The sequence below is a fragment of the Petromyzon marinus genome, chromosome 50 (genome assembly GCF_048934315.1).
Source record: "Petromyzon marinus isolate PM22_M1 ecotype Great Lakes invasive population chromosome 50, UKy_Petmar_22M1.pri1.0, whole genome shotgun sequence".
Lineage (NCBI taxonomy): Eukaryota > Metazoa > Chordata > Hyperoartia > Petromyzontiformes > Petromyzontidae > Petromyzon > Petromyzon marinus.
In genome coordinates this window covers 1,009,752-1,081,840 of record NC_133716.1, presented here as the reverse complement: position 1 = coordinate 1,081,840, position 72,089 = coordinate 1,009,752, and the positions used below count along the sequence as shown (strand labels likewise).

At 41.9% G+C, this 72,089-nt stretch overlaps 1 protein-coding gene and 2 pseudogenes across 3 annotated transcripts; 2 read left to right on the top strand and 1 right to left on the bottom strand.

The window, feature by feature from the left end:
* Positions 1 to 12,169: 12,169 nt before the first annotated feature.
* On the top strand, positions 12,170 to 12,915 carry LOC142931175 (up-regulator of cell proliferation-like; annotated as a pseudogene).
* A 319-nt stretch (positions 12,916 to 13,234) lies between these two features.
* Positions 13,235 to 15,390, top strand: LOC142931174 (interferon-induced very large GTPase 1-like; annotated as a pseudogene).
* A 13,319-nt stretch (positions 15,391 to 28,709) lies between these two features.
* Positions 28,710 to 71,815, bottom strand: BBLN (bublin coiled coil protein). Of its 3 annotated transcripts, XM_076074740.1 has the most exons (4): positions 71,658 to 71,812; positions 67,099 to 67,164; positions 65,075 to 65,149; positions 28,710 to 29,739 (listed from the first exon to the last, which is right to left on the bottom strand). In XM_076074740.1, the coding sequence occupies exons 2-4, from the start codon at positions 67,133 to 67,135 to the stop codon at positions 29,567 to 29,569; spliced, it is 285 nt and encodes a 94-aa protein (XP_075930855.1). In that variant the 5' UTR covers positions 67,136 to 67,164; positions 71,658 to 71,812; the 3' UTR covers positions 28,710 to 29,566. The 3 variants fall into 3 exon arrangements, with proteins under 3 accessions (XP_075930855.1, XP_075930854.1, XP_032828834.1); XM_076074739.1 differs by lacking the exon at positions 67,099 to 67,164 and having other exon boundaries at positions 71,658 to 71,815; XM_032972943.1 differs by lacking the exons at positions 65,075 to 65,149; positions 67,099 to 67,164; positions 71,658 to 71,812 and adding an exon at positions 58,778 to 58,917.
* Positions 71,816 to 72,089: the final 274 nt, after the last annotated feature.

Below are 72,089 nucleotides of genomic sequence, written 5' to 3'. Positions count from 1 at the left end.
AGTGCTTTGATATACGAGTGCTTTGATATTATGAGTGCTTTGATATTACGAGTGCGTTGATATTACGAGTGCTTTGATATACGAGTGTTTTGAAATTACGAGTGCTTTGATATTACGAGTGGTTTGATATACGAGTGCCTTGATATACGAGTGCTTTGATATTACGAGTGCTTTCATATGCGAGTGCTTTGATATGCGAGTGCTTTGATATTACGAGTGTTTTGATATTACGAGTGCTTTGATATACGAGTGTTTTGATATTACGAGTGCTTTGATATACGAGTGCTTTGATATACGAGTGTTTTGATATTACGAGTGCTTTGATATTACGAGTGCTTTGATATGCGAGTGCTTTGATATACGAGTGCTTTGATATACGAGTGCTTTGATATTATGAGTGCTTTGATGTACGAGTGTTTTGATATTACGAGTGCTTTGATATGCAAGTGTTTGATATACGAGTGCTTTGACATACGAGTGCTTTGATATTACGAGTGCTTTTAGATTATGAGTGCTTTGTTATACGAGTGCTTTGATATTACGAGTGCTTTGATATACGAGTGTTTTGAAATTACGAGTGCTTTGATATTACGAGTGGTTTAATATACGAGTGCCTTGATATACGAGTGCTTTGATATTACGAGTGCTTTCATATGCGAGTGCTTTGATATGCGAGTGGTTTGATATTACGAGTGTTTTGATATTACGAGTGCTTTGATATACGAGTGTTTTGATATTACGAGTGCTTTGATATACGAGTGCTTTGATATACGAGTGTTTTGATATTACGAGTGCTTTGATATTACGAGTGCTTTGATATGCGAGTGCTTTGATATACGAGTGCTTTGATATACGAGTGCTTTGATATTATGAGTGCTTTGATGTACGAGTGTTTTGATATTACGAGTGCTTTGATATGCAAGTGTTTGATATACGAGTGCTTTGACATACGAGTGCTTTGATATTACGAGTGCTTTGATATACGAGTGTTTTGATATTGTGAGTGCTTTGATATGCGAGTGCTTTGATATACGAGTGCTTTGATATACGAGTGCTTTGATATGCGAGTGCTTTGATATGCGAGTGCTTTGATATTACGAGTGCTTTTAGATTATGAGTGCTTTGTTATACGAGTGCTTTGATATGCGAATGCTTTGATATACGAGTGCTTTGATATACGAGTGCTTTCACATACGAGTGCTTTGATATACGAGTGCTTTGATATTACGAGTGCTTTGATATGCGAGTGCTTTGATATACAATTTCTTTGATATTACGAGTGCTTTGATATGCGAGTGCGTTGATATACGAGTGCTTTGGCATACGAGTGCTTTGATATACGAGTGCTTTGATATACGAGTGCTTTGATATGCGAGTGTTTTGATATGCGAGTGCTTTGATATTACGAGTGTTTTGATATTACGAGTGCTTTGATATACGAGTGCTCTGATATTATGAGTGCTTTGATATGCGAGTGCTTTGATATTACGAGTGTTTTGATATTACGAGTGCTTTGATATTACGAGTGTTTTGATATTACGAGTGTTTTGATATTACGAGTGTTTTGATATGCGAGTGCTTTGATATGCGAGTGCTTTGATATAACGAGTGCTTTGATATGCGAGTGCTTTGATATAACGAGTGCTTTGATATGCGAGTGCTTTGATATACGCGTGCTTTGATATGCGAGTGATTTGATATGCGAGTGCTTTGATATACCAGTGTTGTGATATTACGAGTGCTTTGATATGCGAGTGCTTTGATATAGGAGTGCTTTGATATACGAGTGCTTTGATGCACGAGTGCTTTGATATTACGAGTGCTTTGATATACGAGTGCTTTGATATACGAGTGTTTTGATATTACGAGTGCTTTGATATTACGAGTGCTTTGATATGCGAGTGCTTTGATATACGAGTGCTTTGATATACGAGTGCTTTGATATTATGAGTGCTTTGATATACGAGTGTTTTAATATTACGAGTGCTTTGATATGCGAGTGCTTTGATATGCGAGTGCTTTGATATAACGAGTGCTTTGATATGCGAGTGCTTTGTAATTACGAGTGCTTTGATATTCGAGTGCTTTGATATACGAGTGCTTTGATATGCGAGTGCTTTGATATGCGAGTGCTTTGTTATACGAGTGCTGTGATATTACGAGTGCTTTGATATGCGAGTGCTTTGATATAGGAGTGCTTTGATATACGAGTGCTTTGATGCACGAGTGCTTTGATATTATGAGTGCTTTGATATACGAGTGCTTTGATATACGAGTGTTTTGATATTATGAGTGCTTTGATATTACGAGTGCTTTGATATGCGAGTGCTTTGATATACGAGTGCTTTGATATACGAGTGCTTTGATATTTTGAGTGCTTTGATATACGAGTGTTTTGATATTACGAGTGCTTTGATATGCAAGTGTTTGATATACGAGTGCTTTGACATACGAGTGCTTTGATATTACGAGTGCTTTGATATACGAGTGTTTTGATATTGTGAGTGCTTTGATATGCGAGTGCTTTGATATACGAGTGCTTTGATATACGAGTGCTTTGATATGCGAGTGCTTTGATATGCGAGTGCTTTGATATTACGAGTGCTTTTAGATTATGAGTGCTTTGTTATACGAGTGCTTTGATATGCGAATGCTTTGATATACGAGTGCTTTGATATACGAGTGCTTTCACATACGAGTGCTTTGATATACGAGTGCTTTGATATTACGAGTGCTTTGATATTACGAGTGCTTTGATATTACGAGTGCTTTGATATTACGAGTGCTTTGATATGCGAGTGCTTTGATATACGATTTCTTTGATATTACGAGTGCTTTGATATGCGAGTGCGTTTATATACGAGTGCTTTGACATACGAGTGCTTTGATATACGAGTGCTTTGATATTACGAGTGCTTTGATATACGAGTGCTTTGATATACGAGTGCTTTGATATACGAGTGCTTTGATATGCGAGTGCTTTGATATTCGAGTGCTTTGATATACGAGTGCTTTGATATGCGAGTGCTTTGATATGCGAGTGCTTTGATATACGAGTGCTGTGATATTACGAGTGCTTTGATATGCGAGTGCTTTGATATAGGAGTGCTTTGATATACGAGTGCTTTGATGCACGAGTGCTTTGATATTACGAGTGCTTTGATATACGAGTGCTTTGATATACGAGTGTTTTGATATTACGAGAGCTTTGATATTACGAGTGCTTTGATATGCGAGTGCTTTGATATACGAGTGCTTTGATATACGAGTGCTTTGATATTATGAGTGCTTTGATATGCGAGTGCTTTGATATGCGAGTGCTTTGATATGCGAGTGCTTTGATATGCGAGTGCTTTGATATTACGAGTGCTTTGATATTCGAGTGCTTTGATATGCGAGTGCTTTGATATAGGAGTGCTTTGATATACGAGTGCTTTGATATGCGAGTGCTTTGATATTACGAGTGCTTTGATATACGAGTGCTGTGATATTACGAGTGCTTTGATATGCGAGTGCTTTGATATAGGAGTGCTTTGATATACGAGTGCTTTGATGCACGGGTGCTTTGATATTACGAGTGCTTTGATATACGAGTGCTTTGATATACGAGTGTTTTGATATTACGAGTGCTTTGATATTACGAGTGCTTTGATATGCGAGTGCTTTGATATACGAGTGCTTTGATATACGAGTGCTTTGATATTACGAGTGCTTTGATATGCAAGTGTTTGATATACGAGTGCTTTGACATACGAGTGCTTTGATATTACGAGTGCTTTGATATACGAGTGTTTTGATATTGTGAGTGCTTTGATATGCGAGTGCTTTGATATACGAGTGCTTTGATATACGAGTGCTTTGATATGCGAGTGCTTTGATATGCGAGTGCTTTGATATTACGAGTGCTTTTAGATTATGAGTGCTTTGTTATACGAGTGCTTTGATATGCGAATGCTTTGATATACGAGTGCTTTGATATACGAGTGCTTTCACATACGAGTGCTTTGATATACGAGTGCTTTGATATTACGAGTGCTTTGATATGCGAGTGCTTTGATATACAATTTCTTTGATATTACGAGTGCTTTGATATGCGAGTGCGTTGATATACGAGTGCTTTGGCATACGAGTGCTTTGATATACGAGTGCTTTGATATACGAGTGCTTTGATATGCGAGTGTTTTGATATGCGAGTGCTTTGATATTACGAGTGTTTTGATATTACGAGTGCTTTGATATACGAGTGCTCTGATATTATGAGTGCTTTGATATGCGAGTGCTTTGATATTACGAGTGTTTTGATATTACGAGTGCTTTGATATTACGAGTGTTTTGATATTACGAGTGTTTTGATATTACGAGTGTTTTGATATGCGAGTGCTTTGATATGCGAGTGCTTTGATATAACGAGTGCTTTGATATGCGAGTGCTTTGATATAACGAGTGCTTTGATATGCGAGTGCTTTGATATACGCGTGCTTTGATATGCGAGTGATTTGATATGCGAGTGCTTTGATATACCAGTGTTGTGATATTACGAGTGCTTTGATATGCGAGTGCTTTGATATAGGAGTGCTTTGATATACGAGTGCTTTGATGCACGAGTGCTTTGATATTACGAGTGCTTTGATATACGAGTGCTTTGATATACGAGTGTTTTGATATTACGAGTGCTTTGATATTACGAGTGCTTTGATATGCGAGTGCTTTGATATACGAGTGCTTTGATATACGAGTGCTTTGATATTATGAGTGCTTTGATATACGAGTGTTTTAATATTACGAGTGCTTTGATATGCGAGTGCTTTGATATGCGAGTGCTTTGATATAACGAGTGCTTTGATATGCGAGTGCTTTGTAATTACGAGTGCTTTGATATTCGAGTGCTTTGATATACGAGTGCTTTGATATGCGAGTGCTTTGATATGCGAGTGCTTTGTTATACGAGTGCTGTGATATTACGAGTGCTTTGATATGCGAGTGCTTTGATATAGGAGTGCTTTGATATACGAGTGCTTTGATGCACGAGTGCTTTGATATTATGAGTGCTTTGATATACGAGTGCTTTGATATACGAGTGTTTTGATATTATGAGTGCTTTGATATTACGAGTGCTTTGATATGCGAGTGCTTTGATATACGAGTGCTTTGATATACGAGTGCTTTGATATTTTGAGTGCTTTGATATACGAGTGTTTTGATATTACGAGTGCTTTGATATGCAAGTGTTTGATATACGAGTGCTTTGACATACGAGTGCTTTGATATTACGAGTGCTTTGATATACGAGTGTTTTGATATTGTGAGTGCTTTGATATGCGAGTGCTTTGATATACGAGTGCTTTGATATACGAGTGCTTTGATATGCGAGTGCTTTGATATGCGAGTGCTTTGATATTACGAGTGCTTTTAGATTATGAGTGCTTTGTTATACGAGTGCTTTGATATGCGAATGCTTTGATATACGAGTGCTTTGATATACGAGTGCTTTCACATACGAGTGCTTTGATATACGAGTGCTTTGATATTACGAGTGCTTTGATATTACGAGTGCTTTGATATTACGAGTGCTTTGATATTACGAGTGCTTTGATATGCGAGTGCTTTGATATACGATTTCTTTGATATTACGAGTGCTTTGATATGCGAGTGCGTTTATATACGAGTGCTTTGACATACGAGTGCTTTGATATACGAGTGCTTTGATATTACGAGTGCTTTGATATACGAGTGCTTTGATATACGAGTGCTTTGATATACGAGTGCTTTGATATGCGAGTGCTTTGATATTCGAGTGCTTTGATATACGAGTGCTTTGATATGCGAGTGCTTTGATATGCGAGTGCTTTGATATACGAGTGCTGTGATATTACGAGTGCTTTGATATGCGAGTGCTTTGATATAGGAGTGCTTTGATATACGAGTGCTTTGATGCACGAGTGCTTTGATATTACGAGTGCTTTGATATACGAGTGCTTTGATATACGAGTGTTTTGATATTACGAGAGCTTTGATATTACGAGTGCTTTGATATGCGAGTGCTTTGATATACGAGTGCTTTGATATACGAGTGCTTTGATATTATGAGTGCTTTGATATGCGAGTGCTTTGATATGCGAGTGCTTTGATATGCGAGTGCTTTGATATGCGAGTGCTTTGATATTACGAGTGCTTTGATATTCGAGTGCTTTGATATGCGAGTGCTTTGATATAGGAGTGCTTTGATATACGAGTGCTTTGATATGCGAGTGCTTTGATATTACGAGTGCTTTGATATACGAGTGCTGTGATATTACGAGTGCTTTGATATGCGAGTGCTTTGATATAGGAGTGCTTTGATATACGAGTGCTTTGATGCACGGGTGCTTTGATATTACGAGTGCTTTGATATACGAGTGCTTTGATATACGAGTGTTTTGATATTACGAGTGCTTTGATATTACGAGTGCTTTGATATGCGAGTGCTTTGATATACGAGTGCTTTGATATACGAGTGCTTTGATATTATGAGTGCTTTGATATACGAGTGTTTTGATATTATGAGTGCTTTGATATGCAAGTGTTTGATATACGAGTGCTTTGACATACGAGTGCTTTGATATTACGAGTGCTTTGATATACGAGTGTTTTGATATTGTGAGTGCTTTGATATGCGAGTGCTTTGATATACGAGTGCTTTGATATACGAGTGTTTTGATATGCGAGTGCTTTGATATGCGAGTGCTTTGATATTACGAGTGCTTTTAGATTATGTGTGCTTTGTTATACGAGTGCTTTGATATGCGAATGCTTTGATATACGAGTGCTTTGATATACGAGTGCTTTCAGATACGAGTGCTTTGATATACGAGTGCTTTGATATTACGAGTGCTTTGATATGCGAGTGCTTTGATATACGATTTCTTTGATATTACGAGTGCTTTGATATGCGAGTGCGTTGATATACGAGTGCTTTGACATACGAGTGCTTTGATATACGAGTGCTTTGATATTACGAGTGCTTTGATATACGAGTGCTTTGATATACGAGTGCTTTGATATACGAGTGCTTTGATATGCGAGTGCTTTGATATACGAGTGTTTTGATTTTACGAGTGCTTTGATATTACGAGTGCTTTGATATATGAGTGCTTTGATATACGAGTGCTTTGATATAAGAGTGCTTTGATATTATGAGTGCTTTGATATTACGAGTGCGTTGATATACGAGTGCTTTGATATAAGAGTGCTTTGATATTACGATTGCTTTGATATACGAGTGCTTTGATATTATGAGTGCTTTGATATTACGAGTGCGTTGATATTACGAGTGCTTTGATATACGAGTGTTTTGAAATTACGAGTGCTTTGATATTACGAGTGGTTTGATATACGAGTGCCTTGATATACGAGTGCTTTGATATTACGAGTGCTTTTATATGCGAGTGCTTTGATATACGAGTGCTTTGACATACGAGTGTTTTGATATTACGAGTGCTTTGATATACGAGTGCTCTGATATTATGAGTGCTTTGATATGCGAGTGCTTTGATATTACGAGTGGTTTGATATTACGAGTGCTTTGATATACGAGTGTTTTGATATTACGAGTGTTTTGATATTACGAGTGCTTTGATATGCGAGTGCTTTGATATGCGAGTGCTTTGATATAACGAGTGCTTTGATATGCGAGTGCTTTGATATTACGAGTGTTTTGATATTCGAGTGCTTTGATATACGAGTGCTTTGATATTACAAGTGCTTTGATATATGAGTGCTTTGATATACGAGTGCTTTGATATACGAGTGCTTTGATATACGACTGCTTTGATATACGAGTGCTTTGATATACGAGTGCTTTGATATACGAGTGCTTTGATATACGAGTGCTTTGATATTACGAGTGCTTTGATATACGAGTGCTTTGATATACGAGAGTTTTAATATTACGAGTGCTTCGATATGCGAGTGCTTTGATATGCGAGTGCTTTGATATTACGAGTGCTTTGATATGCGAGTGCTTTGATATTACGAGTGCTTTGATATACGAGTGCTTTGATATAAACCCAGTAACTGTATACCCAGTTACTCTATGTTTATAGCTCAACTTATTGAAGAATATATTGAGTACATTTCTTATATTGATGTAGTTTATACTTAGTTTTTTTTTCACATCGGTATATTGTATGATAGTTGGGTAGTTGCAGTCCTTTAGCGCCCATATACTAAATGCCTCTGTTGATATGTAAACTCTGACTTTAACATAGCTATTTCCGTGACCTGTCACATGCTAATCCCTCACATTAACATCATGCTAATCTCCCAGTTACATGCTAATTTATGACTTTAGCACCCTGCTGATCCAAAACTTTATCACAGCTATTTCAATGCTAAATTCTCCTGTTTGATATGTAAACTCCTTTGTCAAGGCGCTTTACTTCTCCCACCCAGCTTAAAAGACGCTGCGAATCTTAGCAGCGTTCATTGAAGCGCTGTCGTCCCGACAGTTCTGTTCCTTCACCTGAAGAAGGCTACTTGTGTTGTGGCCGAAACGTCGTGAGAATTTTATTGTCTCATTTTGTTTTATTCTTTTATTCTCATTCTACGTGGTGACTTTACCGAAAGAACCAAGAAGATGAATCCTTGCAGTCACGAAAGCTTTAAATCGAAAAATAAAAATGTATTTGAAGAAGAGGAGGAGAACAATGTAGGGTGAATGGAAAGGTGGGGAAGGTACGAGGGGTGGTAGTATTTGGTGACGGTGGGAGCAAGGGGGTATCAGCAACCAGCTGGAGCTTCGCTATCAGCACCTTGCCACACACACAGTGTACACACAGTGAGTACACACACACAGTGTACACACAGTGCACCACACGATCTACACAGTATACACACAGTGAGTACACACACAGTGTACACCACACAGTATCTCGAGTGTGAAGACAGCCAATCAGACTGTTTTTATCACTGGAGGAGGAATCCGATTAGCTATGACGCACTTGTTCACAGATGTCCATAAAGAGCTTGAGGAGTTAGCGAGTTGCAACAATACAATGCATCATACAAGAGTAAGAGAAATACAAGTTAACCAATTCAAAATAAATAAATATACTTTTTTACAGATTTGTAATCAAATTTAATGATGAGCAAAATAGCAAAACAACAATCACAGCAACAATAGCAATCACAACAATAATAATGATAATAATTAAAAACCACGCCAAGACAACGTGGAGTGCCACCATCACTAGATTTGAAGCTTTCGTGATTGCAAGGATTCATACTCTTTGGTTCTATTTGGTAAAGTCACGTAGATAAAATAAAACAAAATCAAAGAAAACAATTAAATAACGACGTTTCGGAGGCAACACAAGCTTCCGTCTTCAGGTGGAATAGTCAACGCAGAATATCTGTGTCAGGAGCACAGTTCAGAGACGACCGGGATTATAGTTTCGGTAAAGTCACGTAGGTAAAACTAAATTAAATTAAAAGAAAACAACTAAATCAAATTACGACGTTTCAGAGGCAACACAAGCTTCCGTCTTAATGTTTATCTAACACCACTATTTGCATATTCTTAACTCTTACACAAACAGGTTACAGTCGATTAACATGTTTGTGCATATGTAGTAGTCGTGTATGGAGATGGAGTCGTAGTAGGAAGCAATACGTTTTATTTATATCTTTAACAACACTCACTAGGACTTAACACGAAGGGGTAATGGCCCCTTCCACCCACAACCTGTGGAGGTACAGCCTCCGGGCTATCTATCCTAGCCACTGACCTACTCCTATAGCCCTCCGGCTGGCTGGAGCTAAGGAGGCTGACCCACCGCTGGCACCGGTGGGTCTCTGACCACTGGCCCGTCCAGACCCGGCCCTAAAAAGGACGTCGGGGCTTGGGGTCCAGGGTCTCGTCTCCAGGTGGCTCCTCGACTTGGGCTCCAGGCGAACTGAGCTCTGCTCTCAGGAGCCCGCCTTTTATACGATTCCCCACCGAGGGGCGGGGTTCTGAGGGATCACAGATCCCCCGCAGCCCCCTCCCCTCAGGAGGGGTTCTGGCCACAGGAAGCCCAACCGATCTGTGTTTGTTTATCCTGCTTTCTGCCTACGGCAGACATGGACAAAGTACGGCCCCCGGGCCGTATATGGCCTGTTGGGCTTTTTAATCCGGCCTGCCGATCTTGTCCAAATATTATTATTAAATTAAATTTTACATTTCTCCTGTAATGCCCCCATTTCCCCATTAGATGGCGCACTTTGACCGGGAGTGGCCCAGCCCCTCTGTCAAATTTTAGAACCCATTGTGGCCCGCGAGTCAAAAAATGTGCCCACCCCTGGCCTAGGGGCAGGGTTCTGGGGGATCACCCACACACACACTCCACAGCCTCTACCCCTCAGGCGGGGTCTTGGTCAGGGTTATCAATGACCCCGCTCTTGTTAGTACTGTGTAGCGTGTGTGTGTTTACAGAGTTACCACCACACATATATATAATATCTAAACAGGAATATTTATACTGCTACTGATATTAAATCATGACGGGAATATCCATACTGTTGTTGATATTAAATCATGACAAGGATTCTATGTTGAAGGAAATGCTACTCGGTCGTACCATATCAGTTCAACTACCTCCAACATCACAACTACATTTTTTTCTCTTTTGTCTGCCCTTTCGTACGATTAAACGAGGCCATACGCAATCTTTCAGTTCTAGTGGCCAAATAATTTAGTCAAAATAATCTTTTAAGCATGAGGGTGGTCTATTGTCTAAATTCACAGATTTGTTTTGGGTAACTTTTCATTTCTATACAGCTGCACAAGAACAATGTTTTACAGCATCAACGTTTTGGAACAACCTTGCTTCCTCCCTTAGCATCATAAATCTGCCTTCAAAAAATATTCTGAAGCAGAAGATAAGTACTGGATATGGCCACATTTGCAAGTGATTTGTAACTTTGATTCTTATTGAGAGGCTACTATCTTCTGTCTTAGTATGGTCTGATACTTGTTGTTTTACTGCCTTTCCCAAGCTTGGGAATTGATGTACTAATACAATTTGAACTCACATCATGTATTAATTTTATTCTATTAAAGGGGCACCGTGGTGAAAGGATGTTATCTTCCTCGTGTGGTCTACGGGAGGTCAGGGGTTCAATCCCGACTGTGACCCCTATATATTTGGAGTGTCCATGTTCTCCCTGTGGTCGCGTGGATTTTTTTCTCCGGGTCCTTCGATTTTTCACTTCACATTTAGAATTAATGTGCGTTTAAATTCTTGATATTATTTAGCTGCTATAAATTTCCATGCGATAAGACACTTTGTTGAGCTATTATTTGTGATGTACTAGTATTTGTGCCCCGGTTGCTTCTGAACAAAAAGCTAATAGCTTTACCTGGTGAAATAAAAAATACGTATAATATATATGTATCTCATAGGGCCTCCTTTGCCAGTACAAAACAGCTGTGTTCAGATGTTATAACACCAAACTGTCTCTGGTGTGGACCAATTAGTTTCAAGGACAATGCATATATTATCAGAGTCTTTTGTTTGCACTCTGACCACAAGTATTGTGGTTAATGCAGACATGATTCCTTGTAAAAGGTTTCAGTTTGGTGTTTTAACATCTGAACACAGCTGTTGTGTTGCCAGACAAAAGGGGAAACTCCTATTATAATATTGTTGTTTCTTGCACTCCTATCGGGTTTTTGCATTGTTTGTTGTTGTAACATTCTGACTTGCCCCTCCTGGTCATAGTGCATCGGATTCCTCCAGTATGAATACAGATTCTGACAATAATTGCACTTCATAAATATGACGATATATTTTGCATGCAATAGCAGATTATATGGATTAAAACGATGAGTTTATCTCCTATCCAACGTTGTACCTTCAATGTAACACTGGCAATGTCATGTTTTTACAAAATTGTGTTTATGTTTTTAAACCGTGCTGAAGTTGGAAGAACGGAAGAATATCAAGAGGAAGATACTGATTTTATTCGTAACATTAACTCTATGATTACAAATAAAAGTGACTTCCACGCTATTCTAAGTAAACAAAATTTGACAAAATACTATCCCAATAAATTAACACTTAGTGATGTTCTAAAGATTGATAAAGTTGTTCTCGCCAGAGATGATTCAATATCAATGGGAAACATTGCCATGCACTTTCTACATAACATAATGAAAGCAAATTCAAAATCCAGGACGATAGATATTGATGCTCCAGAGTCACTAAGACAGGATTACTCGTCGAACGCTTCGTTTTTGAATGAGTTGTTACCTGACACAGAAGCAGAAGCTGACTCGGTCAGCATACTGGATCTGGTCACCGCGGTGTTTCTCTGCTGTGACAGCCTCTTGCAGCAGGTGCTCATGGTGAAGATGTCTCGGTGTCATTTTGCGCTGCCACTTTTGCTTCCCGACCCAGGCAAGGGCAACGTCACCTTCCTGCTCTGGGCCATGCGGCCAGTTGTTCACAAGTGGAGGCCGCACGATGGAGAGACCAGAAGGGGATACAGGGAGGATTCGATGGTTACTACTCCCATGCCAATAATATCCTTCGTGCGGCTGGGTGACTGCAGTGTTTCTAAGTGGGAGTGAATCAACTCAGTCCTTAGCAATGAAAACCATGAGTTCTTTGTTCACCGAGCCATGGAATGTGGTGATTGTTGCCGATCCATTTCAAAAGGCATGGTGTAAATGTGCTTTTACCTGCCATGTGGGGAATCACAGTTGGATTTATTCCCTGACATATTCACGGTGTTAATCTCCGAGGTGACATCAGAGATCACCCACATCAGCTCCAGGTTCTGAAACGTACTGCTGATGCGATGTTCATCTTTGTTGAAAACTTTGGGGATGAAGAGTGTGAGTTCTTATCCTCAAATTTTAATTCCAATTCCCCAATGTTCCTGGCAATCAATTAAAGAAATAGAACAGATGAAAAAGTCCTAAAAAAACTAAAGCTTTTTTCCAAAAGCTTGTCTTTGAATCAAAACAATTTTTGTTTCATGGACAAACGAAATGAGAAGAAAAATAAAACTACTTTACAAAAGACAATCACTGACATATTATTAAAGAGTAAGAATTAAACCAGAACTTTAGAAAAAAATGGCTACAAAAGTTCAACAGGAATTGAATACTGAGATAGATGAATATGTTGACTTGTGTACTAAAAGCAAGCACTCAGTTGATAGCATACTTGGGAATGTTAACAAGTCTAACTTGAGTGAAGTTAAGGCGATTATGTTGCCTTGCCAGGGAGAATTGTGGCAGAAATGGGCAGAGCTGTCCAAGGAGCAGTGTCACTCAAAAAGGAGAAGAGATCAAACTTTCGAGGCTTACAATCGCGAAATTGAAGACAGAAAACTTCAACTGAGGCAGCAGCAATCGGGAAAGGGTCTTTCACAAGCAATGCAAACATTTGCTTCGGCAATTCTTGATCTTCCTGCGGAAATGAAAATGTATTTCTTACAGTCCATGAGCATGGAACTGGATGCTTTGTTCAGACGAGCTCTTTTTCTATTGCGAGGAAAATACCAATAACTTTTAAAATCAACTGCAGATGTAAAAGAAGAGTTAAATAAACTTTCAAAAATGATGACATCTTCTTCACTTGGCTTGGAGAATTTCATGCGTGAGATTGGACAGATCTACAAAGCATCCAAGGTGTGAAAATCTGAAAATGCTCACGAGCGCCTTCCAGCCACTATGGCTGAGCTCTTCTTGAAAGGGGTTCCCATGGAGCTCCTAGATGGAGATGCTGGCTGCATTCCCATTGACTGGATCACAGAAGTGTTCGGAGAAGTCCGAAAAAAGCTGGGCCGGGACCCCTGCGTGTTCGTGCTGACGGTGCTGGGCGGTGCAGAGCTCAGGGAAGTCCACGCCTCTCAACACCAAGTTTGGGCTGCAGTTCGCAGTGGGCAGTGGTCGCTGCACACGCGGCGCTTTCATGCAGCTCGTCCCCATTGACGACGACTCAAAGCGAGAGCTCGGGTTTGACTTTCTTCTCGTGATTGACACAGAAGGACTGAAATCCCCTAAGCTGGCAAAACTGGATAACTGTCATGAACGTGACAATGAGCTGGCAACCGTGGTCATTGGATTAAGCGATCTTACTCTCATTAATCTGGCGATGGAAAATGCTGAGGAAATGAAAGAGATTCTGCAGATGGTTGTACATGTTTTCCTAAGGATGACGGTGGCAAATAAAAAGCCACATTGCGTGTTCGTTCATCAAAATTCTGGAGATGTATCTGCTGAAGAAAACAACATGCAAGCTAAAAAGGAACTGCTTGATCAGCTCAACGCATTAACGATATCTGCTGCGGAAATGGAGCACAAACAGCTGTACTATAAAGAGTTCAGTGATGTTATTAAATATGATCTGATGCAAGACAACTACTTCATCCCTGGATTGTTTCATGGCACTTCTTGTATGGCTTCGGTTAGTGATGGATACAGTGAGAAGGTTTATCGATTAAAGAGATATCTTCTCAGGTCATCTAAAGAAAAAAATGCGTCAGAATGTTGTTGCACAATATCAGAATGAAGCCAGTGGATAAACGACATTTGGCGCAATGTGAAAAATGAAACTTATATATTCCAATTCAGAAACACACTTGTTGTTAAAGCCTACAATGAACTTAATCAAAAGTTTGCAGAATGGGAGTGGATCTTCCGTAAGAGCATGATTGATTTCTTACATGTTGCAGAGCTCGGCATAGAAAAGGCCTCACAATAAACAGTTGCTAATCTGCATCAAACATTAATATAACAAGCTACAACTGAAGCAAACAATGGCAAAGACATGATTAAAAAACACATAAATTATTTATTTGACCAAAACTTAACTTTCAATGTTGTTGTAAAATACAAGCAGGATCTTTGCATTAGTGCTGATCATTTACAAAGAGAACTTCTGGATAACACTCTTGCTAAATGTTCAGAGTTTCTCGCTAGGAAAAAATCAAATGCATTTTTAGAAAAAATAAGTAACGATTGCTCCCAAAATATATCAGACAATGTTCACAAGCTTCTGAAGAAACGTGAAGGAAAACCTTTGGGACACGAACAGCTTCGACAGGAATATGAGCGCATTTGGTTAACATCAGTCCCTCAATTGACAACATTTACCGTGACAAAGCACGATAAGACTTGACATGGAAAACTCCTTTCGCAAAAACATAAATCAGCACGAAGGAATGGTAAACGCAATATTAAGTAATCCAACTACAGCTTCCTCAAACAAGGGTAAATTCGAGGTATAAAATTAACATCTAGCCAGTTTGTCTAATAAACGTTTACCAACTCGTCGTCTTGTCACAGACCCTAAAGAATTATGGAACATTTCAGATGAATTAATAGAAAATTGTGAAACTTTTGTCTAAATAAAATGTAACAATAATGCAGATTACTGTCCTTATTACTGGGACGAACTGCTGAAGAATGTAGATGACCTTTTGAATCAACAACCTGATAAGAAATACAAGAATAAGTTCATAATAGACATTAAATATTATATTTGTTGTATCGCTATTGCACGTTCCACAAGCCACCATGAGACCTTTTTAAATCAAAATGATCCATCAATTAAACTTGAAGAAATGAAAGTGAAGTATTTCAATAATTTCACAACTTTGTATGAGGCTGGAAATAAGAAAGACAAGGATGAGAAATTAAAGTGGTTGACTGCATTAATTTACAAAGACTGCCTTGGCCCTGCAGTGTCAAAACACTTAAACAAACGTCTGGGGGAAGAGATAGTGAAGAACATGAGAAAGGTTGGGTCTTATTCCAGCCGTAAAACTCTTGAATTGAATACTCTCTTGCAACTGTTGGAAATAGACGATGTTTCATGTTATCTAGACTTTTTAGACAACAATGACAGTTTCACAAAATCGTGTATAAAAAACAAAGTTTTAGAGTATTCTAAAGAGAAACCTACAAATGTGCTCCATAATATATGCCACTTAAAAAATACCATTTTGAGTGAAATGGCTAAACAGATCAAGGCATCTCTGGAAAAATCAGAAACACATATCCGAGATGGGACATTGTTAGCTATTTTAAGTTGTATAAATACGAATTTGCCGAATGAAATACGGTTAAATTTCAACACTGTTATTGGTTTCTTACAATCTGAGGAGACATGCGACGCCAGCACGTTTTCTGATGAACTAAATAAATGTCTCGACAGAGAGATGAGCGCTGTAGGTGAATGCAGTGAGTCGTGTGATGTTGAGGGGATGCTGGAAGTTCTATCCGTGAAGCCGCATGAGAAGCTCCTCAAGGTGGCTGCTGGCTGTGGTGAAAAGTGTCCCCTGTGCGGGGCTCCCTGTGACGAGATTGGCCATCATCATAGAGAACACAGGGCCACGATGCACTACCCTCAGTCTGTTTAAGCAGCAACGCAACACGAATCAGTTGTCCGCTGAAGTATGCACAACTTCTGTAGCAAGAAAATCAACTTCGTGGTTTATCGGACGCCATACATTCAAAAATGCAAGTACACAATGGAAAGATATAGAATACAGTCGTACCGCACTGTCAACAAAATCTACGAATCCTGGGACATCCCAGCAGCAGCAGACATGGAGATCCCATCCTTCTGGAAGTTCGTGCTGTGGAAGCACAATGAGAGATTTGCTGCAGAACGAGGACTCAAACCGACAGTTATTCCTGACGACTGGAAATCCATCAAGGACGTGAAGCAGGATGTGATCCAGATGTTTTCTGGATAAAGGGGGCAAAGCCAAATCCCTTTAAAATCTACCACATCTCCCAGAGGAACATATCATAAGTTACTTATTTTAATTGTGCGTTAGTGTGTTTGTGAAACGAATCCTTTATGTGTGTGTGTGTGTGCGCTTTTGTATGATGACACAAGTCCCAGGCTATTGTCAGCTTGCCTCTCCATCAAAAAGGTGCTCCCACCAAAGATGCCCAAATCTGGCTGTCGCCTGATGAAGCTAGTTGTAGTTACTGGGGAAACATCGTACTAAGATTGTAATTGTTGTGGATTTGCTCTCCAATACCCAACCGGTGTGCTGTACTAGTGACGAATTGGCCACGTTCTGTTTACGTGACAAACCTCACTAATTGGCTATATCGGATGGTGGCGGGTTTAATTACACATTTATATTCATGCGATCTAACCCAAAAGAACTGTATTATGGATGATATTGGTCGCAAAAGCCTCCGTGTTAAACCGTCCTCAAGGTTATCCATACAGGCCTTTTTTGCAAGAGGGCAACTTACAGATATCTACGACAATACACCAGATGAACGTCCAAGACATCAGATCCATGACACTGTGCTGCACGACCACGTCTATCTGTTCTACATTAACCATGAGATCGTTTTACTGTGCAGTCTACATTCTGCTCCATCAACCCATGAAGACATCACAACATCAAAACGCGAGTACATCATGAAGACATGAGTTTAGAGTGGACAGATATCGATAGTCACCACTGAGACAGTTGAAGCACTGAAGCCAGACATCACCAGTTGATATCAACATGGACATCAATACGGGAGGCGTCACTGACACAGTGAGCCCGTTGTATTCAAGGACCAGAGCTCCCACGTGCCCAAGTTGATAGCCAAACAAGGTTGCACTGTTATAAAAAAATACTCTTGTAATGGAAAACATTGCTGCTCTACATTGGAGCTCATGCAGTGAATGGGCTCTGTGGATGAGAGCCCATTCAATGGATAGAGATGGGGTGAAGGGTAGGTTTAAGGCCTCCGAGTCACTGCAGCATTACTTTCTAAACATCGGTATCTAAAATAAAGTGTGCACCTGTTACTCAGAGCTTTTGAGGCACGGGTGGTGGGTAAAGCAGCTCATGTGTGTGGTAGCCATCGACCAGCAGGCCAACCAGTTGATCTACAGAGCCAAGTACAGCAATCAGGTTCCTCAACTAAATGTGGAATTTTGATTTAAAGCTTTCGTGACTGCAGTAATTCATATTCTTAGCTCTTTCGGTAAAGTCACGTTGAAGGGAAACAATAAAATAATAAAATATATAAAACAATAAAAATTCTCACGACGTTTCGACCATAACACAAACGGTCGTCATCAGGTGTGTCGGTTTGTATTATTGTTTTATATATATTATTATTTTATTGTTTCCCTTCAACGTGACTTTACCGAAAGAGCTAAGAATATAAATGTGGAATTGTTTAGTGGTTTATTTGACTGTCTGATGTAAGTAGATATTTGTCAGGCACTCCGAGGCTCAACATCCTTCCTGATCACACAGCTGTGATTATCAACAAATAATATGGCCACATGTCACCTGGCTAGATAAAGAACATCAGTGGGTCAATATTAGGTCGGCAGAACATTCCAGTAAAATAAAGTGGTAAAGGCATAAAAGCATCAATGATTAAAATCAAGTGATCAATACATAATTGGTGAATATGCCCAATAAAGCCTCGCTGACTTTGTCGACTCTTTTAGAAGCTTCCCACATTTGGATGTTTGTTTTGCTGTGGAACTAACCTAAAGTATTCGATAGAAGCCGAGCCCCATTGTGGCAATCCTTTAACCTGGTCACCTCGCCGGCTTGTGGGATGGATATTGTCACACACCCACCAACCCTTGCTTCCAAAGCGCTGAACTAAGAGGAGTGTGCACCACCACGCTCAAAAATCGAATGTGTGATTTGTTTTTGTTTGTTGAAATTAAGCAAATGATGTTGGCTGAGGAAATTATCTGAGGCGGGATGTTGAGTCCTCGATGGATTCGTGCACGAGAGCAGGAAACCGTCTCGCGTCCAGAGGACTCAAGAGACCGCTTCGTATTTCCACCAATAGCTGGTGGATGGAGTCGACGCGTTTGTCTGGAAAGTGATGACTCGCAAACCGTGTGGTTAAACATTGTACGTATAAGCATGATACGGTAGTATGTAAAAGCATTATATAGTAATTGTGTGGTTTGTAATGATTGCACAGTTACTCTTTAAAATTACAAACATATAAATATTGTTACGGTTGTCATGTATCCTTAGTTTGCCGGTTAAATCGCATTCATATCGATAGGCCTCTCTTTGTAAAATTATTTGTATTTGGTGCATGATTTTTGACAGTGGTTTGTATTTACTCTGCATCTAATCGAGCTTTCATTTATCCACATACTATACGAGTGGGATTTAATAAACGGTGCAAAGATTATTGGAAACTATGTCTTGTGGAATGCATTCTGAAGATCGAGTCGCCCAACCCGCATTGCTCAGGAGAACCCGCTGTGATAATGTTCAACACAGAATAAAGTCTCTCCACTATGAATGTTTTTTATCCTCCAGGGTGTGTGCAAAAGTGGCGTCACGCCTGTGAGAGTGTCACGAGCAGCACGTGAAGACGTCAAATGGATACACAGAAATGAGTGGGAATGATGTATAACTAAATCTTGACTTGAAGCTTTCGTGACTGCAGGAATTCATACTCTTTGGGTATTTTGGTAAAGTCACTTAGAAAAATATTAATAAAAAATCACGACGCTTCGATCGCAACACGAGCAATCGTCTTCAGGTGAAACAACACACCTGGTGAATTGCTGAGGCAGGAGAAATATTGCGGAAGAGCTGCTGCAGCAAGAGGTTATATAGGTTTCATAAGGGTGCAACCCAAGGGTAAGTGGGCAGGGCTAGAGATGGAATTTACATGTAAATGTAAGATCGGAGAGCCTGCCATTGTATTGCTAGAGATTAGCATGTCAATCTGTTAATGTAACCCCACGACTCCGGTGCTGAAGACGCCATTGTATTGCTAGAGATTAGCATGTCAATGTGAGACGGCTCCCACAGCAGTGGCTGTGTTAATGAGATTGGCAAGTCAGTGTCAGAGAACCGGACACACCGCCACCTCGTGGGCAACAAAAGCTGCGGCGTTGGCCGCTGCACTGCGAGAGTCCAGCATGTCAACGCAAGAGAACCACCGCAACGGTGGCCGTGCCAGTGAGACATTCATCCTATTAAGCAATGAGAGCCACCGCCACATCGAGGGAAAGGGATCAGTGGCTATGTCAGTGAGACATTTAGCCTGTTAACGTAAAGACATTTAACAAGGTAATGTAACTCAGAAAGTCGGAAATAACTGCTAACATCGGCAGGTAAAATGAAAGCATCACAGCCAGTTATGACTTTACCTGGTTAATAACGTCCTTCCAATGATTGCTCGGCTTGTACCCATCTTCTCGGTTGAAATTGTGTCTGTGTTAATATATCTGGATGGCTTCATGAATGAATCTTTTTTGATAGCCAGTGGATTTGCAGAGTACCTTCATTGGAAGGACGTTATTAACCAGGTGAAGTCATAACTGGCTGTGATGCTTCCATCATTCCTGCCGTTTGTCTGTTATCTCCGACTCTCTGAGTTGCATTGCCATGTTAGGTGCCTTTGCATTAACGGGCTGGGGTCTCGCTAACACGGCCACCTCTGCTCCCTTAGCCTCGATGTATCGATGGTTCTTAATGTTTTATTGGCTGTGTGTCTCACTGGCATGGCCACTGTTGCGGTGTTTCTCTTGCGTTGACGCTCTTGCCTCTCACAGCGCAGGCCTGGCCACAGCTTGCGCTACACATAGACTTGAAATTAACTTGCTAATCTCCCCAATCTCTCTCCCTAATATATTTTATTAACATAGTGCTAATCTCCCATTAACACTGCTGCTCTGCGCATGTGCGGCGACGGTGCTCTTATACGGTGACGGAAGCTCATTTACTTTGACATGCCAATCTCTCTCCCTAATCTCTCTCCCCCTAATCTCCCCCATTAACACAACTGATGTGCTTGCGTGCGGGAATGGGAATCCGTTCCAGCTAAGACCCCGCTTGCTTGCCCTTGAGCTAAATGCCCCTCAAACATAAATAACCCCTTTGTTGTAGCAACTCTCTCACTGTGTTCTTCCTGGTTCAGCACTTCTACTGCTTTATTATTTATATTTTATTGTTTACCTACGTGACTTTACTGAAAGAACCAAAGAGTAGAAAAACTAAGGCTAAACACACCCGAGGATTGCACTTTTGTTGAAAAATAAAGCTGTAAAAATTTGGCCAGTATTGGCCAAAACGGCATTGGTGAGTATGCCGATTTTCTTTTTGTTGGACGGGAAAATTTCATTGTAAATGCACTTATTTTTCATCGTGAAATTTTCCACTTTTAATCTAATACATAGCATAATAAGGCTAAATACAATAAAGGAATGAACTTTTGTCCAAAATAAACTGTGAAAATTGGGCTTATTTAAGCTAAAAACGGAACAGTATTCCGATTTACTTTTCATTCTCGAAAATTTCATGGATGAAATTCCCCTCCTTTTTTACATAATATATAGGATCTAAGGCTCAAAACAACCAAGGAATGCACTTTTTATTGGAAAATAAAGCTATGAAAATGGGGCAAATTTCGCCAAATAACGGTATGCCGATTTCCTTTTTTTTCTTTAAATGTTCATGGAGAAATTTCCCACTTTTAATGTAATATATAGCATACTAATGCTCAATAAAATGGAGGAATTCACTTTTTCTTGGAAAATTTAGCTATGAAAATTATGAAAATTTTGGTCAAAAACGGCATAGGTTAGTATGCCGATTTGCTTTTTTTTACTTTAAAATTTCATGGTGACATTTTCCACTTTTAATGTAATATATAGGATTCTCAGGCTAAACACAACCGAGAAATGCACTTTGGTTGAAAAATAAAGCTGTAAAAATTTGGCCAGTATTGGCCAAAACGGCATTGGTGAGTATGCCGATTTTCTTTTTGTTGGACGGGAAAATTTCATTGTAAATGCACTTATTTTTCATCGTGAAATTTTCCACTTTTAATCTAATACATAGCATAATAAGGCTAAATACAATAAAGGAATGAACTTTTGTCCAAAATAAACTGTGAAAATTGGGGTTATTTAGGTTAAAAACGGAACAGTATTCCGATTTACTTTTCATTCTCGAAAATTTCATGGATGAAATTCCCCTCCTTTTTTACATAATATATAGGATACTAAGGCTAAAAACAACCAAGGAATGCACTTTATATTGGAAAATAAAGCTAGGAAAATGGGGCAAATTTCGCCAAATAACGGTATGCCGATTTCCTTTTTTTTCTTTAAATGTTCATGGAGAAATTTCCCACTTTTAATGTAACATATGGCATACTAATGCTAAACAAAATGGAGGAATTCACTTTTTCTTGGAAAATCTAGCTATGAAAATTATGAAAATGTTGGTCAAAAACGGCATAGGTTAGTACGCTTATTTTCCTTTTGAGACGTGAAAATGTAATCGTAAAATTTTTGCACATTTTATGTAATATATAGCATACTAAGGCTAACCCCAACCAAGGAAAGGACTTGTTGCAGAAAAATACATCTATGAAAAGTGGGACAATTTTTGGCAAATGTCACATAGATTAGTATGCGATTTGCTTTTTGTTTCATAAATTGTCATGGTGAAATTTCCCACTTTTAATGTTAAACACTACCGAGGAATGCACTTTTGTTAAAAATACAGCTGTAAAAATGCGTCCAATTTTTGCAACAAACGGCATAGGTTAGTGTGCCGATTTTCTGTTTGGGACGTGAACATTTCATCGTGAAATTTTCCACTTTTAGTCTAACACATTGCATACTAAGGCTAAATACAATGGAGGAATTAACTTTCATCGAAAAATAAAGCTGTAAAAATTTGGCCAATATTGGCCAAAAACGGCATAGGTTAGTATGCCGATTATATTTTTTGGGACGTGAACATTTCATCATAAAATGTTCAACTTTAAATCTAATACATAGCATACTAAGGGCAAATACAATGGAGGAATGAACTTTTTCTTCGAAAATGTAGCTATGAAAATGTGGCTCATTTTGGGAAAAAACTGCATAAGTGGCCTAACCCTAATCCTAATCCCTAACACGTGACCTTAACCCTAACCCCTAATCCTAACCCTAATCCATATGTCTTTAAACGCGTCTCAGCGAGATGAGTTGAATCGTTTATGGCGTGACTCTGTCGAGTAGAGTCGAAGGGCAAACACCACTTGCATGTGTGACTTGTGGAACCGGGGCGGCATTTGCATTGAAGTCGATGCTGGGTGTGATTGTTGCCGATTTGTAGAACACTGTTTGGGAATGCAGCGCGTTTCACTACTTCAGCACCGATGTTCACCAAATATTCAACAGAGGAAACGTATGGGACAGCTTGGGATGTCAATGCAGTAGTTTGTTACTTGAAAATCCGTGAAGAAATAAAGAATTGCAGTGCAAATCGGCCAGTTTCGTTTTCATTACCGGCGCTTGATGTGTTACTTGTGCCCTCTGGTGGACAATAGCAGTACCACAACCATTCAATTCGTGGTTACGTCTGGTATGTGGTGGACATGTGTAGTACAGGCCAACACAGTAGGCCAGCAGTTGCCGCTGTCAGGCGTCACCCGCGCATTCCCCGCAGTTGTGAGTCGCTGGTGCTGCGGTGTCCTGGCGTTAGTGCCAAGCGCGGTTGGCTGCAATGAAGCCGTGAAGACACCGCACAGTGCCACTGCTGCTGTTACCGCGCCGAGGCACTGCAGTTGTACCATGTGACCACACGGTGGCGATACAGCACCATGTTGGTTAAGTTGTTTAGCGAGTGTCCATAATGGTTAGGTTATTTAGCGAGTGTCCATGTTGGTTAAGTTGTTTTAGCGAGTGTCCATGATAGGGAATTAGCGAGTGTCCATGTTGGTTAGGTTATTTAGCGAGTGTCCATGTTGGTTAGGTTATTTAGCGAGTGTCCATGTTGGTTAGGTTAATTAGTGAGTGCCTATGTTGGTTAGGTTATTTAGTGAGTGTCCATGATGGTTAGGTTATTTAGCGAGTGTCCATGATGGTTAGGTTATTTAGCGAGTGTCCATGATGGTTAGGTTATTTAGCGAGTGTCCATGATGGTTAGGTTAATTAGCGAGTGTCCATGATGGTTAGGTTATTTAGCGAGTGTCCATGATGGTTAAGTTATTTAGCAAGTGTCCATGATGGTTATTAAATAACCTAATCATCATGGACACTCGCTAAATAACCTAACCATCATTATTAAATAACCTAACCATGTTGGTGTGTATGTTGAACTTCTTTCACACCATACATAGCCAACCATGCTCATCGGAGGTGCGGGGGAAGGACAACAAACTAAGCACAAAAGCAGTTCTCAAGAAAACGTATTTTCAATCTAGATTTTAAAAATGCATAGCTCCAGTGACTTCCTAATATCAGAACATTCCAGATGGCTGCAGAAGTGCATCTGAAAACGTGCAATGCAGCGACCGTCTTTATTCGATGACTAGCCAAAAGCTGCTGCGAGGATGACCAGAGTTAGCATGAGCGTTTATGCTCTTGGATGATACCAGCAAGGTATTGTGGTTCATTTGTGGCAAGCGCTTTGTATGTAATGAGTGCAACCTTATAATGAATGAGTTCGGGAACAGGAAGCCAATGCAGTTCAGTGAGCACTGGACAAACATGGTCGGATTTTGCAGTACCCGTCATGACGCCTGCCAAATAATTTTGTACACACTGCAGAGCTTGGCAATGTTTTTTGCCAGATGTGCCTAACCCCTAACCTTAAACCCAAACCCTAACCGCTAACCTTAACCCGTAACACCCAACCCTACCCATAACCGTAACAGCTAACAGCTAACCTTAACCCCGAACGCTAACTCCTAACCATAACCCTCTAACCCTACAAATTAACCCTACCCCCTAACCCTATCCCAAACCCGAATCCAAATGAACCCTAACCCATAACCGCTAACCCTACCCTAACCCAACCCTAACCCTAAACCCTGACTCTAACCCTAACCCTAAACCCTAACCCCTAACCCGAACCCTAACCCAACCCTAACCCCTAACCCTAACCCTAGCCCTAACCCCTGACCCTAAACCCTAACCCTAAACCCTAACCTTAACCCTAACCGTTAACCCTAACCCCTAAGCCCAAACCCCTAACCGTAACCCCTAAACCCAACCCTAACCCCTAACCCTAAACCTATCCCCTAACCCCTAACCCTAAAACCCTAACCCTAAAACCCTAACCCTAAAACCATGAAACCCTGACCCCTAACCCCAAACCCTAACTCCAGCAGTTGCCACCTGTCAGGCGTCACCCGCGCATTCTCCGTAGTTAAGAATCCTTAATGCTGTGCCGTCCTGGCGTTTGTCTGAAGCACGGTTGGCTGCAATGAACCCGTGAAGACACACCACAGTGCCACAGCTTCGTGTTACCGCGCAGAGGCACTGCAGTTGTACCATTTAACCACACGGTGGCGGTACACCACCATGTTGGTTAAGTTATTTAAACGAGTGTCAATGTTGGTTAGGTTATTTAGCGAGTTTCCATGTTGGTATGTTGAACTTCTTTCACACCGTACATAGCCAACCATGCTCATCTGAGGTGCGGGGGAAGGACAACAAACTATGCACAAAAAGCAGTTCTAAAGAAATTTTATTTTCATTCCAGACTTAAAAAATGCGTAGCTCCAGTGACTTCCTAATATCGGAAGGAAAAACATTCCAGACGGCTGCAGAAGTACATCTGAAAGTGTGCAATGCAGTGACCGTCTTTATTCGATGACTAGCCAAAAGCTTCTGCGAGGATGACCAGAGCTTGCGTGATGGTTTATGGTCTTTGATAATATCAAAAAGGTATTGTGGTTAATTTGTGGCAAGCGCTTTGTATGTAATGAGTGCAACCTTATAATGTACTAGCGGGAAGTACCCGGCGTTGCCCGGGCTAAAAAGGCAGACACACACATGGACTTACACACTGACATCGACCCACACACATAGAAACACATCGACTTAGACGCACACACACAGACATATGGTTAAACCCAGGGTGGATTGTTAGCAGGCCAGCCTAAATGTTTCCAACCGGCGAAGATGTTCCATTAGGTGGGTGCACATTTCGCAAGCATACAGAAGGTAGGGGATTACCGTGGCTGAGACCTGGAGCTTCATGCGGAGCGAGAGACCAGGTAGCTTCCACACAGCGTAACGCAGCCGATGAAAAGATAATGGCGCTCAACTGATTTGGAGTGAGACCTCTGGTGTTAAACCGGAGCTGGTCATGAGCACACTGGCCAGGTATGGGAATCTCTCCAATCTCTCCACAACTGGCGCATCATAAATTGAGAGTTGTGGGGGTGGATTGTCCGATGGTACAAAATACCCAGCCAGGTGCTTAGATTTAATGGGGCTGATGGTAAGGCCCCACCTCTTAGTGCCAAGCTCCAGGTTCAGCAGCAGTGCCTCCAAGTCCTCCTCTGAGTGAGCAGGATTCACCAGAGCATCGGCATACATTACATGGTTGATCAATAGGGAGCCATCCCTTGACCGTACCCGGGCATCGATCAGCCTCCCATTGTATATGTACCATATGGTAATTCCTCCGGTACAGCCATTGAAGTCTTCACGAACTACGTGGTCAAAATGTTAAATAATGTGGGAGCCAGAGGACATCCCTGTCGCACCCCAAGGTGTAGAGGGAATGGCTCTGACTGGCGGCCACGTAGTTTGACGCGGGGCCGCTCACCATAATGAAGGTCCTTAAGGATCGTGAGCAAAGGGTGAGGGACTGCGAAAGTATGAAGAACAACCCAGAGGCCAGACCTACTGATGGTATCATAGGCCTTGACCAGGTCAATAAAGCATACACATTCACTCACACGCACACATGGACCTACAACACGCAAAGAAATGGACTTACACGGACTCACATGGAGCCACGGACACAAAGCGACTAACACACGCCCATGGACACACACATATCGACTCGCACACACAAACACATGGACTTGCACACACACACATATGGACTCACACACGCATAGACATCCACTTTAGATACACACACATGGAGTTACACACACATATATGGACGTAGACACATACAGCGACACACACACAGATATACGTGGACTCACAGACAGATTGACGTAAACACACATATGTACTTACACACACACATATCGACTAAGACACACACACATGGACTTACACACACATACATAGACTGACACACACATTGCCCTACACACACATATACATATGGACTGTCACACAAACATCTACTTTAGATACACACACATGGATTAACACACATATCGACTCACACACACGCATTGACTTACACACACACACATCGAGTGACACACACACATGTATGGACTTACACATACGTGGACTAACAAACACACATCTGGACTGACACACACATCGACGTACACACACACATGGACTAACACACACAGCGACTGATACACACAAAAATGGACTGACACGCACACTTGGACTGACACACAAACACTTGGACACACACACACATTGGGCGTTGTCCAATCGTAAAAGACAGACACACATATGGACTCAAACACACACACATCGACTCGCACACACACACATCGACGTGCACAGCAATCCCCGATGATGGCACAGCTCTCAGTATCGCAGTACTCCGTATGAGTAAATGGCGTGACATGAGCAATGTAAACAATGGAAATGCAATGAAGAAATAAGCAGAAAGCAGTGTAAATTAAAGAGCAGCAGTACGCACAGGTAAGTTGAGAAGTAGGCTACAGTTTAGATTATAGACTGCCAGTACGCCGACTCAATGACATAAGCATTGCTACAGTCGACATTAAAAGCTGCCAATACAGGCAGCAGCTGCAAAAGCAGAATACAGTTAACATGAAAGGCTGGGAGTACACTAAGTGAGGTAAAGAAGCAGGCAACAGATTATAGACTGGCATACTCAAAATGGTCAAAAGGAAAATTAGCAGTGTAGATAATAGAGTGGCAGTGCACTGACGTTAATTAATCAGCAGGCAGCAGAGCACATGACAGACTGGCAATACAAATGTTTAACTTATTCCGCATCGTATGTAATCAACCGTGCTAAGCCAATCCTCTTACAGTCACAAAGCCGAAATGAAGCCTAGTTTGTCGTGTCAGTGTTGTCACATTACACCTGTATCTCCGAGACAAAGTGTACCGTTGCCTTAAGTCTGGAACAATACATCTACAAAGCGTTGGGCTGGAGCGCCTAAAGAACACCACGCATACATGGGGACATGGTATACAAATTATACTTTAAGCTCCGACAGATGAGTTCTGGTATATACTTGCTGTACTGCAATCTATAAACGCCTCGCACCTCAACATATTTGAAAGCTCAACAAATTGACGTGATCATACAACCCTTGGTATGAAAGAACTGAATCACAAGTGTGAATAAGTTCTCAGTGGCCATCAATCACAAGAGGATGCAGTCATGGCTCGTCATATCTTAAAATCAGTCAAACCTCAACATTCTGGAGAGGGATGACCCAGATTAAAAAAAACGTAGATCATGCAAAGCAAGTACAAATTAGAATATAAAATGTGTACTGTTTACCTATATAGGTTGGAAGTGAAGACATACATGTGTGTAATTGTTTCTTAAAATAATCAATTAGTTCCAAACATGTTTGCAAGAAAGTGGGCAATGATTCACCGACCGTGATGAGTCATAAGCAGCAAATAATTGAAACCTGCAATACGCGAACGAGTGAGGTTAATCAGCATTCTGGATAATCTGCCCACGGGTAAAAGAAAGTAGCTGTACCTAGAATTATGCTAATTGAATATTTTATGGAATAGTCGAACAGCTGCACTTGAGAAATAACAACGCATTACAGAGTCAAGTGCTCAATGTTCATGACATACGACATTCCTCATGTGACGTTTATTCCACAAACAGCAGCAGGAATGTTCATACCTACATTCACATTTCTGATGGGTAGTAGTGACAAACATATAACCAACATTACCAGCAAGTGAATTTCATTTCATCACGCATACGAGTGCTTAAAACAAACATGACAGGATTTTTTTTTTACATTCAAAAAAATTCAAATTATACACAGTAGTGAACTGGAATCTATTCTAGACTGTAAAGGAATCTTCTGTTTCTGTGACTTAACCATTCACACGCGAGAGGTTGTGTCAGTGTTAAACGCGAAATCCAAATTTATTCAGCTTTACCATTATTACCACTCTCAAAACCCTCTTGCAAGAGATAATGGATCTCTATAGGTCTAAAACTAGGAGTAAAACTACTATACAAAACTCATCTTGTGAAAAATCAATGAAAACACTTTTGTTTGTATAAAGGAGATTGTGACACCACTCTATTTCAGGTTGTGCATATGAGCAAATATACTTTGAAAGTTATTGCAATACTGTGGTTTTTATTTTGTCAGCTGAAGTCACGGCAATATCTGACATCGACTCATCAACACGGAAACAGAAAGACACATGCAGGTGAAGGAATAAATGAACCACATTTAATTTGCCTTGGATGCCTTAAAATGCAATAAACCAACACCTCCGTCAACGAAACACAAGATCCAAAATTTTTATAAAGCCTCTCACTTCCAATTCAACTCTCCTCCAGTCTCGGTTTCGGTATGGTTGAAGAAAGAAAAAGATCTAACTTCCAGCCCAACCGGGCTTAGGAGGTGAGCGATGATGAGGGGGTGGAAGAGGGGGTGGAAGATGTGGCATCAGCGCTCGTTTTGCTGCTGAGTGCCCTGGGCCTCGCTGGACGCGCCCCGTCGCTCCTGCTGGTTCGACGCCAGCAACTCCCGGAGACGAGCATTCAAGGAGTCGTTCCGCTCCTCCAGCTGGTCCAGGAAGGAGCTGATTTGGTCAAGCGCGGAGTTCAAATCTTGGTACTCTGCACATAAAAAGACAATTCGAATCGAGCACATTTGACATTTGCGCCATTGATACATCACAAGGCTTATGAGAAAGGCGCTATTTTTCACAGGCTATTATAGTCTGCAGTGGTTTCACAGTAGGGGGAATATTGTGACGTGACTTTACCCAATCAGGCAATTTGCTGTGTAATTTGCAACTTTGGCAGATTCGGGTTGTTACGCCAACACACATGGCCTACTCTTTTTCATGTAACATCATAGGATATTTAACGTCCACTGTCAAGCAGACTGCACATAATTCTGGTCAACACATCTGCAGCATTAACCAGAGAAGCCACTATGATGGAACCGCAAATCTCTGCAAAAAACGGCAAATACCTACTGCTCAGCCATGTCTTAATATAGAGATACACCCGTTTATTACCTTTACCAGACTGTTCGTGCTACTGCTCAGCCATGTCTTAATATAGAGATACCCCCCGTTTATTACCTTTACCAGACTGTTCGTGCCAGGTGCTGTGTTAAGCACCTATTAAGGCGGGCACGACAAAGTGGAGATGGGAGAGAAGACTGGGAGAAGGGGGTAGTATCGCTCACAGCACACCTCTAACTCCCTCATGTTGATTTTTACACACAGCACTTAGTAATTATTGAAGGTAGAAATATAAATGGCACAAAACCTGTTCAGATACCGATTTTCCACAAATTTGGCCCTGGCAGAAAATGTTACTGCATGCTAAAATACACACAGACGTATACAACACACACAACCAGTGTACAATACACACAGTGTACATCTGCCTTCACAATGCGCTGACACAAAACACTGTCAGCACACCCATAAACCAGTAACTTGGAGGCGAAGCTGGTCGATCTTTAAAGTGCTTTTGTATGTGAGAAGTTACCAATGGGTTGGACAAAGGTTTGGTATGTTTGGTGTTTATCAATAGGCTAAATCACGTGAAGTGTTGGTATATGATTTTGCGTGTTAACTGAGCTGCCGTGACCTGTCTGGCAAATGGTAAAAAGGGATTGCAAGGTGTGGTGAAATCAACGACTTTGGCCACGTCTCGATCTTGATTCCCAAGCAGAGAACAAGTGGTGTAAGCTGCTACCGAGCAATTGTATCAGCAGGGGGCAATGCAAGAACATCCATTGCTGTGTGGTACTTTTTTTATTACACGCTTTTATTTAACTCACTGTCTGTTGTTGTTGTTGTCGTATCCTCAAATCTTATAACTCAATTGTAACCCACTTCCCAATTTGGTATCGACTGCAAACTTCCTATACTTATGTCTTATTGATGATAATACTATATTCTATCATAAAAATATATTTTTAAACAATCTTTTTACACGCTTTCTATTAACTCACTCTGTTGTTGTTGACATATCCTCAAATCTTGTAACTCAATTTTAACCCACTTCCCAATGTGGTATCGACTGCAAACTTGGTATACTTATGTCACACTGTTGACAATACTATATTCTATCATTAAAAATAAATATTTTTAAACCATCTTTTTATGTTATGTTTCGCCTTGGGTCTAATTATCCACGCTCAACTAACGTTGGCTGTAAATCACCACAGTCCCTTACGTTATGGCAAGCCTCGGGGCCACTTCCTGGAGTTCTGCCATTACTCGTACGGTGCATTTCATTAAAGCGTGTTTTAAAAAAAGTACTTTTAAATATTACTTATATGCCACAACTTGTCCTCCCTACCTGACTAGCGCAGTAAAGTGTGGTGAAATAACCGTCACAACCTGTAGGGCGTGGGGAGGCCGACATAGAGCAGTGTTCAGTTCAGTTTATTTTGGTATAGCCCTGTGAGCCATTCGGCTCTTGAATCGGGTGCAACCACAACAAACAAAAAAAACAAAAAAAACGAACAAGAAAAAAACATCTTAAAGTGACTATGTGACTGTGCAAACAGAAAATCCATGGAAAAAAAACAGCAAAAATATTAAAGTATTAAAGCTTTCGTGATTGCATCAAATTACTCATTGGTTTTTTCGGTAAAGTCACGTATGTAGAAATACAATAAAATTATATTAAAACAAAAAACAATCACGACATTTCGATCACAACGCAAGCGATCTTCATCAGGTGTCAAGAACAAATCACGGAGGTAAATACAACAAAAAGATGAGAGACGAGAATTCAACAAACCTGAAAGGACCAAGAGGTGGTCCTTTTTTGAGCTGCCGTTTTGTATGTGTAAGATGTGCATGTTTGAGCTGCCGCTCTCGCTCTGGCCCCTCCCCCCCTCCAACCGTATTTCCTATTTAAGCTTCTGTTCATCCCTCTGGCCCCACCCCCTCTCTCTCTCTCTCTGCCTCCCTGTCTGTCTTTCCTCCCTCCTTACCTCTTGGTGGACTTGTATATGTATTTCTACTGACCGTGTACCTCGTATTTTTCATTCTATTTATGCTGGTATGTGCAATCCAAAGGTTGAACACGAAATTTAACACTCTTCTGAAATTCGTGGTCCGCCAGGAAGTGTCTAACTGTGTTGTTGGCCTGACTGGATGTGCTTCACATAATGTTTTTTCAGGTTTGTTGAATTCTCGTCTCTCATCTTTTTGTTGTATTTACCTCTGTGATTTGTTCTTGACACCTGATGAAGATCGCTTGCGTTGTGATCGAAACGTCGTGATTGTTTTTTGTTTTAATATAATTTTATTGTATTTCTACATACGTGACTTTACCGAAAAAACCAATGAGTAGCAAAAATATTCCTGAAAAAAGCACCGTACACCAACGCTGTGTGCAAAAAATCACCGTGGGATGCAAGTCAAACAACAACAAGAACCACAAAAACTTAGATTAGGGCGCATCAGTCTAACTCTGTACTATAACAAAACTAACATGTCCAAACCAAAAAACTTTTCCAAATCACCAAAAAATAAAGCCATGATTGCAACGTAACAGTGATCATAAGGACTGTGACCGAATTTTTACAATAAACTACATAAATAACATGTAACACCAAATCCTAGAGCCATAGCTGGCTGCATCAGTTACTCCACAACAACAGAAGCATCGGTCGGAGTATCAAAATTTTCAATGCACCTTTAAGATCAGCACGCTAAATCAAAATACAGATAATACTTTGCAGCGTCATCCGGAGCGAAACATTTTCTTTTATTTTACGCCAATGAATAGCAGTGGCAGCTCGGGGTGTACAACTCCTCTAGAGCAGTTTAGAGAAGATCTCATTGGTAGCGATTCAAGTTGCAGTTTATTGGCAATAGCTTTCCAGACTCTGGGGGCATCAATAGCAAAGGCCCTTCCTCCAGTTTTTGTACGGCAATAGGGAATGTGAAGCTGGTAAATGAGCGAAGACCTGAGGTCAAATTTTTTCTTTGAAACAGAGAGGAGATCCAGCAGGTAGTCTGCGGATTTTTTTTGTAAGTACATCGTGAATAAATAAGATCTGGTGCACAAGCCGTCGAACATTAAGAGATGTTAAGTTTGACCCAATGTAGAGATCACAGTGGCGAGTCCTATATGGGCAGTTCAATGTAACTCTTAAGGCCGAGTGATAGATGGAATCAAGCTTCTTCAGTACAGTACTTGGGGCTGATTTATACACGATGTCACAGTAGTCAAGTAGAGGCAGTATGGTAGTTTTTATCAATTCCAAACGGAACGTTGGGGGGAAGCAGTGCTTGTGTCGATACAGAAAACCAATATTTATTTTTGTCTTTTTACCAATATAATCAATGTGATCTTAAAAATTAAGTTTTGAATCCAGGATGACCCCAAAATACTTATAGATTTTGACTTGCTCTATTTGACAATTATTTAAGGAATGTAATTGGGGAAAAATAATTTCCTGCTTTAGTCCTGGTGAGAAGCATAGCACCTTGGTTTTGGAGGTATTCAGGACTAGTTGAAGAGCAACTAGCTGATGTTGTAGTTTGTTAAAATCACCCTGTAGGTTAGCAATCACGTCATCCGGAGAGCGGCCAGCAGTAATCAGTATCGTGTCATCTGCAAAAAGATTTACCCTGTAATGATCCAGGTCAGTGCCCAAGTCATTGACATAAAGAGAGAACAAAAGGGGGCCGAGGATGGAACCCTGTGGAACCCCTTTTGTTATCTTAACACTCTTTGACCTCTAACCATCTGTGAATACAGTTTGGGTGCGAGAAAAGAGGTAATTTTGTAACCATTTTACTGCGTTTTCGGAAAAACCGAGGCAACTTAGTTTACTAAGCAGGGTGTTGTGGTCTACTGTATCAAAAGCTTTGGACAGGTCTAGAAAAAGACAGGCACAGTACTGCTTATTATCAAGGCTACTGTAAATGTGATTCAGAGAGTAATGCAGCAGATGTGGTGCTGTATTTTTTTCGGAACCCAGATTGTTTTAGATGTAGTAGATTGTTGGTGGACAGGAAACTGCTAATTCTAGATTTGAAGCTTTCGTGACTGCAAGGATCCATACTCTTTGGTTCTATTCGGTAAAGTCACGTAGGTAAAAAAAAAACATGACGTTTCGGCCACAACAAAAGCGGCCTTCATCAGGTGAAGGGACCAGACTGTCTCGAGGACAGCGCTGGAGTGAAACACAGCCAAGCTCAGACCACGACCTGTGTTTCACCGCTTGTGTTGTGACCGAAACGTCATGGTTTTTGTTGTATTATTTTTTTTACCTACGTGACTTTACCGAATAGAACCAAAGAGTAAGGAAACTGCTAATTTGGTAGGTCAATAATTTTTCCAAAATTTTCATCAACGGGGACAAAATTGAGATAGGTCGGTAGTTATTTGGATCATCTTTAGGGCCCCCTTTGTGAAGTGGACGGACATAGGAATGTTTCCATTCTAGAGGAACTGATGCTTCTTTGATGGACAGGTTGAAAATATGGGCTATATGTTTGTATATTAGGTGACCAACAGTTAGTAGAGCAAAGACAGGAATACTATTTGCTCCGGTAGAGGAGGACCCTTTGAGGTAGGACAGTTGTTTCAGAACATTACTTTCGTGGATTGGCTGGAAACTAAATTCGTTTAATGTTTGGACAGGGGTTTCGGAATTTGCATGAGCAGGGGTGACTCCTAAAAAGATTACCAGCTTCAGAAAAATGAAGGTTAAAATTGTCAACTATTTTTTTGGGATCTGAAAAATATTCCCCATTTCGGTTAAGCTCATCGGGCAGATTGTCTGTTTTGGATGCCTTTTCGATACATTTGATTGTTTTCCAGAAAATCCTGGCATTTCCATGTGATTCCAGGAGAGTGGAGGAAAAGTAGGCATTTTTTGCATGCCGTATTTTTTTGACGCATCTATTCTTTAAAATCCTGTATTCTAGCCAGTCATTGACCAAATTACTTTTCTGAGCACATGCCCAAGCCTTGTCCCTAGTTTTCATCAGCTTTGTAATCAAAGGATCATACCATGGTGGGCGGTTGCCTTTAGTTTTAAATCTAACCAACGGAGCATGTTTGTTAAGAATTTGGAAAAACGTGTACCTGAAGGTCGCCCAAGCCATAGTCAGGTTGGGGATATCACAGACCTTGTCAATATCCGAGTGAAGCACATCATTAGTAAATGCCTGAGTGCTGAAGTGTCTCAGTGGACTGACAAAACAGCCATACATGTGCAGTAAAACCTTGGATTGCGAGTAACTTGGTCTGCGAGTGTTTTGCAAGACGAGCAAAATTTTTAAATACATTTTTACTTGATAAACGAGCGAGGTCTTGAAATACGAGTAGTACGTATACGCTTTGTCTGCCGAGCGTCACGTGATCACAACTGAGCCGATGGTTCTTCTCTCTCTCTCGCTGCGGGATTGTGGGTAATCGTCTCCCATGCTCGGTCTCAGCCGGCGTGCCTCACTCTTATAGTCAACATCCGTGCGAGCGTATACTATTTACTATAGTGTTGTGACCACGTGTGTGTGCGTAAAGCATGTTTTTTATTTTGTGTCCAAGTGTAGTGACTGTTCTTTAGTAACTGTACTGCAAGTGAAAGTCGTCCTACACGATAACCCTCCTCCCCTCTCTCATCTCCCTCACACCAGCAACGATTAAATGTAATTCATGAATTTGATTACTTTATATTAAATTTAAATAATAAAAATATAAAAAGGTATTTTGTATTCATAATTTTTATATGAATATTTTTGGGTTATGGAACGAATCATCTGAGTTTCCATTATTTCTTATGGGGAAATTTGCTTTGATATACGAGTGCTTTGGATTACAAACACGTTTCCGGAACGAATTATGCTCGCAATCCAAGGTTTTACTGTATATGATTTTGTGAGTACGGAAGGTCCGAGAGTGATTGTACTGTATAAACTGGTCTCTGAAAGAAAATACTGCCCAAACTTTAATTTACATATGGGGAAGCCCACCCTGGCTACACTGTGTACGAGTACATTTCCAGTGTTCTTCATTGCAAGGCCTGCGGGCCACTGACGGCCCCTGGTGGCCTCGAGTGCGGCCCCCACAATACACAAATGTGAAAATACCCCATTATGCTGTCAAAACTGATGGTTTCAAATGTGTGGTGGCCCTCATACTAATGTTTTATTGGCGAAAGTGGCCTCTCTCTAAATATTTGTGAAGAACACTGCATTACCAGAACACTGCATCCCACTTTCCATGTATAAATCCCTTTCATAATAAAGGTTTTTGGGTTAGATCGCGTTTATTTATAAATGTGTCGTAACCCTCCACCACCCGACACGGCCAATCAGCAAAAAAAGTGTCACATTGACAAAAAGACAAATAATTCACTACTTTAGCCCACCGGTGTGTTGAAGAGTGAATCCACATTTACAGTTTGAGTACGACGTTTCGCTGGTAAATACATCCAGCATCATCGGGCAATTCGCCAGAATGGCAAAGCCCTCGCTTGCTCCCGGTTTTATATAGAGCAGCAGGGTGACGTCATCACTTAACTCATATCCGGTGCAGTGATTAGAGGCGGAGGGGGGGGGTATTGTAATTATATAATCGATTAGTAATCAGTCATTGGTTATGGTTAGTAATGAGTTGTAGATTAGTAATTCTTTAAATCAAAATGTAACGTGTATTATTTAATAATACGCTTCCAGGCCGCACTAAGCCTGTAGCTGTCAGAGCGATTCAAGTTTTTCTTGTTCCTCTCAATTTCAATGGATTCTCTAATTAGTCTTTGCCAGTAATAATTAGTTTTACACACCACTGCAACATTGTCAAAATCAATTGAGTGTCCTTGTTGACAAGCATGTTCTGCCACTGCCAACAGTTGTGTTTGAGATAATTTAATATTTCTCTGATGTTCTTTTAGTCTTACGCTGATGTTACGTCCCGTCTGTCCAGTGTAGCAGCTGCCACATAAACAATTAATCCGATATACACCTTCTGTTGATAATTTAGGTAATGCGTCTTTAGTGCAAGATACTAGTTTTGAATTTTGTGTACTGTACCAAATCTTACTGTAATGTTTTGCTTTTGCAAAACACGGGCTAATTTGTCAGTTACTCCTGAGATATATGGAATTTTTATTGTTTTAACAATCTGGTCGCTTTCAGCAGTATTGCTTTGCGATCGTGATTTGGCATTCAGTGCTCTGTTAATTTGAGCATTATTGTAGCCATTCTGTCGTAGTGCGTCTTTAACGTGTTTAATCTCTCTCACTAGACTCTCACCATCTGACACTGTTTTAGCCCGATGTATGAGCGTTTTGATTAGAGAGGATTTCTGAGCTGGGTGATGATGTGATTCTGCATTCAGATAGGCATCAGTGTGCGTTTGCTTTCTGTAAACGCTGTGTGTTATTTTACCGTTTATGCCATGTCCAAGCAAAATATCTAGGAATGGGAGTGTGTTATTCACCTCCATTTCCATGGTGAACTGGATGGCCGGGTTTTGTGCATTGAGATGATTTAGAAAATCATTAAGTGTATCTTTACCATGTGGCCATACAAGCAAAGTGTCATCCACATATCTAAACCAAAAGGATGGTTTTAATGTGCTCGAGGCAAGTGCTCTTATTTCAAAGTTTTCCACGTACAAATGTGCTATAGGAGGGGATAAAGGATAACCCATTGCTGCTCCTTCCTTTTGTTTAAAGAAATCCCCTCTCCATAAGAAGTAAGTGTTATTTAAACAATGGCCAGCAAGTATCGGAATATCTTTTGGTAAACCGGTATTCTTTACTAGTGTATCAAGTAATTTAAGCGATTCGTCCACTGGAACCTTAGTGAATAGAGAAATCACATCAAAACTTACCAGAATATCATCAGGAGTAAGTTTAATATCTTTAATCACATTCACAAGATGTTCTGAATTTTTTATGAATGAAGATGTCCTACCGATGTAGGGCTGTATTTGTTTGGTTATATATTTTGCCAATTGATATGTGGCAGAGCCAATTGTACTGACTATGGGTCGTAATGGGATGCCTATTTTATGAATCTTTGGTAGCCCATAGAGTCTAGGTGGTTTTGAGGCCCTTGGCTTAATTTGGTATTGCTCATTTTTAGGGATTAATGCATTTGCAATTATTGTAGTGGTCTTACGTTCTAAAGTATTAGTTGGATCTCGTTTAATTTTAATGTAGGTACTTTCCTCTAGTAAATTTCTAATTGTATTATCATAATCGGCTCGTGACATCACTACAGTAGTGTGGCCTTTATCAGCTGCTAGGATTTGGATATCCTTGTTTACACGCAGCTCTCTTAAGGCTTTTGTCTCGTTAGAGCTAATATTTACTTTTGGAACTTTGCTATTCTCAATTATTTTAGCAACCTCATGTCTAGTCATCTCTGCCTCATTATGTGGAAGGAGTCTAACTGCTGATTCTACCTCAGCAATTACCTCATCCACTGGAATTGTGCGTGGGGTAACGGCAAAGTTAAGGCCTTTAGAAAGGATAGAGACCATGTCACCGGTTAATACAGTGTTAGTCAAGTTCAGTACGGTTTTGTTTTTAAATTTTTGGTTTTCAGTAGGGATTTGTTTATTATGTAGTCTAGAAATTTTATTAATTTGGTTAGTTTTTGTTAGTTTAAACACATTATCAGCCGATTGTTGTGTTATGTTATCGATTATATTCCAATAATGCATAGATACACTATTGCTTATATCTAAGTGTAACTGCTTTAGCGATTCCGAAATGTAAGATAATGCACTCCTATTGTGCTGTATTCTCTCTATTAATAATAATTCGCTAGCTTTGTGTAGTATTTGGTTAGCTTTAGAAGACTTTATGTGAAACGTCGTACTCAAACTGTAAATGTGGATTCACTCTTCAACACACCGGTGGGCTAAAGTAGTGAATTATTTGTCTTTTTGTCAACGTGACACTTTTTTTGCTGATTGGCCGTGTCGGGTGGTGGAGGGTTACGACACATTTATAAATAAACGCGATCTAACCCAAAAACCTCTATTATGAATAATATTGGTCGCGAAAGCCTACATGTTAAACTGACTAACCTCTATGGGGAGGATACTTTTCTTAAAACCAGAAAATTGGAGAAGCTCCGAATTAAGCGGATGAAATTGATATCTTCACTGGCGTTCCTCAAAAGGTGCAGAGATTCAAAGGTAATACCAAACGCAGTTAAAATAACACATCACATAAAGTCTTCTAAAGCTAACCAAATACTACACAAAGCTAGCGAATTATTATTAATAGAGAGAATACAGCACAATAGGAGTGAATTATCTTACATTTTGGAATCGCTAAAGCAGTTACACTTAGATATAAGCAATAGTGTATCTATGCATTATTGGAATATAATCGATAACATAACACAACAATCGGCTGATAATGTGTTTAAACTAACAAAAACTAACCAAATTAATCAATTTTCTAGACTACATAATAAACAAATCCCTACTGAAAACCAAAAATTTAAAAACAAAACCGTACTGAACTTGACTAACACTGTATTAACCGGTGAGATGGTCTCTATCCTTTCTAAAGGCCTTAACTTTGCCGTTACCCCACACACAATTCCAGTGGATGAGATAATTGCTGAGGTAGAATCAGCAGTTAGACTCCTTCCACATAATGAGGCAGAGATGACTAGACATGAGGTTGCTAAAATAATTGAGAATAGCAAAGTTCCAAAAGTAAATATTAGCTCTAACGAGGCAAAAGCCTTAAGAGAGCTGCGTGTAAACAAGGATATCCAAATCCTAGCAGCTGATAAAGGCCGCACTACTGTAGTGATGTCACGAGCCGATTATGATAATAAAATTAGAAATTTACTAGAGGAAAGTACCTACATTAAAATTAAACGAGATCCAACTAATACTTTAGAACGTAAGACCACTGCAATAACTGCAAATGCATTAATCCCTAAACATGAGCAATACCAAATTAAGCCAAGGGCCTCAAAACCACCTAGACTCTATGGGCTACCAAAGATTCATAAAATAGGCATCCCATTACGACCCATAGTCAGTACAATTGGCTCTGCCACATATCAATTGGCAAAATATATAACCAAACAAATACAGCCCTACATCGGTAGGACATCTTCATTCATAAAAAATTCAGAACATCTTGTGAATGTGATTAAAGATATTAAACTTACTCCTGATGATATTCTGGTAAGTTTTGATGTGATTTCTCTATTCACAAAGGTTCCAGTGGACGAATCGCTTAAATTACTTGATACACTAGTAAAGAATACCGGTTTACCAAAAGATATTCCGAAACTTGCTGGCCATTGTTTAAATAACACTTACTTCTTATGGAGAGGGGATTTCTTTAAACAAAAGGAAGGAGCAGCAATGGGTTCTCCTTTATCCCCTGCTATAGCAAATTTGTACATGGAAAACTTTGAAATAAGAGCACTTGCCTCGAGCACATTAAAACCATCCTTTTGGTTTAGATATGTGGATGACACTTTGGTTGTCTGGCCACATGGTAAAGATACACTTAATGATTTTCTAAATCATCTCAATGCACAAAACCCGGCCATCCAGTTCACCATGGAAATGGAGGTGAAAAACACACTCCCATTCCTAGATATTTTGCTTGGACATGGCATAAACGGTAAAATAACACACAGCGTTTACAGAAAGCAAACGCACACTGATGCCTATCTGAATGCAGAATCACATCATCACCCAGCTCAGAAATCCTCTCTTATCAAGACGCTCATACATCGGGCTAAAACAGTGTCAGATGGTGAGAGTCTAGTGAGAGAGATTAAACACGTTAAAGACGCACTACGACAGAATGGCTACAATAATGCTCAAATGAACAGAGCACTGAATGCCAAATCACGATCGCAAAGCAATACTGCTGAAAGCGACCAGATTGTTAAAACAATAAAAAGTCCATGTATCTCAGGAGTAACTAACAAATTAGCCCGTGTTTTGCAAAAGCAAAACATACAGTAAGATTTGGTACAGTACACAAAATTCAAAAACTAGTATCTTGCACTAAAGACGCATTACCTAAATTATCAACAGAAGGTGTATATCAGATTAATTGTTTATGTGGCAGCTGCTACACTGGACAGACGGGATGTAACATCAGCGTAAGACTAAAAGAACATCAGAGAAATATTAAATTATCTCAAACACAACTGTTGGCAGTGGCAGAACATGCTTGTCAACAAGGACACTCAATTGATTTTGACAATGTTGCAGTGGTGTGTAAAACTAATTATTACTGGCAAAGACTAATTAGAGAATCCATTGAAATTGAGAGGAACAAGAATAACTTTAATCGCTCTGACAGCTACAGGCTTAGTGCGGCCTGGAAGGGTATTATTAAATAATACACATTACATTTTGATTTAAAGAATTACTAATCTACAAATCATTACTAATCATAACCAATGACTGATTACTAATCGATTATATAATTACAATACCCCCCCCCCTCCGCCTCTAATCACTGCACCTGATATGAGTTAAGTGATGACGTCACCCTGCTGCTCTATATAAAACCGGGAGCAAGCGAGGGCTTTACCATTCTGGCGAATTGCCCGATGATGCTGGATGTATTTACCAGCGAAACGTCGTACTCAAACTGTAAATGTGGATTCACTCTTCAACACACTGGTGGGCTAAAGTAGTGAATTATTTGTCTTTTTGTCAACGTGACACTTTTTTTGCTGATTGGCCGTGTCGGGTGGTGGAGGGTTACGACACATTTATAAATAAACGCAATCTAACCCAAAAACCTTTATTATGAAAGGGATTTATACATGGAAGGTGGGATGCAGTGTTCTGGTAATGCAGTGTTCTTCACAAATATTTAGAGAGAAGCCACTTTCGCCAATAAAACATTAGTATGAAGGCCACCACACATTTGAAACCATCAGTTTTGACAGCATAATGGGGTATTTTCACATTTGTGTATTGTGGGGGCCGCACTCGAGGCCACCAGGGGCCGTCAGTGGCCCGCAGGCCTTGCAATGAAGAACACTGGAAATGTACTCGTACACAGTGTAGCCAGGGTGGGCTTCCCCATATGTAAATTAAAGTTTGGGCAGTATTTTCTTTCAGAGACCAGTTTATACAGTACAATCACTCTCGGACCTTCCGTACTCACAAAATCATATACAGTAAAACCTTGGATTGCGAGCATAATTCGTTCCGGAAACGTGTTTGTAATCCAAAGCACTCGTATATCAAAGCAAATTTCCCCATAAGAAATAATGGAAACTCAGATGATTCGTTCCATAACCCAAAAATATTCATATAAAAATTATGAATACAAAATACTTTTTTATATTTTTATTATTTAAATTTAATATAAAGTAATCAAATTCATGAATTACATTTAATCGTTGCTGGTGTGAGGGAGATGAGAGAGAGGAGGAGGAGGGTTATCGTGTAGGACGACTTTCACTTGCAGTACAGTTACTAAAGAACAGTCACTACACTTGGACACAAAATAAAAAACATGCTTTACGCACAAACACGTGGTCACAACACTATAGTAAACAGTATACGCTCGCACGGATGTTGACTATACGAGTGAGGCACGCCGGCTGAGACCGAGCATGGGAGACGATTACCCACAATCCCGCAGCGAGAGAGAGAGAAGAACCATCGGCTCAGTTGTGATCACGTGACGCTCGGCAGACAAAGCGTATACGCACTACTCGTATTATAAGACCTCGCTCGTTTATCAAGTAAAAATGTATTTAAAAATGTTGCTCATCTTGCAAAACACTCGCAGACCAAGTTACTCGTAATCCAAGGTTTTACTGCACATGTATGGCTGTTTTGTCAGTCCACTGAGACACTTCAGCACTCAGGCATTTACTAATGATGTGCTTCACTCGGATATTGACAAGGTCTGTGATATCCCCAACCTGACTATGGCTTGGGAGACCTTCAGGTACACGTTTCTCCAAATTCTTAACAAACATGCTCCGTTGGTTAGATTTAAAACTAAAGGCAACCGCCCACCATGGTATGATCCTTTGATTACAAAGCTCATGAAAACTAGGGACAAGGCTTGTGCATGTGCTCAGAAAAGTAATTTGGTCAATGACTGGCTAGAATACAGGATTTTAAAGAATAGATGCGTCAAAAAAATACGGCATGCAAAAAATGCCTACTTTTCCTCCACTCTCCTGGAATCACATGGAAATGCCAGGATTTTCTGGAAAACAATCAAATGTATCGAAAAGGCATCCAAAACAGACAATCTGCCCGATGAGCTTAACCGAAATGGGGAATATTTTTCAGATCCCAAAAAAATAGTTGACAATTTTAACCTTCATTTTTCTGAAGCTGGTAATCTTTTTAGGAGTCACCCCTGCTCATGCAAATTCCGAAACCCCTGTCCAAACATTAAACGAATTTAGTTTCCAGCCAATCCACGAAAGTAATGTTCTGAAACAACTGTCCTACCTCAAAGGGTCCTCCTCTACCGGAGCAAATAGTATTCCTGTCTTTGCTCTACTAACTGTTGGTCACCTAATATACAAACATATAGCCCATATTTTCAACCTGTCCATCAAAGAAGCATCAGTTCCTCTAGAATGGAAACATTCCTATGTCCGTCCACTTCACAAAGGGGGCCCTAAAGATGATCCAAATAACTACCGACCTATCTCAATTTTGTCCCCGTTGATGAAAATTTTGGAAAAATTATTGACCTACCAAATTAGCAGTTTCCTTACTCTTTGGTTCTATTCGGTAAAGTCACGTAGGTAAAAAAAATAATACAACAAAAACCATGACGTTTCGGTCACAACACAAGCGGTGAAACACAGGTCGCGGTCTGAGCTTGGCTGTGTTTCACTCCAGTGCTGTCCTCGAGACAGTCTGGTCCCTTCACCTGATGAAGGCCGCTTGTGTTGTGGCCGAAACGTCGTGGTTTTTTTTTACCTACGTGACTTTACCGAATAGAACCAAAGAGTATGGATCCTTACAGTCACGAAAGCTTCAAATCTAGAATTAGCAGTTTCCTGTCCACCAACAATCTACTACATCTAAAACAATCTGGGTTCCGAAAAAAATACAGCACCACATCTGCTGCATTACTCTCTGAATCACATTTAGTAGCCTTGATAATAAGCAGTACTGTGCCTGTCTTTTTCTAGACCTGTCCAAAGCTTGATACAGTAGACCACAACACCCTGCTTAGTAAACTAAGTTGCCTCGGTTTTTCCGAAAACGCAGTAAAATGGTTACAAAATTACCTCTTTTCTAGCATTATCACCCAGCTCAGAAATCCTCTCTTATCAAGACGCTCATACATCGGGCTAAAACAGTGTCAGATGGTGAGAGTCTAGTCATCTAGTGAGAGAGATTAAACACGTTAAAGACGCACTACGACAGAATGGCTACAATAATGCTCAAATTAACAGAGCACTGAATGCCAAATCACGATCGCAAAGCAATACTGCTGAAAGCGACCAGATTGTTAAAACAATAAAAATTCCATACATCTCAGGAGTAACTGACAAAATTAGCCCGTGTTTTGCAAAAGCAAAACATTACAGTAAGATTTGGTACAGTACACAAAATTAAAAAACTAGTATCTTGCACTAAAGACGCATTACCGAAATTATCAACAGAAGGTGTATATCGGATTAATTGTTTATGTGTCAGCTGCTACATTGGACAGACGGGACGTAACATCAGCGTAAGACTAAAAGAACATCAGAGAAATATTAAATTATCTCAAACACAACTGTCGGCAGTGGCAGAACATGCTTGTCAACAAGGACACTCAATTTATTTTGACAATGTTGCAGTGGTGTGTAAAACTAATTATTACTGGCAAAGACTAATTAGAGAATCATTGAAATTGAGAGGAACAAGAATAACTTTAATCGCTCTGACAGCTACAGGCTTAGTGCGGCCTGGAAGCGTATTATTAAATAATACACATTACATTTTGATTTAAAGAATTACTAATCTACAACTCATTACTAATCATAACCAATGACTGATTACTAATTGATTATATAATTACAATACCCCCCCCTCCGCCTCTAATCACTGCACCTGATATGAGTTAAGTGATGACGTCACCCTGCTGCTCTATATAAAACCGGGAGCAAGCGAGGGCTTTACCATTCTGGCGAATTGCCCGATGATGCTGGATGTATTTACCAGCGAAACGTCCTACTCAAACTGTAAATGTGGATTCACTCTTCAACACACCGGTGGGCTAAAGTAGTGAATTATTTGTCTTTTTGTTAACGTGACACTTTTTTTGCTGATTGGCCGTGTCGGGTGGTGGAGGGTTACGACACATTTATAAATAAACGCGATCTAACCCAAAAACCTTTATTATGAAAGGGATTTATCCTTTATTATGAATAATATTGGTCGCGAAAGCCTACATGTTATGAATCCCTTTGTTATTCTAAAATTTAACACGGCATGAATTCTAACAAATGTGTGGAATAACTAAACTTTTAACAGCACAGGCGTCCCTTTTTCTTACATGACAGCTCAGCAGCTCTAGTCACAATTTCAAAATCAATATGGGGGTGGGAAGGGGGGACTGGAGTAGTGCTACAGTGGTTAGCAACACTTCACAATCCCCACAACTGATTCGGTATGGAGAAGCCTTCATTCAGCAGTATATTTTAAAATGGCTGTGCATTACTTATAGTTTTAGAAAATATGGCTTATTAATTAATAAGTCAATGGTTTGTTACACAAAACCTAGTGTGCCATTGCAATCACAGCATGGACAAGAAAGACAGTTTGTCTAAGCCCGTGGCATTTTAACTAATATACAGCCCCTTTTCGAATCTACTGCGGGATGATGGTATTAACGCAGGTATCCAAATACATCATGAGGTCGCACTCATTACACACAAAGTGCTTGCCACAAATGAACCACAAATCCTTGCTGTAGTCAAGGAGCAAAAACCCAAGTGAACTCCAGTCATCCTCGCAGCAGCTAACCATCGAACAAATATGATTGCCACATCGCGTTCTTTCAGATGCGCTTCTGCGGCCGTCTGGAATGCTCTGCCTTCCGATATTAGGAAGCCACTGGAGCTACGCACTTTTACATCTATATTGAAAACTTATTTCTTTAGAACTGATTTTTGTTGTCCTTCCCCCGCACCTCTGCGAAGCATGGTTGGCTATGTACGGTGCGAAAGAAGTTCAACATACATAAAAACCCCATGCCACGTCGGTCATGGTGGTTGTTTGATTATATTTCACGCTGGTCAGTGCGGGTCAGTGAAGGGAAAAGGCAGACCGAGGACCAGTTCAGAAATCACTCGCCAATGATGTCCTCCATGTCCAATTGTCCAAATACTAAGCAAACACAGTCATAATACTTTATTTCTAGAAGGCAATTTAAAATAGGTACAGAATATGGTAGATTTTTCCTTGCACAAATACATAGCTTCATTTTTTTTGTAATTCTAATGACACTTTGTAATTACATCAATTCACAATTCTATACGAAGAAAACAGGAAAAAATCCCTCAAATCCCACACACAATGACACGAACCAGGCATAGCTTTTATTTATTTTCCTATAGCCTCACTTTTTTTATTTGTTCCAGGATTAGTCATCAACTTTCCAGTTTCATTTTTTTATTTAAAGCTTTCCTGACTGCAGGGATTCATATTCTTAGTTCTTTCGGTAAAGCCAAGTAGAAGGGATGATTGCTTGTGTTGCAGTCGATTATTGCTTGTGTTGCAGTCGAAACGTCGTGAGAATTTTAGTTTTTATATTTTTATTATTTTAATGTTTCCCTTCTACGTGACTTTACCGAAAGAACCAATAATATATTTCCAGTTTCAATTCAAGAATTGTAAACTTTCAATTACACTATCATTTATTAAGGTTAATACCACATAGAACTACAAACGTGGCATCCACACAACACAGTGGTCTGCCAAATAAAATTGGTAATGACCACAGAAAATGTAGGCATCAATATTTCAGGCCCTTAAGTTTGTTAATTCCTGCTGACATCCAATTAACATTATCGTATCACTCAATTATCCTTATTCGGCACCCCTGACGTAGGAATGCTGCCAACGCCAAAATAATCTGCTCCCTGTGACCTGTAATTCCACGATGCCAGTGCTGGAATCATAATAACCAACTCCTTAAGTCCAGTCTGACATCCAAATAACCTCAACATGCACTTGGTAAATCAACTCCACCACGAATTCTGGAGTAAAAATGTATAAAGTACGCATCCCTTGGTCAATCCATTGCTGGATGAAGGCGGCTCCAAGCCATGTCGGTCATGGAACGTTGTTTAACCATACTTCACACTGGGTTGACGAATGGCACGGGGAGGAGAGAATTGTTTCTAATATTACTTACCATTGATGTTGACCGTGGCAGGGAATAAAACTCAGGTTGCTTGCTTTATAGCACAGTGTGCTTACAACAGCACTGCATGCTCTACCCCTTAAATAATGTATCCCTCTTAAAACAAGATATATTTACATTTTGACTTAAAACTTTTGTGACTGGAATGCATATTCAATCTTGATTTGAAGCTTTCGTGACTACAGGAATCCATACTCTTTGGTTCTTTCAGTAAAGTCACGTAGGTATAAAATAAAATGAATCACGACGTTTCGTGCGCATGGTCTGCATGGTCAGCTAGTGAGTCTGCCGCAGCAGCAGACCATGCTTTCCCACCTGATGATGGACGCTTGTGTTGCGCCCGAAACGTCGTGATTCATTTTATTTTATACAGTGAGGAAAAAAAGTATTTGATCCCCTGCTGATTTTGTACGTTTGCCCACTGACAGAGAAATGGTCAGTCTATAATTTTAATGGTAGGTTTACTTGAACAGTGAGAGACAGAATAATAACAAAAAAATCCAGAAAAACGCATGTCAAAAATGTTACAAATTGATTTGCATTTTAATGAGGGAAATAAGTATTTGACCCCTCTGCAAAACATGACTTAGTAGTACTTGGTGGCAAAACCCTTGTTGGCAATCACAGAGGTCAGACGTTTCTTGTAGTTGGCCACCAGGTTTGCACACATCTCAGGAGGGATTTTGTCCCACTCCTCTTTGCAGATCTTCTCCAAGTCATTAAGGTTTCGAGGCTGACGTTTGGCAACTCGAACCTTCAGCTCCCTCTACAGATTTTCTATGGTATTAAGGTCTGGAGACTGGCTAGGCCACTCCAGGACCTTAATGTGCTTCTTCTTGAGCCACTCCTTTGTTGCCTTGGCCGTGTGTTTTGGGTCATTGTCATGCTGGAATACCAATCCATGACCCATTTTCAATGCCCTGGCTGAGGAAAGGCGGTTCTCACCCAAGATTTGACGGTACATGGCCCCGTCCATCGTCCCTTTAATGCGGTGAAGTTGTCCTGTCCCCTTAGCAGAAAAACACCCCCAAAGCATAATGTTTCCACCTCCATATTTGACGGTGGGGATGGTGTTCTTGGGGTCATAGGCAGCATTCCTCCTCCTCCAAACATGGCGAGTTGAGTTGATGCCAAAGAGCTCTATTTTGATCTCATCTGACCACAACACTTTCACCCAGTTGTCCTCTGAATCATTCAGATGTTCATTGGCAAACTTCAGACGGGCATGTATATGTGCTTTGAGCAGGGGGACCTTGCGGGCGCTGCAGGATTTCAGTCCTTCACGGCGTAGTGTTACCAATTGTTTTCTTGGTGACTATGGTCCCAGCTGCCTTGAGATCATTGACAAGATCCTCCCGTGTAGTTCTGGGCTGATTCCTCACCATTCTCATGATCATTGCAACTCCACAAGGTGAGATCTTGCATGGAGCCCCAGGCCGAAGGAGATTGACAGTTCTTTTGTGTTTCTTCCATTTGCGAATAATCGCACCAACTGTTGTCACCTTCTCACCAAGCTGCTTGGCAATGGTCTTGTAGCCCATTCCAGCCTTGTTTAGGTCTACAATCTTGTCCCTGACATCCTTGGAGAGCTCTTTGGTCTTGGCCATGGTGAAGAGTTTGGAATCTGATTTGATTGATTGCTTCTGTGGACAGGTGTCTTTTATACAGGTAACAAGCTGAGATTAGGAGCACTCCCTTTAAGAGTGTGCTCCTAATCTCAGCTCGTTACCTGTATAAAAGACACCTGGGAGCCAGACATCTTTCTGATTGAGGGGGTCATATACTTATTTCCCTCATTGAAATGCCAATCAATTTATAACATTTTTGACATGCGCTTTTCTGGATTTTGTTGTTGTTATTCTGTCTCTCACTGTTCAAATAAACCTACCATTAAAATTATAGACTGATCATTTCTTTGTCAGTGGGCAAACGTACAAAATCAACAGGGGATCAAATACTTTTTTCCCTCACTGTACCTACATGACTTTACCGAAAGAACCAAAGAGTATGGAATTCATATTTTTTGTTTCTTTCGGTAAAGTCATGTAGATAGAAAAAAAATAAAGTTAATATTATTTTTTCTAAGTGACTTTACCAAAAGAACCAAAGAATATATTTTAACATGTTGTGAATTTTCAGTCACAATGCATTGAATGAAAATAAAAGGACGCTTATTTTTATTTGAATTAGTGGATACATTTTTATTGTTTATAATTGCAAACCCCGTGACTGAAAGTGTTGAAAATGAGGAAAAAAATGTAGCACTGTAAACAACTCTTCTGCTTGAATGTAATCAAACTCCTATCTCGAGCAGCTGTTCCCAACCTATGGTAATAAACAAAATCATAAAAATCCTCAAAGGAAATGTACGATTTGAAATAACTAGTAGCATGTGGTGGTCCAGGAAATGTTTGGAGGTTGAAAAGGGGTCTGCACACTTTAAAAGGCTGGGAACCGCTGATCTAGAGGAGTGTAAGATGGGAGAGTTAAATAAATACCCTTCAATCACAATGGAAAACTATCTTCTTTGGTTCTTTCGGTAAAGTCACGTAGAATGAGAATAAAATAATAAATTAATAAAATAACACAATACAATTCTCACGACGCAAAACTATTTTTTACAAAATGTAACATTTCACAGAATGAGTGAAAACTTGTGGTTTCTGGGAGGAAGTTCTACATGAGCAAAGGGCACACAGTAAGTGGAGGGAGTCCTATGGAAAGGGGGTAAGGAGGGGCCCAACACATGGAAACAGAGGCAGCGATACTGAGACACATTGACACGGAAATATGGAGAGATATACAGGTAGTCCCCGACTTACGATGGTCCGACTTACGATATTTCGATCTTACGATGGCGATAGCGATGACAAAATTGTAAAATATTTTTAATTTCGCGCGGCAGGCAAACGTGGCAGGCAAACGCAGCAGCGTACGAGGTACGATACTGTACTTTATCATCGCCATCCTCCTCTTAACAACCTAGCATCGTTCAAGTATGCAGACGACGGACAGAATCTTGGTGAGTACAGTAGAATATTATACGTTACGATACGTTCAATGCATGTATGATACATAGCTTTAGCGATTTCATTTTAGGGTTACTACGATATGATACATACGTTCAATGCATGTTAAAAGTTTTTATAGCAGATAGGATTGTTTCCTGAAAAAACTTTCTATGAAATTGCAGTTCATATAGGTAGGCTAAGAATTTACCTTGTTTTTTACTTAAAATTTTACTGTGCAATACTGTATTGTAATTAATAAACACATACAGTATATAGTTTATACAGTACGGTATTGTAAATTGCTCTGTTTTGCTAAATTATCACCATTCTTTAAGAGTCCTGGGTAGGCTCGGCCACTTTCGACTTACGATATTTTCGACTTACGATGGGGTCGTCGTAACGCATCTCCATCGTAAGTCGGGGACTACCTGTACACAGAGACGTAGAGAAACAAAGGGACAGATATACACACAAAGAAGACAGATTGGCATACACAGTGACGAACACAGATGGACACATACAGACACACATACTAACAAAGGCGCAGACACACCTAAATACAGCCAAAAAGATATATAGACTGACATGGAAACGCACAAACAGAAACAGATATAGAAATACAGATATGAGAAGAGACATACACAAAGCAATAACTAGAACAGCCGCCATTCGCCACTAAGGATGGCATTACCACAACGCTTCTGCCAGGCTAGGTGCACTTTGAAGCCACTTTAACTGTCGAATGATCCCTGGCTGGAGATCACGGGACAGATCCAAGGGTTTTGAGTTGACTGAGATAACTGACAGATGCACCATCTCCCTACTGTGCCAAGTTGTTGCGTTTTAACTCTCAGGCAATCTGCTCGTTGTTGTGAGCTATAACTCCCTGCTGTTGTTGTGAGCCATAACTCCCCTGCTGTTGGAGGGCGGCTGCCTACAACTGCCTAGTAGCCTCCTCACGTGCCTCCTCCACAGAGACCGATCTTGACACCACTGGTGTCATTGGCAAGTTATATCAGTCCATGTCTTCTCTAGCCCGTTCCAGACCTACTTAGCCCCCTCGATATAGCCAAACAAAAGCCGTTTGGGCATGCGGTGGCTGGGTGTGTGGGCTACATGACCCAGCCAATGCAGTCTTTTCTGCTGGAGGAGCTCACTGATGGGACTGTGTCCACATCTTTCAATGATCTGTGAGCTCCTCACACAATCCAGTCTGATTAAACCCAGGATGGCTTGTCGGCACGCCAGCCTGAATGTTTCAAAACGGCACAGTTGTTCTTTCAAAGGGGTCCACATCTCTCGCAAGCATAGACAAGGGAGGGCATAACTGTGGCCGAGAAGATTTGGGGATTAATATGAAATATGCCAGGTAGTTTTCACACAGCGTTGTGTAACTGATGAAAATACAATGCCGCACTGCTGATTCGGAGTGAGCACTCTGCTGCCAAACCGGAGCTGGTCAAAGGACACTGCCGAGGTAAGGAAAGGTCTCTATTTTCTCCACCTTCACTCATGGGGAGTGAAGGGGGTGGAGTGTTTGATGACATAAAATACTCAGACAGGTGCTTTATTTTTGTGGGACTGATGGTAAGGCCCCATCTCTTTGTAACATGCACGAGGTTCTTCAGCAGAGTATTCAACTCCTCAAAGAGAGCAGCAATTACCAGCATACATAACATGGTTGACCAATAGGGGGCCATCCCTTGACTGCCCCGGCGCATCGATCATCCTCCCATTGTATCAGTACCTGAAGGAAATTCCTCTGGTGCAGCCATGTAAAACGTATTGAACTCCACGTTCAAAAAATATGCTCAATAATGTAAGGGCCAGAGGACATCCCTGTCGCACCCCAAGATGGACGGGAAATGGCTCCGACTCCAAGTCATAGAGGTCCATAATGATTGTGAGTCGAGAGGTAGATGCCCCAAAAGCACTAAGAATAATCGGAGCTCTGGTTTGTTGATGGTATCATAGGCCTTGACCAGGACAATAAAGCAGAGATGTAAGTCCTGTTGAAAATCCCTACCTTTTCCAGGGGGATATCCAGCACAAGCTGAATTGGGTGTTTCCATTATGGTATTTGGTTAAAAAAAAAAGTCCAAAGGTAGAGGGGTACCAGTGCAACACATACACCGACCTTACTACATACACACAGGCAGACATACATACCCTCTACTGGCACTCCATTAAGCCTTACCTCAGCAACAGGCATACACAGGCATATAAATACACAGATGCACACTTACAGAAACACACACACGTCGATATACGCTTCATGTCTTGTGTCACATTCGTAAATGAGAGTTTATGTCTGTGATAGATGCTTTGCATATGTCGTGATTTTCACAAATGTGTGCAGTTCCAGATAAATGGGCAGGGTCAAACACACAGCTCATTAGCATATGATCAATTTGCACCTAATCCTTCCCTCCATACCACCTTCCTCCCCAGCTGGGTTCTCACATGGGACCCTGGTCTTCACAGCCAACAATCACCTCAATCACAACGGATTATATGTACAAGGTTAAGCAAGCCTGACTGCTGATGAGACACTGAAAGTCTAAACCAGTTCAGAAGTTTTGATTTTTAACACAATTTCTGAGCACATGCCCAATGGCTTAAAACGTTAAACGACCAGCATACAGATGTTAAGGTCGGGATTGAACCCCCGACCTCCTGCATACTAGGCGACGAGGATAACATCACACCATTATCAAATATGTAATACTGAGCAAGGTTGTAAGAGCTTCGGAAAAGGAACGATGGGAGGGACTTTCAAAGTGCGAGAGAGGGAGCAGAACGAGAATTATGAGTCCATTCAGAAAATGAGTATATTAATGGACTACATTGGGAGAAGAGTCAGCAGAGGGGTCGATACAATTCCTAGAACGAGTGAAAAAACTCAGCGAGAGCCTAGAGGGGGCCATAGAGTTAGAGGCAACCTTTATGTTCCTATTGGCCGGGTAGCGTGCACTCCCGTGCTCAAAGACTTATTTCGTTTTAAGTAGTGCATTGCACGAGAACAGCTGAATCGTCGAATAACCACTCGGAGCTAAAGTGGTAAAGCAGTGGAGATTCTGAAAGGAAATGTTAAGTTTTGTAGTTGTTGAATAATATCGAGCCGAGACATACGGCAAGTGATATTAAAGAGACTCAAACGGAGTATGAGAATCTATGATTAAAGTGTTTCTGTTTGCTTGGATTGCGTAAATGTGTCGTTAAACCCGCCACCGTCCGACAGCCAATTAGTGAGATTTGTCACGAAAACAAACCATGCCAATTATTTACTACTCCAACACAACGGTGTATTGGTGGCGAAAGCCTACGTGTTAAACTGAGAGACGTTCACATTGTACCGAACTGTATGCTACAATGTCGCGATGCCGCGCATGACAAGAGCAAAACAAAAAGTAACTGTAAAACCGCAAGCTCGTGAATAATGATCACAGTGAAGATACGGCTGTACAGTCGGATGTTGAAGAAAGGTCATCATCTAAACCTCGTCAAGATTTTACCGCACCTGGCAAGTCACCAGTTGCATCAACCACCTGGCCGATGTCTCCACTGCTCGAGGCAGTGTGACGACTGCACATTAATCAGCACAGAAAATGCCGCGTCACCTTCTCAACGCGAGCGTGAGAGACCATCTGCAACAGACTAAAGCTGACTGCCTTAGTTGCATTGTTTGCCTTATCATAAGCATCACATTGCACACACCTTAACTTAAGCCATTTTTATAGCCTTTTGTGATAATTTGTATTCTATGGACCGAGTGAGTGTCAGTTGAATATTCAATATCTGGTGCTCTGATCTTTAATGAGATGTGTTAGTACTGTATTTGAAAAACAGAAAACTGTCTGTGTGGTTAAGTGTGTCAAATCCATCCGTTACATGCGAGCAATATAAGAATTTTAATAAGGTTGAATTCTGTCATTGTGTATAACGAATCAATCATACCCGAGGGCCTAGACAAATCAAATATTAATATAAATAACAGATACCTTCCAGAACTAATAGAGTCCCCTCTCAATATGAGTGGAGGCATCAAGGAGTGAACAGTAACGAATGGTCCGCAGCGATATAAGTTTCATTTCAGTTTCATTTATTAGGTACTAGCTTTACTACCCGGCTTCACCCGGGACTTAGATTCACCACGCCCGGCCGCCTTTGTCTCCCCACACCAGTTACTCGTTTGAGGCTCAGTCGACCTAGGGGAGGCCCAGGACCGGTTCAAATAATCGTCACCGGTGGTGGCCGTGAGCGGGAATCGAACTCGGGTCGCCGGGTTCGTAGTGCAACGCGCTAACCATAGGTACACATACACGCGCTTGCTGCAGACACACGCAACTTTCAGGGTGCGTACGGCAGTAAACGACTGAAATAATAAAGCAATCCTGCGCGAAGAACGCCTTAGGCCTGCAACACATTTGTATTTCACTTTACCCGCGATCAGCAGGCACACTCCGTTTTGCTTCCGCACACGAGTCACATGACAGATGTGACATCACAGCTCACTTGCCGTGCAAAAAATATGTGCATTATGGAGCCCCCCCCAAAAAATATATATACAAAAGGTTTTTTTTTATTTTTGCATGGTGTACAGTGTGTAAAATACCCACATGGCAAATTTCAAGTTTGTTGCATGTCGGGAAGTACGCTAAACATTTTGAACAGACACACATAATCACAAATTTCCCTTTTATGTATATAGGGACGAGCTTAACTACCCGGCTTCGCCCGAAACTTGGGTTCACCACGCCCGGCCGCCTTTGTCTCCCCAATGGCAATGTTCACACACCACACCAGTTACGCGTTTGAGGCTGAGGCTGAGTTGACCTAGGGGAGGCCCAGGACCAGTTCAAATAATCGTCACCGGTGGTGGCCGTGAGCGGGAATCGAACTCGGGTCGCCGGGTTCGTAGCGCGGCGCGCTAACCGCTACACTACAATGCGTTACGATTCCACATGCGCGGGTCACGTGACAGATTTGACGTCACAGCTCACTTGCCGTGCGCAAAAAATTCATTATTGAGCTCCCCCCCCAAAAAAAAAACTAAATATAATTTTTACACGGTGTACAGTCTGGAAAGTACCCACATGGCAAATTTCAAGTTAGTTGCATGTCGGGAAGTACGCTAAACATTTTGAACAGACACAATCACAACTTTGCCTTTTATATATATGGAGATAACCCTGTGAGCCATGCGGCTCTTGACCCGGGTGCAACCGCAACAAATAAAACCATGAACAAGAAACATCTTAAAGTGACTACACGCAACAGAAAAATCCAGGGGAAAAACAGCAAAGTCTTCCATAAAAAAACACTGTATATCAACACTTTGTGCAAAAATCCCAGTGGGATACAAGTCAAACAATAACAACCATAAGACAATTTAAAGTTATCAGGCTAGCTCTGTACTACAACAAACATGGCTAAACCAAAACTTTTCAAAATCACTAAAATAAAGCTATAAAAACAATGTAACAGTGATCATAGGAACTGTGATTCAAATTTAACAATAAACGATATACATTCCATGGAAGACCAAACTTTACAGCCATAGCTGGCTGCATGAGTCACTCCATAACAGCAGGAGTATCAGTAGCAGTATCAAAACATTTCTATACACCTTTAAAGATCAGCACACTATAATCAAAACTCAAGATCATACTTTGCAGCGGTCATCCGGAACGATACATTTGACTTCAGGCCATTCTGAATAGCAGTGGCAGCTAGGTGTGTACAACTCCTCTGACACGCAGGCGACTGACCGGCGGTGAGTGACTGGAGCTGAAAAACAACACTGCCAGAAGGCCGTGTGGGCTGATGGAATTTGTCAACAAATATTTTATTTTCATCTGATGGAAACAGATAAGGGAAGGGCAACGGGGAGTGCGTCGTCCGCTTAATACACGTATAGAGGGCGGCAAGTCCTTTAATAACTTCCCGCTATATTCTCCAGCGCATATAGGCAATAGCCGTCCTTTTCTAGATTTGAAGCTTTCGTGACTGCAAGGATCCATACTCTTTGGTTTTATTCGGTAAAGTCACGTAGGTAAAATAAAATAAAAAAACAACAAAAATCACGACGTTTCGGCCACAACACAAGCGGCCTTCATCAGGTGAAGGGACCAGCCCTGTCTCGAAGACTGCGCTGGAGCTGGGGGGGGGCCGACGGAACCAGGGGGGGGCCGACGGAGCCAGGGGGGGGCCGACGGAGCTGGGGGGGGCGACAGAGCCAGGGGGGGGGCCGACGGAGGTGGGGGCGGGGCCGACGGAGCCAGGGGGGGGCCGACAGAGGTGGGGGCGGGGCCGACGGTGTCGGGGGGGGGCCGACGGTGTCGGGGGGGGGGGCGACGGAGCCGGGGGGGCGACGGAGCCAGGGAGGGGCGACGGAGCTGGGGGGGGGGGCGACGGTGTCGGGGAGGGGGCGACAGAGCCGGGGGAGGGCGACGAAGCCAGGGAGGGGCGACGGAGCCAGGGGGGGGCCGACGGAGCTGGGGGGGCGACGGAGCTGGGGGGGGGGTTTCAGAGCTGGAGGGGGGCCGACGGAGCTGGGGGGGGGGCGATGGAGCCGGGGGGGGGCGACGGAGCTGGGGGGGCGGCGACGGAGCCAGCGGGGGGGCGATGGAGCCGGGGGGGGCGACGGAGCTGGGGGGGCCGACGGAGTCAAGGGGGGGGGCGGGGCGACGGCGCAAGCAGAGGGATCCGACACTGACCTTCTCACACATCATACACTGACTCACTCACACCATGCACTGACTCACTCACACACCATGCACTTACTCACACATCATACACTGACTCACACATCATACACTGACTCACTCACACATCATACACTGACTCACTCACACCATGCACTGACTCACTCACACACCATGCACTTACTCACACATCATACACTGACTCACACATCATACACTGACTCACTCACACATCATACACTGACTCACTCACACCATGCACTGACTCACTCACACATCATACACTGACTCACTCACACATCATACACTGACTCACTCACACATCATACACTGACTCACTCACACATCATACACTGACTCACTCACACATTATGCACTGACTCGCTCATCATGCGCTTACTCACTCACACATCATATACTCGCACAACCACTGACCCATTCACTCATCATACACAGGTTCACTCATTGTTTGCTGGCTCACTCGCACATCATACACTCACTCACTCATCATGCGCTGACTAACACATCGTGCGCTGACTCACACATCATACACTCACTCACACTGCCACTGACTCGCTCACACATCATTCACTGACTCACTCTTCATACGCTGACTCGCACATCATACGCTGACTCGCACATCATACACTCACTCACACTGCCACTGACTCGCTCACACATCATACACTCGCTCACACATCATTCACTGACTCACTCTTCATACGCTGACTCGCACATCATACGCTGACTCGCACATCATACACTCACTCACACTGCCACTGACTCGCTCACACATCATACACTCGCTCACACATCATTCACTAACTCACTCTTCATACGCTGACTCGCACATCATACACTCACTCACTCTGCTGCTGACTCACTCACACATCATACACTGGGAGTGTCGTGCTGCCAGCTATGGCTGCAGTTTTTTTGTCGTACGTGTTATGTATATCGTTTATTGTTAAATTTAAATTCACAGTTCCTATGATTACTGTTGTTACATTTGTTTTTACAGCTTTATTTTGGTGATTCGAAAACATATGGTTAATCTAAATTGTCTTATGGTTGTTGTTGTTGTTGGCTTGCACCACATAACATGTTTTTTTGCGTGGAATATTTGCTGGTTTATTCCAGGATGTTTCTGTTACGCGTTGTCGCTTTAAGATGTTCTGTGTTCAAATTTTGTTTGTTGCGGTTGCACCCGACTTAAGAGCCGCATGGCTCACAGGGCTATACCTAATAAATGTAACTTGAAAAAAAACTTGAGTGAATCGCCGTCCTAACACGGCCGCCTGATTGCCTCAAAATCCGCACAGCTCGCAGCTCGGCGCACCGCTGACGGGCAACTGTGGGGGGGGGGGCGCGACCGCGTGAAGAGAAACGCCGCGGAACTCGCCGCTTATGCGCTCTACGAAATGCAACGCGGCAATCCGCGCAACGGTTGAGAACTGAGCAAGGGCGGTCGCGACGAACGCGCGCCGCGTTTCCTTAAGGGGGGGGGGAGGGGGTGGTGGAGGAATTGTCTCGCTCGACGTGATGGCCGCGTATCACGACGACAGAGCCTCGCCGCTCACCCTCGTCTTCCTCGAGGAGCGCGTCCTCGCTCGCGATGGAACTCGGCTCCCCGTTGGGCCCGGCCATTGCTGCTCTTGAGGGTGACGGGAACCGGAACCGGCAAGAGGAGCAAACGGGAACCGGAACCGGCAAGAGGAGCAAACGGGAACCGGAACCGGCAAGAGGAACAAACGGGAACCGGAACCGGCAAGAAGATTCAATGGGATCCAGTCTTTCCATTGAAACGAGCTATTTGCAATGTGCACGTGTTGGGCTTTTTGTCAGTACACTGCCCATACTTCACCGCGCTGGTCAGTGGATGAGACAATACAGCACAGTCTGACCGAGTCCTCAACATTAGTTCAGTTCAGTTTATTTTGGTATAGCCCTGTGAGCCATTCGGCTCTTAAATCGGGTGCAACCACAACAAACAAACAAAAAACACGAACAAGATAAACATCTTAAAGTGAATCAAAGAGTGAAGTTCATGGGAAAGGTAATCATGGCAGTAGCGATAGAAGAGTGACAGGGAGGCGACTGACTGGAGTGAATTAGTGAGTGTTGGTTCATCACTCACACTGACTGAGAGTTATACAACACAACTCCTAAAACCTGCGTGCCAGATGTGTCCTACAACAAAATAGGGGTGACTCGCAGGCGATGATGCGTCTTGCTGGTCATTTTGTAAAGATGTGACGGACTCTGCGTTTGTAATTTCAAGCACAATCATCTTTTAAAGAAAATAAATGCAAATGTCGGTTCCAGTATATTTATTTAAGCACACAAAGCACGACACAAATCACATCAGGCAGTACAATATAAAAAAAAACATCGTACTCTATTACCAAAAAGTAAAAACGAAAACGAGTAATAATTTAATTAAATAAAGTTTGCAATCCCCAGTCTATAAAGTTATTAAATATAACATTAAATATATTTAACATTCCAGTATTAAAGATATATCAAGCAACGCATGGTCATCTTAATGTTTATCAAATGCGTATGTATGGCAGTGCAATACAGTGCATAGTGTAGTTAAATAACATAAATAATAAAGGTAATAAATATCACAATTATTTGTAAGTATATATTGGTTTCGCAAAATAAGAAATCCTGCATTAATCCCTGATGATAGAGGTTCCTTTATTACCAAGGTATTATAATTTAATTAATACAAATCCAAGATGCGTAATATGTGCATGAGACCATGCGTCATCCTAAAGTTCCAAGGTTGCTGCAAACACGTGGATCAACTGATCGTGTACAGTTTTCATCAAATATTTTTCAACTTCACATAAAAAATTAGGCATCATGCATTGCCACGTTCTCAGAAGCCACCCTTGAATAGAATAAATTGTATCTAATCGCTGAATTTGTGAGAATTGCTCATCAACTTCCCAGTGGGCTAAATAATAATTGGTGCATCACTAATTGGTTGTATGACACTCATTTGTTGGGCTCTGCCAGGTGCTGGAGAGGGTCTAAATGACAGATTTGGCCAGATCATTACATGGCCTAACCCAAAAATTACCTTATGATCTGTAACATTCGCTGCAAAAATCAATTACTTGTTAAGAATAAAATTTACTTGTCAAGGAAGTGCCCGCGTAACTGAAAGAGCTGAGCTGGCACGATTGAGATTCAGGCTACCACACGTGATTAAAGATGGTTCTCAATTGTAGCGAGTTGATAGTCTCAGCCAAGGCACAAATGACTGCACACACCACTTACTCTTTGATAGCACTCTTCTATCACGCGAACACCAGTCATCCTGGCAGTGGCGGCGTTTGGCTAGCCATCAAACAAAGACGGTCACTGCATTGCGCGCTTTCAGATGCGCTTCTGCGGCCGTCGGGAATTCTCTTCCGATATTAGGAAGCCGCGCGAGCTATGCACTTGTAATTATAGGTTTAAAACGAATTTATATTCTTTGGGTCTTTCGGTAAAGTCACGTAGAACAAAAAAAAACTACGCCGTTTCGATCGCAACACAAGCAATCGTCATCAGAAGGAGGGAAAAAAAGAACGAATTTCTTTAGAATTGCTTTTTGTGTTTGTTGTCCCAGGGTGTACGATTCAGTTAAATCGGTTACACAAAAAGAACCAACGAGTATAAATAATGTGTTTCCCTGAATATAAAAAGGGCTACAGTATGAATGGGTTTTTTTGTAATTGGTAATGTCCTGCATACATTAATGAGCAGCTGCTAAAATCAAAGCGATTAGCTTATGAAAAACTGCCTCATATGTGAAAACACCATCAGACCACTTAGTACATGTAATCTCTACCAAGCCTGGCTCCAGCTGTAGGGCTGGAAGATGGCAGTAGAGCTGTGTTGTGCGAGGGACCACTATAACCGTAATATACACTGCCAAGGAGGGTGAACTTGGGTGGAGGCTAAAGTGATATTGTGTGCTGCAGGGCAGTAATACTAGAGCCCTCTTGATGTCTGTATGTTTGTTGAATTTCTTTCGTAACGTGCATAGCCGAACACGCTAATCAGAGTTTTGGGAAATCTATAATCTGTAATATACCTTGGAACTTCCAAATTAGGGGTGCGACTCTGACTGGTGCCTCTAACATTAGCAAGCACAATCAATAGTTGTCTTTCAAGTAGTTCTGAGAACAGAGCTAGTGTGCATGCATCGCATGATTGCAGTAAATGTAAGCGATGGTTCTCTTTCATTGATTTAGGATAACGTTAAGGTGCGAGTTAATGCCTCACCCGCCAAAGGTATTTCTAAGTTTGGTAGCAGGGTGGCACAGTGGTTAACACTTGTGCCTCACAGCAAGAAGGGCATGGATGTGTATGTTCTCACTGTTCTCTATGGGATTCCTCTGGGTTCTCCAGTTTTTTTCCCATATATATAAACTGGTATTGTCAAAAAAATCTCAATATTGCAAAATTACCTGCAAATTTTTCATTTGGGATTACACACGGCAACATAGCTTCCTCACCGAGTATTGATACTCGGGAGTCTTGAGACTCGGTGAGGCTTTCCTGGGTAAACAAGCAACATCACAACAACAATAATGCATTACTTGGCCCTCAGGAATTAAAATAGTTTTTAAAAGCTTCTGGGACAAATAATCACTGGAAAATGTATCAGAATAGATGAAAGAGAGAAAGAACTCAGGGCAGACATTCTTGGCAGCAGATCCTTGGTACCATTGTGCTTCAATGTCATTGGTGTCATGGGCTAGTCTCAGGATCGCAATTCAAGATTGGACTTTTACTCGCTGTTGCAAGGCACCCGAGGAAATAGTTTTTCACCTCGGAATGGTAGAACTTGTTTTGATAATTCCTTGTAGATGGCTGAAATGCACAAAGGGCAGTGTAGGAAAGGGGGGGGGGCGTGGGGGGCGGGGAAGACAAATTTATTATGAATGCTTACGATTTCCCAAGCTGTAAACAATAAAAACTTGCAACCTATTCAAATTGTGAAAACATTGTATGGTTTGTTTAGTGACTGAAGGGCTTGTGTACTGTACAAATGCTTTACGTAGCAGTGATTTTACATCCCTTTGTCAATCAAATGCTGGATGAAGACCTCCCCATGCTGTGTAGGTCATGGGGGTTATTTGACCATACTTCACCACGTTGGTTCTGTGCAGGTACAACAATGAACATTGCTGAACTGCCCTCTGCTTTTTAGCACTCAGCCTCGCAGTCTGCAGCATCAAGGAACCTTCCGTGTATGTTTCCCATCCCAGCACTGTCCAGGCTACACTGCTGCTCAGCTTCCATGATCTGATGAAATCGGGTGCATTCCTGGGTGATTTGGTCATAGGCACCATAAATTATAAATCCACAAAAATCGCCACAATATGCAATCCACTTGCATCATTTAACCAGCCAGGACACAAAGCAGTGTTAATGTGGTCAGCAGTTTTTAATTTTGCTTTCGTCTATTTCAGGGGTCGGCAACTAAATGAACAAGAGGAGCCATTTTTTTCGACTTTGGTAAAAAAAATATTTCAAGAGCCGCAATGCATGTGGATATGAGATGGTGGTTCCTTAATAAATAACGTCACTAAGTGGTTCTTAAAGAGCCACATGCGGCTCCGGAGCTGCTGGTTGCTGACCCTTGGTCTAGTTTATGATAACTTGTAATATTTTAGTCTTTGCCTAGTCGGTGGATTTCATTTAGTAATTTTCTTGGTCCGAGCCTAGTGAACTAAACAGCCTGTTCTTGTATGAAGCACAATATTCACCTCAAACCTCACCCCCTGAATATTACAGGTCAGCCAATCAGTCAACTCAAGTCAATACTTTCATATGTAGTGGTTCATATGAGAGAGGCAGATACTTCTTTGGAGGCAACATGTTTATTCCACAATAAGCCCTAAAACATGAAGGGGAATCACTGCCCCTTCACCAGCTACCCTAGGGAGGTATCTCCTCCGGGCTAGCTAACCCTAGCTCACACGTGGTGGCTATCCCGGACCGGACCCTGGCTCGGGTCCGGGTCCTGTAGTCGGGCAGGTCTTCGGTCTTGCAACAGCCCCCTGACCCGTTCAAGGGTCCGGCTTATATTCCCAGTCAAGTTTCAAGTTTTCAAGTTTCATTTATTGGGTATAGCCCTGTGAGCCATGCGGCTCTTAAGTCGGGTGCAACCGCAACAAACAATTTGAACACAGAACATCTTAAAGCGACGTGTAACAGAAACATCCTGGAATAAACCAGCAAATATTCCACACACAAAAACGTATTAAAACGCTGTGTGCAAAAATCAATGTGGTGCAAGCCAACAACAACAATCATAAAACAATTTAGATTAACCATATGTTTTCGAATCACCAAAGCTATAAAAACAATGTAACAACAGTAATCATAGGAACTGTGATTTTAAATTTAACAATAAACGATATACATAACACGTACGACAAAAACTGCAGCCATAGCTGGCAGCACGACACTCCCAGTGTATGATGTGTGAGTGAGTCAGCAGCAGCGTGAGTGTATGATGTGGGAGTCAGTGTATGATGTGGGAGTCAGTGTATGATGAGTGAGTCAGTGTATGATGTGTGAGCGAGTCAGCGGCAGTGTGAGTGAGTGAGTGTATGATGTGCGAGTGAGCCAGCACACGATGAGTGAACCTGTGTATGATGAGTGAATGGGTCAGTGGTTGTGCGAGTGTATGATGTGTGAGTGAGTAAGCACATGATGAGCGAGTCAGTGCATGATGTGTGAGTGAGTCAGTGCATGGTGTGAGTGAGTCAGTGTATGATGTGTGAGTGAGTCAGTGCATGGTGTGAGTGAGTCAGTGTATGATGTGTGAGAAAGTCAGTGTCGGATCCCTCTGCTCGTGCCGTCGCCCCCCCCCCCGACTCCGTGGTCCCCCCCCTGGCTCCGTCGCCCCCCCCCCTCCAGCTCCGTCGCCCCCCCCCCGGCTCCGTCGCCCCTCCCCCCGGCTCCGTCGCCCCCCCCCCGGCTCCGTCGCCCCCCCCCCGGCTCCGTCGCCCCCCCCCCGACTCCGTCGCCCCCCCCCCGGCTCCATCGCCCCCCCCCGGCTCCATCGCCCCCCCCCGGCTCCGTCGCCCCCCCCTGGCTCCGTCGGGCCCCCCCGGCCCCCCCGGCTCCGTCGGCCCCCTCGGCTCCATCGGTTCCCCCCGTCGGCCCCCTCGGCCCCTTCACAAATGGCCCCGCCAGCCGCTGCTGGGAGCGCGGCCCGGGAGCGCCCCGGGAGCGCGCGCGCCTCAGGCGGCCATCTTGCTCGACAATGCTTCTCGCCGCCGACTCGAGTCCTGATCCCCCTTCTGGGACCGCGGGACTTCCTCCGCCCCTAGCCATGCCTCCCTTCTCGAGCCTTCGAGAGGGATCTGGTTCTGGTCCCGTGGTCCCCCCCAGCCCCCTCCTTGGGCCCCTTGGCCGGTACCTCCGGTCACCAGGCCTCCCGGGTTCACCTGAAGTGCCATGGCCCTCGGTGAACCCCTGTGCCGTCCCTGGCACTCTCGCCCCCTAACTGCCAGAGGCTGGCACTGCATGTGGCCTCCACCGATGCCGCTACAAATATACTGGGTGGTCCAGACATCTTGTGATCCACAATTAATTGACCCCTAACATTTTTTTTCATTTTTTTCACACCCATTGGTATGCAAACATTACATTTTAGAGAATAAATGGGGGTCACAAGACATCTAGACCACCTTGTATAGTACATCTGTGTAGGATAGAGTGTTGCCCCCTCGCACGTGTGGGTTTTCTCCGGGTGCTCCGGTTTTGTCCCATATGCATAAACACTCATTCATTGACTGAAAACATCTTAATAGATAGAGAACTGCAGAGCTTGCAGGGTGAATTTGGCACTGGCTTACCACTTGGCTGTCTTTTCTCCTTGTCTGGTTCCTCACGCATCTGTGTTGATCTCTCTCTTGGACAGCGAACAGGGACTGTGTCGCACATAACAAGTTGAAGTTATTATTATTATGATTTATAGGCAGTTAACATTGTTGGTTTTCCTACGGCAGTCTGGTCTGTAATAACGTTCCTGAAAAATATTAATATCAGTCTTCATACCTCTCATGGTAGTCGGTCACACTTTGGTAGTTTGGTCTCTGGTGGGCACCTGTCGCAGTCATCGTCACACTTGAACTTAGTCCACTCATAGCCATCGGTGACACAGATAAATAAATAGCCACTTTTTGCCAACGAATATTATTGTCAATGAAGCTTGGCACAATATTCGTCACTGAACTAGGAAATAAGCAAAACAACTGCAAATGTGCCAATGAAAAATGGTAGTAGTACGTTCGGAGTGAGCCGAAGTGATAGGTGAAGCAATGAAGACACGAGGGAAAAACAGATGTCACTGATGCTGTTGTTAAAGCAAAGGGAATACAAATTGGCAGTATGCGTCATGACAACAACCGGCAAGATTTTATCACGGTTTACTACGTACAGTGCGAAAGAAGTTCAATATACATTCGTCATGCAAAATGTAATGGACTGTGCACAAGCAAAACTGAGAGGTCAAGGGTCTCACCGTTCTCTTGATGCGTTCAGCAAATTGTAGAAATTTGGTGAATACATTCGCAAAGCAATCGGTATTTTTTCTAAATAATCTGCTGGCGTTGTAAGAGTTAAGGAAGTGCATGAACTTTCCTTCGTTCATCTAAATAACAACGGCACATGGACAAAAAACATTGATGTTAAAATTATAGCGACGTGACAAATAGCCCATTGATTACCTGGTTTCCGCTCATATTAAAAGGCATCTACGATTCAATAACGGTAACTTCTAATATTAATCACACAAAGAATGTCATAAATTAATCCATAATATAGTTTTTTTGGGTTAGATCGCATAAATATGAATGTGTCGTTAAACCCGCCACCACATGACGATATAATGTCATATATTAATGGAGGAAATCCTCTGATTAGCATGGTTGGCTACGTACTGTGCGAATAAAGTTCCAAATACATACAGTGAATCTGTATGTATTGGGCTGTTTGGACAATTTATATGGAGCATTTTGTTGGTGGGAATAAATTGTAACACCTGGAGATAGCCCATTCAAACGTGGGGTAACACTCAAAGAACCCACTTTGCTCTATAGCCCTCCCTTGGCCACCTCACAGCCCTTCAGGTTTGAGAGTTTGACAGGTCTTTTCGTGATCCACCAACCATTAATCACAGGCATGCACCACTGCACCCGGAGTAGGGGCGATACAATGGATATACATCCATTGAATATATAAAATATAGATGAGCAGTATTTTGTGCAAGTTTGTCTGATAAAAAACCGTGATCAACTATATTTTCAAAAAGTTAGGTTAAAAAAACCTACTTTTTAAGAATTAAATAAACACATGTATACACGTACTTTTGTATCTCCACGTATAGAAAAAAACGTGTGCACCTTATTCTATTATTGGCCTTTTGGGTCTCATAAGTGTAAAATATTACTCAACTAAAGTGATGTAATTGATGGAATGATCAGTGCTCAATATTACTCAACTAAAGTGACAGCAGTTAGTGGGGAAAACAATCACTGTAATATAAAAATAAGGACAAAGACCAAATCACCTAGGCTACGTCCTATCTTATCAGACCTCGGAAGCTTAGCAGGGTTGACCCTAGATTCCGCTCAGATAGGTGATCACCATGTGCACAAAACAAGTGCAGTAGGTATTATGAGCAGTAGAGGGCAGTGCAAAAAAGACATCGCTTTTCTGGAGTGCTCACACCTTCACCAACCCGCATTGACCATCGTGGTGAAGTATGGTCAATGACCCTCATTGCTTGCAAGGTATTGGACCAATTCGGAAAATGTAAAATACCATTGTCTGGTAACACAAATTAAACCATAACAAAAATACAGACGCAGGTTCTTACTGTGGTGCCGCATTCCAAATCGTCTTTTTCTCGGCATAGCTTGACGGATTCATTTTTCACATTGCACTGAAAACAAACATCATCAACATCCATGATCGATCCACTGCTGGATGAAGGCCTCCCCAATCCACCACCATCCCTCAATTTCCTCCAGAACATGACCTGATATTCATTCCTTCTCTGGCTGCCAATCCATCGTCAGTCTAGAATACTGGCGCACACCAAATACAGTCTGTTCTCATATACCAATTGTTTTCATAAAGCGATGAATGTATTAGGGAACACATTTTTATAATGCGGATGCGAATTGGATATAACGCGATTGAGTGAACAAAACTACGTCGCACGAGCAGGAAAAAGCGGTTGTGCGGCTGCCTCGGCATAGGATCACACAAGGCGGGATGCTGCTGGATGCTTCGAGATGCTACCCACGCGCCTCAATCTTTGTTTAGCCTGCATACGCATCTCACGTGTTATCACGGACTGTGCTTTACCCTACATTATATATTATTTATAACAACGCAATTTTTCCATAACGTGATGTTCTTCAGGAACACAACTACCGCGTTATAGGAGAACAGACTGTATGTAAGTATACATTTAAGCCATAATCGGTTGTGCTTTTTGTCTCAAGTTAAACAATCTGACAAGCTAGCCAATTAACGGAGCCTCAATTCTGTTAGTAATGCATTCTTTCACGCGCACACACGAATTGTACCGGTATGGGATATAGGCGTGCAGCCGCTGTGTTGGTGTCTTGGGGGTCCAGACACCCCCAAAACGCTTAGACATGGCTAAACATGTTGCTTGAGACGTTTAGACATGGCTCAGGGACACCTACAACATTTCGGCAAAATCATGGCATTTTGACTCAGACCCAACAATTACCAAAGCTCTACATTCCTCTTCATAATTCGATGTGTTCATCAAATTAATGAGTGCTTATACACGTGGAAGCAAACCGGAGCACCTGGAGAAAATCCAAGCATGTGAGGGGATACCAATCTATCCCAAACAAAATGTTATAAATCTGCACTTTTCTGTACTGTACCGCCTTCTCCCGGCAAGCCAGTGTATTCGAATCAGAATCTTTATACTGGAGGAATCCGATGAGCTATAAAGCTCTTTTTCACAGATGTCCAGTATATGGCACCGTGACATATGGCACCTCGGCGCACATGGGAAGGGGGTTTCCCAACATTTGTGTGATCCACCAACCCCCACCGCCTCCATCGTGCTGGATTACAAGCCATGTGCGTAGCCATCACTGCCTTGCGATATAACATCAATGCCGATCGTGCTGAGGATGGAACCTTTATCTTGCACAGCAGTTGCATGAGCAGGAGTAGGCTCAGCACTGAATCAATGGCGGGTAGTAGAGTATAATTTACGTAATCACGCCGTATAACTCCTCTCATCCTGATGAAGCTGGAGGGAGGCGAGGGCAAGCTTTGTGGATCCTGATTGGAATTGACCCAATAACCACCGTGACCATTTTCTCATGAGGCACTCCCATCTCCCACGGTGGGGCATTTCCCCAGTGGATAGATCTGCTTTATGGGTAATCACAATATCTTTTTGGCAGCCTTGCGATGTAAGAATGACGCGAATACAATACGCACTAACGATTCGGCTCGCAACAGCGCTTGAATTTGACAAATGAAACTCACACATGTTAGTGTACACAATTGCATATATGTAAAGATAATTTTACAAAAGCTGAGGATTAAGTATAACGGTGAAGATTTACGAGTGAGTTGTGTGGATTAAGATTTGGTCTGTGTTCGGGCACCACGGTGGCGAGATGTTAACTACCTCGCCTGGTATACAGGAGGTTGTGGGTTTTATTGGGAATTTGCATGTTCTCCCCGCGGTGAAGTAGATTTTTCTCCGGGTCCTCCGGTTTTCCCTCCACATTTAGAAACCTGCATTCAAAGTATTTAGCTGTTGTACATTTTCAATGATAAGCCACTTATTTGAGCTATCAATTGTGGCAGGTTGATTCTGAAAAAGAGCTATTTAGTGCAGTGGGTGTTACCTGGTAAAATAAAACAAGTTTCATTTCCAATTAGAATCCAAATATGTACAGGATCTACGGCCAGTGACTCTATTTCTTACCCCACATTTTTTAGGACAGTGGTGACTTCCTTATTTTCAATACGCTTCAAAGATAGTGCATACAGTACCGGATGCTGTAAAGCCACACGGCCATCGTAAACATGTCAATGAAACCACGAACGGGCAACGTGATCTGGAATAGGGTCAAACCCGCGCCATTTGTATTTCTCAAACTCGCGAACGTTCTTACGGCAAGGGTTGGATCACCTAGACAAAACAGGCCGGCTCGGTGGTAGTAACATTCATTCCTCATAGCAAGCAGGGCCTGTGTTCAATACCCAATTCGGGTGCCTGTTTTGTGTGGAGTTTATATGTTCTCCCCCTCTTTTGCATCGGTTTCCTCCAATTATCTGGTTTGCTCTAATAGCAAAACAAAAACCTGCAGTGTTACTGGTATTGGCCAAAACTATTAAACTATATATAAAAAAACTTTTTATAAGGCTCACTGAGCTATATAGCTATTTTTCAGAAACGACCTGGCCACACATTATAACAGCTCAACGAAGTGGGATATCGTGTGCAAATGTATCGCAGCCAAATACTTTAAATACATGTTTCTAAATGTGGAGGGAAAAACCGGAGGAGTTGGAGAAAAATGCACACGACCACAGGGAGAGACATACGAACTCCAATGATACAGGAGGCGTCAGAATTGTGATCCAATCCACAACTTCCTGTATACTCGGCGAGGTAATTAACATAAAAAAAACACTTGCAAATTACTCAATTGGGATTATACATAACATCCGCTCCTACTGCGAAAACTTGGCAGGACTGAAAAAGTATTCAGACTCAGTGGGGCTTTACTGGGTAAACAAGCGAATTAAAAATAAAAATAAGTCCAATTCTCTTACAGTCGTAAATCCCAAATTAAGCCTATTCCTTCGTGCCAGTGTTGTCGCATTACGCCTGTATCTCTGAGACAAAGTGTACGTTGCCTTAAGTCTGGAACAAGATATATACTATGCATGGGCTGGAGCGCCTAAAGAACACCACGCATACAAGGGGACATGATATACAAATTATACTCAAAGGTCAGACAGATGCGTTCAGGTATATACTCACTGTAATGCCATCTATAAACACATCAACGTATTAATTGTGAATCATAACACCCCCCACGAAATGGTTTACGATAGGTTAGAGATGAAAACTCGGCTGATTCCGTTCAAAATGTATTCGTATAAACTCCACTGCTGGAGGAAGATTTCGTCGTTTGTCCATACTTCACCACACTCGCCACTGATGTTAGTGTGGCTGGGAATCGAACTCAGGTCGCTGGGTTCGTGTGACAATTAGCCTCGGTGTGTTCCTTTCCAGTAAGCACATATAAAGGCCAGCAATATGCATGCCGAACCACCTTTGTCTCCCCAAGACTGATATTCATATTCCGTATCATACACGGGGTATCAATGCCGTTTATTTGCCTGCGCTACCCATTGCAAAACCGCTCCCACACGCGTCCAACAAAGAGAAAGATGCCCCATATAACCAGAGCAGAACGTTGGGACAAGTGCTGTCAGCGAGCAACTATCTAGGCCGGCACAGCGCAAGAGGGTAAGGAGAGAAAGGAAGGGTTATGTGGCCAGAATCACGCTCGACCGCCTTTCTCTCTCCAGTACTGATATTCACACAATGCACCAGCGTACTCATTTAATTTAAAGTTGAGTGAGGGGTTTAGTTATCACTAGCCACTGATGTTGGCCGTGAGCGTGAATGAAACCCAGGTCACCGTGTTCGTAGCGCATTACGCTAACCACTGCGATACCGCTCCCCACACAACAACAATACATGAAAAGGTTGCCCAACACCCTTAGCAGACTGATGGGGAAAGTGCTGTTAGTGAGCACCTAAGGCCGGCACGGCACATGAGGGGAGGGGCGAGAAGAGTAATACCACGCTCGGCCACCTTTGTCTCTCCAGTGGTCATGTTTAACACACACTTCAGGTATTTATTTAAGGGTGAGTCGACCGAGGGTAGCCTCAAGACCGGCTCAAATATTCGTCACCGATGTTGGGCGGGAGCGGAATTCGAACTCGGCTCGCCGGGTTCAGAGCGCAGTGCGTTCACCACTGTGCCACCGCTCGCAATTGCCGCATCCTCGACACATGCACTACAGTACACACTACCGTATTTAGGTGCGCTGCATTGGCAGTGGTGCACAGGGATAATAACATAAACAAACTTAACACATTTGTCAATTACACCGTGTGATCTGAATTGAAAATGTATATGATAGGCGACCTTTCGGGCAATGACCCTTAACCATGACACATACATAAAGAGTGAGGCCATAGAATAAGATAATATAGACTGCACATTTTGCACCACGGGGCCTGACTGACTAAGTGACGATAATTAACTAAATGTGTTTTTCTGATTACTACGTTCTGGTATGAGCGTACATACGCACGAATATAAGCTTTAGAAATCGACTTACATGCTTGGCGGAATTCTGGAGCTCCGATACTTCCCTGCAGTGGACAGTCCTGTCGCACAGCATGGACATGGCCCGCAGCGAGAGGAGGATGATGCATACGAGCGACTGGTGACCCACACCTACGTTGAACGAGACGCGCGTTGTGAGTTTCCGCTCGCAGGAGCCGCTCTCGCCGCTCTATAAAGCGGATCAAAGCAGAAGCTAAAGGGCACCCAAATAGCTTAAGGGGAGAGGGTGGGTTCTTGTAAAAAAACCAAGGTGGCGCATTAAAACATGATGCCGAAAATAAGAATAGGATTTTACCCTTTCTGGAAATGGCACAGGAGGTGTTAAGATGTTTAAACACCATCAAGTCTGCATTAACCACACGTACTTGTGACAAAACATGAAAACAAGCGTGCTCTGATTAAACAGCATGCATTGTCTTTAAAA

Bases quoted from the DNA above. Each gene is read 5' to 3' on its own strand.
- BBLN (XM_076074739.1), bottom strand. From the start codon at position 71,754: ATGCATCATCCTCCTCTCGCTGCGGGCCATGTCCATGCTGTGCGACAG. The intron at 65,150-71,657 runs GTAAGTCGATTT...TGTGCGACACAG, and splicing joins TCCAGAATTCCGCCAAGCAT to TCCCTGTTCGCTGTCCAAGA. The intron at 29,740-65,074 runs GTAAGCCAGTGC...TTTTATGTGCAG, and splicing joins GGAGAAAAGACAGCCAAGTG to AGTACCAAGATTTGAACTCC.